The sequence below is a fragment of the Vidua macroura genome, chromosome 3 (genome assembly GCF_024509145.1).
Source record: "Vidua macroura isolate BioBank_ID:100142 chromosome 3, ASM2450914v1, whole genome shotgun sequence".
Classification (NCBI taxonomy): Eukaryota; Metazoa; Chordata; class Aves; order Passeriformes; family Viduidae; genus Vidua; species Vidua macroura.
This window is the reverse complement of record NC_071573.1, coordinates 106,509,742-106,581,830: the sequence shown is the minus strand read 5'-3', so window position 1 is coordinate 106,581,830 and position 72,089 is coordinate 106,509,742.

Genomic DNA, 72,089 nt, shown 5'->3' with positions numbered 1-72,089 from the left:
GATGAGCACTGATTTTTTTGCCCTGCAGCGCATGGCCTGGCTATTAACAGAGGAAAAAATATTATTCCTTATAGCTAGGAGGTTCTGTACATAAAAAGAAGCTATATATCATTGAATCATAGAATAGTTTGCGTTGGAAGGGAGCCTTAAAGGCCTCCCAGTCCAACCCTCCTGCAATGAACAGGAACCTCTCCAACTACACCAGGTTGCTCAGAAACCTGTCCAACCTGATGTTGAATATTTCCAGAGATGGGACATCCACCACCTCTGGGCAACCTGTGCCAGAGTTTCAGCACCCTCACCATGAAAAAAGGCATCCTTACCTCTAGTCTGAATCCACATAAAGATGTGTGTGTATTTTTATTTATAAATTTTAGATGCATACATGGAATCTTATCACCAGCTTATTACCTGCTGCCCTGCAGGATGGGTTTCTAAAATGAAAAGTTACTTTTCTTTATTGTCTTCAAAGAACCCCCTGAGCTAGGTTAGTTGTTTGTAGTAACCCAGGGGAGGAAGAAAGCCTGTTTAGTATCCCTCTTCTTTCTTGCAGGCAGAGGCAGGCTGCGATGTGGCCGCCCCCCCTCCCCTCTCCCTCCCCCGGCTGCGGGGTGAGTCCCCCCTGAGCCCCGCCGGCAGGAGCTGTCCATTCAGCACCCGCCCGCCAAAAACAACAAAAGCAGGGAAATATTAATTAATTAAAAGAGGGGGGGGAGAGCTAAAAAAAAAAAAAAAAAAAAAAGCCAATCTGCTCAATCCTCTGCCTGCAGGCAGACTCTAACGGAAACCACATATGCTTTGCCTCTCCCTATAAGAAATCTTCATTGGGGCATTAAAATACTTAAAAGGATTAGTCGTTAAATACTTGTACATTTGGTTTAATTCACTAGAAACGCTATGTCACAGGGTTACATCAGAAAGCTAGAGAGTTTTAATCTCACTTGCAGTATTTACCTAGATGTTTTATTCCTTCTGCTGCTTGTTACAGGGATAATATTAATATCCTACTTGTCCAGAGGGATGAAGTTAAAAAAAAAAAAATAAGAGAGCTGGCTGCTGTCTGATGGTATAAAAATATCAAAGAGACTTTTAAGGTAAAACAAAACAAAACAGCATGAATTGGAGTGTGGTATTCCTTCCCACCGCCTGTTGCTTATTCCTAATTGAGATGATGGAAGGTAAGGAGCTGCTGCTTTTGGAGAACAGAATAATTTAGATTGTACAGGTCTTGGGACATGGAAGATGGTGACTTTGTTTAAAGCAATTTCCTTTTTCTTAAGCCTCAGTTTCTCCCTGCGACAGGTGTGCACCCCCTTTGTCCCTCCTCTTGCAGTGTTGTAGCTAAAAATTTTGGTAAAAGGGCCCAGAAGAATTTGTCTTCAAATAAGTAAAGACACAGGGGCTATCAATCTAAGGAAGGCAGGCACAGAAATGCCTTCCCTTAAGCTTCCCAATGGGGAGGGCAGCAGATCTGTGGGAGGACATTCTTGTGTGAGACTTGTCTGTTTTTCTGATGAGTGGCAGAGAATGGATTGTTAAGAGCTTAAAACTTTGCTCAAGTTGTAGAGGATCCTGCATGGACATTCCTTTCACAGCCTTCCTATGTAGCTATATCCAGTCAAATAGACTTCAAGGAATGAGGTTTCACTGAAATTGTTTGCTTTCCAAGTCAACAGTTACTTTAGTCATATTCAAGGCTGTTTAGATGAAACAAACAAAACAGAAAAAAAAAGAGTTAAGGGTGAAATTCTGGTTCCATTTAAGTGAATGAGTGTACTGCTATAAATTTCTATTAACTTCAAATGGAATAAAACCAGTGGAGTGGTTTTCATTTTCATTCAGCATTTCCAAGAAAGAAGCCTTGGATTTCTCACAAAAAGGGAAGAAAGAATTGAGACAAGTTCCATCACAAAGTTCTCTGTTTGCTTTGCAGTGTCTGAACAGCAGAACTACCCATAGCCAACCATTTTCACTGCATCCATGGATTTATCACCATTAGCATTAGCCCCACTGGAAGATCTGCTGTGACTTGAACAAGGTACAACCTAATCTCATGGTATTTCCTCTTAGCCACCAACCTGAGTCAGGCAATCTCCAGAAACTGCAACACAAAGAGTCCTGTTAAAAAAAAAAATCATAAAAATTGTGTAATTCGCTGTGTGTAGAGATACAGTTCTATGACTACCAAATCATTCTCCTTTCAAATTCTGGAAGAGAAGCATTCCTGGGAGTTGGCCAGAAGTATTTCTGTATTCCTGTATATCATCTGTGTGAATGATATAAGGAGCATAAGGAATACCATTCACTACATAGTGACTCAGAAGACAAATCTTCGACTCCTATAATCTAATATAAATATTTATTTATTTATTTGTTGAACCTGTCCCTCTGCTCTAGAGTGTTTTTTACCTTCTAGACACCTCAGCCTAATTTAATTTTTGGGGGTGTCTGAATATCATCCTGCCCTTGACATAAAGAGTACTTTTTGTGTGAGTCTTTGTGCCTTGTTGTGCTTTTTTTCCCGCTCAAAAGCAGAGAATGGTTTCTTGTATTCAAAGCATAAATGCAGCAGCCCCTGAGACTGCTTGGATGAGGACTAGATAAGAGAGTTACATTAGGGCAGAAATTCGGGTCACATCATATCAAACTGGAAGCATGAGGCCAAAGATAGGCTTGGCGAACAATATTTATACACAGTCATTTAAAATGTGAAAACTTCTGCCTTTTAAGAAACCTCCTTTCAGTCTCAAGACCGTGCAGGTATTTTCAATAGGGCTGTGCCACTATTTGCTAAAATGCAATGCATTTGCATCTTCTTTGCATTATTTATTGTTATCCTGCAGGCTGGATTGTCAGACTAAGCATGATTTATGTCACTGAATTTTATCAGCTTCTGCTAGATGATATTTTCAAGTGGTGCCCCTGGACCTTAGGAAGAGAAATGTCAGTGCAAGTCTTTTTCTCCTGTTACACAGCAGAGGTGGGTGCTGCTTGTTGTCAGTGGTGAAGAAAGATGTCTTTCCTTCAGTAGCAGCTCCTGGTCCCGTGACCTTACCACATCCGTAGCAAACAGACTCTTCAATGCCTTCAAAGTATTTGGAAACATGCCACAGGAACATTTTATAAGTTTATCCTTGACAGATCAAGGGGAGAATTTTACAGTCCACTGTAATGTGTGTTGGAATATGTGACACAGGAGGCACTGCCTGTGATTAGGGGACAGGGGATGATTGGGGTGTGAGCTGGTAAATGTTTTGGAGTGTACATGGAATATCACTCCTTGAATCTTCTATTGATTTTCTGAGTCACCTTGGAAAAATCACCCACCAAATTATTGCTCTGCTCCTCATGCGTGTGTGGTATATCTGTTTCTTTTATTTTTATGTTTTACCTATTTGCAATGCTGGCTCTTCAGGGTGAACACTGAGTCTTGCCGAGTGACTGCACATTGTTTGAAGGAATGGGAGCCTTGATTTGAGCTTAAGGTCACACTCAAAACAGAAAAATACAAGTTTTGCATCTTTTTTTTTGGAAAAAATGCAACATACAGGATGAAACTTAAATCGTGAGGACCTGCCTAAAGACTTGCTCCACTTTAACTTTTTCTGAGAGACTTGATGTGCCACTGCCTGCCTGTAGGTCTGTGTAAAGATGAAGAATATGACACTGTGACTGGCCATTCCATGGCTTGAAAAGGTGAAATAAGAAGACCAATAGACTTTAGACTAAAGTTTAGACTTTATTGGCTGATCTGCACTGGTAGATGAAATTCTGCCCAGTAGGTGTGGTTATTTAAACTGAATGTGAAGTAGGAAGGGGACAATATAAGGTTTGCCCACAAAACTGTGGGATGACACACCAGGGTGAGAAGGATGAAGTGCTAGAGAGGGCCCTCACCTTGTTGCTCTGGGACATGCTGGCTGCACTGAAGCACAAAAATCTTAGAGATCTGAGCCAGGTAACAGGAGCCAACAGGGAAACACCAGGAAAATACCTCAAAGGAATGAGGGGGTGTTCCTTTAGGGAGGTGACACAGTTGACAGAGCAGCTGAGGGAACAAGAACTCAGTTTTATTTCTCACAGCCACCAGGAGAGCAAATGCTCTGAGGATAAATGGGAGGAATGAGTGTTTAAATGCCACATGGTCTGTGGAGTTGCAATTTTTTCCATAAGTGGATCATCTAGGACATTTCTCTTAAATAACAGCACTCTAACCCAGGGTGCCAGATATACCATTGGTGTAAATCAGCACAACTCTCAAAGGACATGTGTTGATTTTACACCCACTGGACATGTGGCTCAGCCAGTCTGTGATTTTTAGCACTTAGTTTTCTTCATGAACAGAAAATAAAATTACCATTTGCCAGTGATAAGGATATCTTTAATCAGGAACTAGGACCTACTGTACTTCTAAGTGCCAAAAAGACAGTCCTTAATTTAGAAACATCTTGGTGTAACATAGGACTCCATGAATGCAGGAAACGGATGGAATAAAACAAAGTGATAATGAAAGAATGTTGAAGTGTTCAATTTTATGTGGACATGACTTATTTAGGGACTTAACAGTGAATTAAGAGAATTCTTTTGCTTTCTTAAATGTATATTCAATGCAAACATTTTTGTGGGGTCAAATTCTGGTCTCAGTTCCATCTGTAAGAATAAAGAGCAGGTCAATGGAGTGATGATATCACAAAGCTGAGATGTGCATCCTGACAATTATTCTTGAATAGATGTAGAATAGGAGAGTTATTAGTTTGATATCTCAGTTTTAAATTATTTCTAAGAATGTCCTGTGGAAGAAAAATGAATTTGAAAAGGTATTATAAAGAAAAATCCATTTACATCTTTTGTGCAGAAAGAACCTGTTGAATGACATTTAAAAGAGGATTAAAGTTGATTTCTTACAAGCAGTAGAATAATCAGGTTTCTAAGCTAAAGTGGAATTAAGGTCCTCCAATTCATCTGCAAAGCTGACTGAAGTTGAATCATCGTTCGGTAATTTACATGTCATTTACAGGGGCATTCATTGTGCTTTTAGTACTGTAAATATGATCTGAACAGCTTTTGATCTTTTGCAGCATTTGCAGGAACATATTATTGTTTCTGAGAAAAAAAGGAAGACTTTTATAAAAAAAAAATCCTCAACGCTTTTTTTACAATGTCAAAACAAATGTGTCAACCAAATGGCAATATCTGCGCTAGTTTCATTTATCTGCACACGGCAGTTGTGAGGTTTAATGATTGTTTGTCACAAAAATACATTTTAAGAGGAGCAAGCAGATTGCTGAGTAGCAAACATGTTTTATGGAATATGTAACATTGTAAACACATTTTTGTTTCAATAGGGTTTACAGAGGTTTGCAAAATGAATGTGTACATATAAAATGAGAAGTAGACAAAGCTTGTATTTTCCTACCTAAGAATTTTGCTTTCATTTGTTTTTGACAGGAAGATTCATTTGCTACCATTAAAATTCACACCTTCATACTTTTTTATACTCTTTTCTCACCTTTTGAACGGGACTATTTCTTCTGACATATATTTGACCACAGGTCCCACAGCAAGAGACCTCTCCCACATTTCCCACAACTGCCAACCTTGTTTATCTTGTCAATTGTCTCTTGAAGGATCAGATCTTTAGCTGTGCCAAAGCCCAGGGAAGTCAGTGAAAAGATTCCCAAAGGCTTCGAATCAGTCTCTGGCAGCAAAGCACCACTAACATCAATGGAATTATACCAATTTACTCCAGCTGAGGATTTGAGCTGGTGTTTAATACTGCACTCATCACCATTCTGACTGGGATTCATCCCAAACATTTCTTGGAGGCACAAAGACAGAGGCGTTCTCAAACCAGGGTTTTGGCTGGGGGTAGGTATAAGAAGGTGGTTATCATTTAGAAAGATAGTGGTCCAGTTAAATATTTTATTGAATAAACTATTGGGAAACTTTGGATATGCTTGTGGGATGATGATGTAGAACAAATCTCTATCTGAACAGCATTGTTGTTGTGGATTATGGAGGAAATAGTAGTAATATTTATCATAAGTTATTGACAACGGACATTCTGAGAACAGCCAAATTAATATCTAGACACATCTCTAAATTTTATTTTTTTGTCCATCAAATTATTTGATTCCTCTTTCTGACCAAGGCTGATATGGTAACTACACAAAAAAGACAGGAGTTGGCTGTCAATCAGATAACATGGATAGCTTTACTAATATGATTATTATGACTCAATCTCACAACACAAAAGCCAATTAAAATAATGGAATCCAATATTAAATAGCTTTAATATATATATATGAAGCCTTTTGACTCTGCTCTCTCAGGCATCAATTTTAAGTCCTGCTGAATTACCTTTTGGACTTTCTGCATGTTTTCATTGGTGGTAGAGAGTCCAGTGAGAATGTTGTATCAATTCCTTTATTTAGGGAGCTGAAATTGGGCAGGTTGAATCCCAAAAATACTGATTTTATTTTCTATTAAAAGATGCTCACATTTATAGTCTTAGGAGATATGCTGCCTCATATTGGCAGTTTCCTTTACATTAAAAGAAAGATGGTCAGTGGATTTTGAGTTTTAAGCCCAACTAAGCCTCAGGTCATATTCATTAACAAAGATTCATAAAATGAAAGCAAAGCAGTCCTAATTAAATTTAAAATATTAGATAACAATCTGTCCATTATATGAAGAGGAAAAACCTTAAAGTTTTGGAGTGATCTAAAAGACATAGAGGTCAAAATCTCCTTGACATTTCTAGGTTCAAAAGATTGTGAAATACTACTAGCTTTGAAACCAAGATCTCATAGCTGCCTTTAAATACCCTTGCTCCAGATTAATGAATCACAACACATCTGAAATTCATGTCAATGTGCACTGATGTTCACACTCATATCTGACATATAACTGCCTAGGACAGGTCTAGGAAGCTCAATTTCTTTCTCCACTTCATGATGTCTACCATTCCCTTCCATCTGCCTGAGTATTTGCACGATTTATTATCAGCTTGAATACATTAACTATCAGGTTTAGAAGTGTAAAGCTCCTCAGTTTCCTAAATGACTTCTTGCATTTCTTCTCAGAACTTTATCGTCTAGATATTTTTGTTGTGTGTTTTCTGGAAAAAACCCAACCAAAACATCAACAAAAACCACCCTCAGCAAAACCTGAGTATATTTGAGTTCATTATTTTAGAGATGCCTATTCCTAAAGTGTCTGTGTGTCTCTCCCCTGTGTACTTTGGTTTCATGTCCTCCATCAACTTAGAGGTAAAATACAGCATGAATAGGATGGCTGTGATATCAATTTTACAGTATTCATAATAAATAGTAAGCACTCTTTCACCTCTCTGTTATGATGTATGCACAACATCATCATCTTTTCCCATCCAGCCACTCATACTTCAGCCAGGAATTCTACAATGTTCAGTTTGAGTTCCCTCACATGGACAACTCAGAGCTGAGCAACCTTTCCTTCCTTCCACAAACCTGTCAAAAGCAGCAGGAATTTATTTCAGGGATGCCCTGGCTGACCTGTTTTGTTACTGTCACTTATTTCACATCCAAAATGTCTTCTCCCTGTTTCTATCATATCTTACCTCTATGTCTTTCAAAACACTCTTAGATCTTGTTTTTGGAAGGCAACAGTCTCATTGCATTGCTTGCTCTTTATTGAATGAGCTTTTTTTCTGTTATCAGGTTCTGGTAGTCCTGTCTCACCAACTTGGAACCACCCTGCAGATGCCCACAAGCACTGGGTACACCTCTAAGTCATGCTATGTCTATAATAAAGGAAGGAGTTTTCCCTTCCCCAGAGCTGAAGGAATTAGAAAGGACAAGTGCTTAACAGAGAAGCAGAGCTGTGAGACAGGAACATCCTCAGCTACCATCAGGTATCCTGTGTGGCTGGTGTCTGACAGGAGAGCAGAGTGTAGGATGTCTCGAGGCACAGACAACCCATGTACCTGACATATGGATGTCAGGCAAGAAGAAGTGAAGCAGCCAGTTGGATTTAATCCGTTGGAGTTAAGAAATGAAACCAGACATGGGCACTGTTGTGTTTTCTCCCATACAGGTATTGCTTCAGATTACAAAGAAAACTACCCTCCCCCTGCCCCCCTTTTTCTGCCCTCTTGGAGTGGACACACGCATCTGACCTAGGACCTTCTTCATTGCATAGCTGAAGCTTCAAATTCAGATGAAGATATAGGTGTGGGACATCTTTGGAGATGTGGGAAAACATGAGTTCATGGGATTTTTTTTTTTTTTGTTTGTATGTTGTGTGTGCACTTAAGTGTGTAAAATGCTCTAAAAACAGACAAATATCTTACTTCCCATGCTGGGGGCACATTCCATGTTTAGGAATATATTCCAACCCAAACTATTCTGTGATTCTGTGATATTGATGCTTCTGAGAGAAAAGTGGCCACACATAATAAGGAAAAGGTTTAATTTATGGTCCCCATTTTTATTTTTTTGTTTCTCCAGTTTCTCTACCATGTTGGAGAAGCTAGTATTTTAGTGAAAATAAATTATCAGAGGATTTAGATATCTAGTGGTTCATCTCAAGCCCATGGGCAGCTCATCTGTAACTCTTGGTTGCCCCAAGAAAAACGTACACTGCTCATCTGTTTCAATGAATATTGATATGCAATTCATATCCCTTCAGCATTTCTTCAGATCCTCAGCCCTCAAGCAAATCCCCCAAAGGAAATGATTTGTTTGGTCAGATTCCCACAGGCTTGATCTTTAGTGATGCTTGACAACTCTTGTGCCAAAAAGCTGAATGTTTTTTGGTTTATTATCTGTCAACTGTGTTTAGCTGTAAGTGACAGACAGAAATTGTCTCGGACACCATCAGGGCCACTCTTGGCTATGTCTCCTTGGCTGAACTCTTTTCAGCAATTTACTAGAAGGTATTTTTAATAGTTAAAGGAACTGGAAATGCCTCCACCTGTCTTGTTCCATGCAACCATTGAGCTTTGCACCATTTTTTTTCACCATGAATGGCTCTTTTCTACTTCTCATACACTCTGAGCATCTGTTTAGGCTTGGATGGGTTGGCCGCTGAAGATTCCTGCCTCAGCAATAACTTCAGAGACATCCCATGTGCTTGCCTAGACAAAATAAAGCATCCAACTCTCAAACAGCTCTGCTTAGAGGGGGTGAATCTCATCCTAAGTTGGAAATGTTATATTTTGGAAGCTGCAAATGCAAAACTTTCCCCCACTTCGTCTGCTCCTAATTGTTCTTTTCACTGCTTGCTGGTGCTTCATGTTCCTCCTTGTTGCAGATGACTGCCAACTGCTTTTCATTTACCAAAGAAATGGATTATGGCACCATTTCAATGGACTGATTTAATAGTCTATTTCAAGAGAAATTCTCCTCGAGATTTTGGCTTTGATTCATTGATTTGGGGAAATTGCCTTGTTGGTAAATACATTTTTAATAAAGCATCTAAAGACCTTTAGAAAGAGTTGCCTGAACTGATTGTTTCTCTCATTTGTGATATTACTCAGTCCATTAAGCACTCAAAAAACTTTTTAGTTTTATAGCAGCCCAAGCTCTCTTCTGCCTTGCTCTGGGTTAGCAGAACTAGCACAGCTGAACAATTGCACTACCAATGAAACAGCTGATGCCGTGGTTAAATGGAAGCACCTGGATTTAGGAAACCAGGGTTCAATTTTATCTTTGGAATGGACATTCCCATCCTTAGTGTCTCTATAAAATTTCAAAAACCAGTGTCCTTTGATTTCATAAAGAATTGTCTCAGTTCAGTCCAACTCATAGAGATCACCAGTAAGGACACAAGTCCTTCATTCTTGCTGATATCCTTGGAGACCTGTCCCAGGAATGTAAAACTAGGAAAATTTTTCTTGAAATATCTTTTACTTTGTCTGTAGAATGTGGTGCAGCCACTTGGTAATTCTGGTCTTTTTTTCTGTCTATTCCAATAAACTGAAAATCTTCACCTCTTGAAATCAGAGAAAAAAAAAACTTCCTTGGAAAATATTTTGCAATTTAGGATGTGGAAAGTGGAAAAGACCAAAAATATTGTGTTTAGGTGTCAGTCATACTATGGTGGCCTCCAGGCTTATACATCCCTTAGCAGACAAGACCTCTTTCTTATCCTTTTGTTGGAACTATTATTTAAGAATCATGCAGATTGTTTCAGTTTTCACCAACAGGGCTGTGAAAACAATTTTTTTTCCATTTTGGAAGTTGTGATCATAGAATACACATTCAAAGAAATGTATTTACAGGAATATAAATAGGAATATAAATACGTAGGCTGAATAATAACAAATCCTATGTTTACTACTTTCTTAAAAAAATAAAATTAAAAACCCCTTCTATCTGGATTATTTTGAAGCTTAACAATTGCTTAGGTCAGAATTGAAAGGTTTAATTCTATGTTTAATTCACTGCTAGGCATGTTTTTTTTGTTGGAAGAACTTCTGTATAAGAAAAATTTCTGAGAGTAAGAGCAGAATTCACACTTTGTTAATATCTGAGGGACACTTATTTTCCCTGATGAGTCCTGTCTTGTAATTGTGATTTTCTTGACTGCAATTCCCAAGTGGAAAAAACACATATATATGCACATATAACTTCACAATACATTTTTGGACAGCTAAATGGGAAAGACTGATTTTATATAACTTTTTACATGTTATTCCAAGTAGCACAAGATATTGTTCTCTGAAGACTAAAGGCAATTTGTAGCAATCTTCATCCCTTACTTTGGTAAGTCACCAGTTTCATATATTTTATGTTAACTCAAAGGAAGTTGATGTTACAGAAAACCCAGAACAATCTCCTGGGTCACAGCATAACTGGTGAAAGCTGCAGCAAATCTGTTCTTTTTCCTCCCCAATATCATGGCAGGCTGCAGGCATAAGCAGAGCAAACAAAATCCTAAGGGAGCAGATGCCAAACCTGTCTCACTTTCTACTCTGCCTGTGATTGTGACCAGGAATTGAACAAACCCAGCCCTAATGACAATGGAATATTTCTAAACAGGCCACAATTACATGCCAAAATTCAAAATAAATCCTCATGGTTAAATACTTCGTTAAACTATTGGCCACATTTTAGCAGCAATTAATCAAAGTCCTTAATCTTCAGTGCTATTCACCAGATAAGATGACAAATAGAATCCTTCTGGACTTGAAAAATGAGATTATCAAAGTAAATATCATGCTTATGTACTTGACAGTGTCAGGACCTAAGCTCTAATGGGAACAAAATGGTTTGCACAGGTGTAGCTGGAGGAAGAATTTGGCTTTGGGTTGTCATTCTCAAAAGGAAGAATTTTTTTTTACAACAATTTACCTTCCTCAATCAGAATTAGGCTAGATTATTTCCTCAATATAGAGAAGATCAAAGACAAAAACTCTTTTTCCATGACAAAGATTCAGAGTTATGAGCTTTGAAGAGGTGCAAGACCAACCACATCAATGGAAACAGGAGAGAAAATGTGCAGCACCAACCAAATTTGTGCAATAATTAATCACAAAACACTGTATTCAAACTGAACTATGGCACTGCAGTACTGGGTGAATTTTACCCTCAGAACCCTGCTTTGCACAAGGTACTGTGAGGCTTAATTAATGAGCCTTTGTATTGTGGTTGGAGATCCTTAGATAAAAGCAGTGGATACACAAGTGGAAAAACCAAACAAATGAACAGAAAGGGAACAGGAAAATAAAAAATCTCTACACGAGCTTGCCAGAATTAAGATGCCATTATTTCAGCTGTGATTAAAGGATACAAGCCTTAAGAAACTGAAACAGTGAGTTTCCTCTGTGGCAGAACACTGTGGGTTTGTGACATAAAATAGGGTTGTTGAGTTGATTAACAACGGTGTCCTTTAAAAAAAAAAAAAAAAGCAGCAGCTTCCTATTCACATTCAGTTTAAATAATTAAAATGGTATTTACAAATGCTGCTAAGATCTTTTGTTATTTCGTTTGGCATGTGTTGCTTTTTTTTTTTTTTTTTTTTTTTTTTTTTTTTTTTTTTTTTTGTGGGGCTAATAAGTAAATTGAAAACATACATTATTCTTCACCATTCTCCATTCTCCACTCACTTTCCTCCCACTGGCAACCAATCTACCAGAATTTTCTTCCATTCCCATTAATTGGTCCTCAGAGAATCTCCCTCGCATACCTTTGCAGTGACAGTCAGGGAACATTTCTTAGTAATACTGAGTCAGAAGCCCTGTGATAGCTCACAAGTCACATATTGAACTGGAGCTGTACTACTCCCTTCCATTATGTTTAATGCATGAGGCTTCTGAAATGGCATGGCTCAGGTGATGGATCATACTTTTCCTTCCAGAGTATCATGACTTTCTCTGGTTATTTCTTCAAGATTTTTTTTATTATTATTATTCCTAATGCAGTGATTGCCTGGCATACCATATCAAGCACAGTGGCACGGCAAGGTGGATAACCTCATGTTTATCGAGGCTGCAAAATCCCAGTGTCTGAAGCTCTACGGGGAAAATATAATAAATAAATAAATAAAATAGTCCTGTCTCCCAGACTCTCCTATTTTTAACATCTTTGAAAATTTTGGGCTGGGAAGTTTCAGTACATTATGGAATCCACAGGGTCTTGCAAAGTTTAAGCAATCCATGACATTTTTTATTTTAAATGCGTGTTGCTCAGCAGTGCTGCAAGGTCCCAGGTGAAATCAGGTGTCTGCCGTGCAGAAACATACAAAATAAAAAATCTTCACTACCCCAAAGACTTCACAATCAAAAATGATAAGAGAAGCAATTATTCTCACTTTTCAGAGGAGGAATTAACATGCAGAATGATGAAGTGTTATTTAGAGACAACCTTCTATATATGTCCAATTTATTTGCTCTTTGTGTTTAGTAAACTAGGTACTGAATTCAGTGGGGTGGTTCATACTGGTGCAAGCTTCCTGCAGCTGCTATCAAAACACAGACCTTAGAAACCAAGGGTGAAATTTATTATCTGTAACTGTAGGAATGGGCATAATTTTACCCTCCTCTGGCTGCACTGAATCCATGATAGGTCTTTACCTGCTTAACTTTCAGCTGCCAGTCCAGAAAGGTGAATGTCCAATTAATTTGTGTTACATCTGCTAGTCCCAGACAGATGTCTTGTACCCTGTAAGACAGCTCAAAAGCCACTTTGTTCTCTGCAATGGATTTTTAGACCTAAACTAGAGGAAATTTGATTAACTATATAACTGCGGAGAGAACCAATAGAGAAAACTGAACATCTCCAGCAGATGATTTGGCCCTTCCAAATAGAAATATCTAGAAAAGATGGGATGGTTCACATTCTGGAGGTGCAGAGGAAGGCTAGAAGCTTGTATTACACAGGATACACATCACTGGGGTTCCTAAATTCATCTGACACCCACCTCACACGACTGATAAAGCCCAAGTAGATAAAGTTCATTTGTGTATTTCCCTCTCCTTCTCCTACACTCAACACTGGAACCATGGAAGGACCTGAAGTTCTTGTCTGAAGATATAAAACCATAGTGAGACTCTATACAAGAGAAAAACATCCTACAGAGCAAGAAAAAACAAATCTTATGATACACTTGAATCTAAATCTTTTGATTGGAGGGGCTACAATTAACTTTTTGTCATACAGATGTTCTCAGAGTGAATTTTTACCTTGCCAAGGCCTCTATGTAAATAATAATATTTTTGGAACCAATGATTTGTGATACAATGATGGAATATACTCATATTACATCAGAATGTCTTTTTCTAAAAATATTATCAAGGACCATAGCTATTGCACAAACAACCCAAATGTGTTTATTGTTATGTATAGGAAAACTAAAGGACAGATATGTTCCCATATTATTTTCTGTGTTCTTTCTCAAGATGGATTGCAATTACTTTAGCTGTCTTTCTACTGAAAATCAGTGCCTGGAAATAAGGTGATGGGCTCCCAGCTGCAATTTTGTTGATAGCAATTGTTTTGCCAAGTTTCCTTATAGGTGGTGTTCGGCTCTGGATTAGGAATTCACAGAGCACTGTCTGTGTTTGGCTTCTCAAGGTAGTAAGGAAATTTCAGTGTAGTGACCTTTTTCATCTTAATTCCTAAAGGTCTTCAAGCTAGGAGGCTGTCACTGAGAAAATATTCTGAGTGTGAGAAGCCTGTGTGTTTACTTTCTGTATATACAAGAACAAAGACATATACTTTTTTTTTCTTTTTCTTTTTCTCATGCCCTTGAAACTGTTTTATTTGGCCTGTCTGGGTTTTATTTGGCACCTATTCCAACATATTACACAAAGCCAGAGTTTGATTCTAAACACTGGAACTTGGTCATCTGTGCATTTGAATACATAATGAATCATTTTGTCCTGATCCAGCTAGAAGTCTCCAAAATAATTCCTAGGCATGGTCAAGAGCCAGCATGGGCCAGAGATCATTCTGAACAGGTAGTTTGAGTGTAGTCACTGTGTCTTAAAAGGATGTGTTGTCTCAAAGTCAGAGAATAGACCCCAGGAATCTTCAGCATATCCATAAAGAAGGGATCATTTTAAATCCAAATCAAATAAAAATACCATACGTCCGTCTTTTATAGGCACATATCCAAAGGTTATAAAAAGATGATCCATACTCAGAGTTTTAAGAGGAAAAGAGCAAATTCTCTGATAATATTCCATAGAAAAAATATGCAGGATTGACACAAATGTATACCAAAGTTGTTCTCTTAATGACAAGCATCTCAGCTGAAGCCCAGGTGTTTGGGTAAAATCATTCCAATGCATAAGAGTATGATTAATTATCAAAGGGACCAGTGATCCACACATGCCTCTCTGACTGGAATTGCCAAAACATTCCAGTTTCTGTAGCCAAAGGCAGCAGCCAGCATCAGGATTAGTTACCTTGGCTCCCCCAGTTTCACCCTGGGTTATTGTATGACAGATGGGTCAATCTGCCTTTGGTGTGAAACTGGAGGGGTGATTGATTTTTTATCACAAGTTTATGGTGAAAAACCATAAGCATTGTTACTGCCCCTCATGAATCCCATGGTTAAGAATGTCAGCCTTGTTTTGAAAAAAAAATTGTGCTGAAGTAACACTGTTTCCTTCTTTCCCTCATGTCTTTGTTCCTCCTTATCTCCCTGTAACAAAAGATCAGTTGTTATTTTTGAATCTAAGATGTGATTCTTACAACTTGTATAAATCAGGTCTGTCTAAATTCAAACAATTTATGATTTTTTTTTTCCACCCATTTGACATGGAATCACAGAAATCACAGAAAAATCCAGTATTGTCTTTACAGTTGTTCAGGTTCTCATGTGAGTTTGGGTGGGGTTGTGAAGACATCCAGTTACCACCAGTCAGCAAATCTGTGACAAGATTCTGTCTGCAAGAGAAACTGAATTAAAAAGCAAGAGATGGGATAGGATGAGAAAGGAAAAGACCTCCAAGGTCACTTGGGTCCAACTTGTGGCCAGTCACCACCTTGTCAGTGAGATCATGGCTCCAAGTGCCATGTCCAGTCCTTTCTTAAACACTTATAGGGATGGTGACTCCACAACCTCCCTGGGAAATCCATCCCAAGCAATTGACAACCTTTTCAATGAAGAAATTCTTCCTGAAACATACAAAACAGTAGAAATTAAGCCTCCTTGACATTAAACAGCAATTTTCTTTTTGAGACCACAGTTTTGAGATGGAAGATCTTGATGCCCAAATTGAGAGCTCAAGGTAAGTCATTAATGGAAAGACATCAACCAACTGTGAGTCTTACCCCACACAGAACTTGAAACCCAAACCCACCAGGCAGTCATGTAAACATGCCATGAGTCCACATGGAAATGATTCCTACCTTTCTGCTCTCATGTTGTAGACAAACTAGAACTCCTCTCTCCAACTGAAGAATGAAATCCTCTACTAAGTACATGATGATAATTAGGTGTTAAAAGTTTATATGACTTCAATGAAAGGAAGGGAAAATTCACAGAGGAGAAATCCATAATTTCTTAATGTGTGGACAACATGCCTCAAGAATTTTATTGGCCATGAATTGCTGAAAGATATATTTAAAAGGAGTACTGTTGAAGGAAGCATCTTCTATCTCTCTTCTATCTTCTATTCTCATCAAGGAACCTGCACTGGGAGCAGTTTTTAGGTACAGTTATGGAGATACATGAAGATGGAGATGCTTGGTCAGTCTCTATAAAAATTTCTCTTTCCTCCTGATCTGAGCCTAATGGTTCCTGCTGGTCCTGATGTATCTCACTCAGTCTCCAAAGCTGAATGATATGTGACAACACCATGAAGCACATAAATCATATTAATACCTTTTTTGACAGTGTCTGGAGTTATGACCCTTGTAACTATTTGAATTAGAACAATGTAGAACATGTTAGTCTAATGTTGTCTCTACTTGCTGGTGGCCATTGTGGAAAAAAATCATTACACTGTAAAAATGACATGCATTTATACCTGCTGTCTGTATGACTGTTAATGCAAATCTTGCCTCATTTTGTAGTATGTGTCATCTGTGGGTTGAATCATGGATTTTTGGGGCAGGGACTAGGAATCAGTGACTTATTGGTTTTGCAGGTTTTTCTTTGTCTCTGAGTCAAAATGTGACTCAAATGCTTCAAAATTATTGAAAATGCATTCCAGATAGAATTAATCTAATGTAATGCTGATGTCTGAAATGTAAAACTCTCTCTCTGAGCTACACTCCCTGGACTCCTTTTGTGGTCAATGGAGAGGAATGTGTATCTCGAGGCTGTGACTGATGTCACCAAAAGCAGAAGGTTCAAGTAGGTCAAATTAATCAAGCCTGAATGTGTCTGTTTCCTTCAAGGGCAGATGCAGATGCCTCCACTAGAGAAGTCTAAAGTAACCCCGAAGTGCTATTCCATCCTTCCACAGTTCAGAAGTACAAGCCATGCTCCAACTCACAGTCAGATTATTCTGAGTTCCACTAAAAACATCAGAGAGACCTGACTGAACCTCACCATCTCTCTCAGCACGTTGTCTCCCATAGCTGGCAAAAAGCAGATGCCCAGGGAAGACCCATAAAACCAGGGCAACATATTATATTTTCTTCAACTTCCCAGCCTCTAAACCATCTGTAGCTTCAGAACACCCTAAGCCAGACATGTTTCTGATGTGTTCAGTGATCTATGAATGTGTCCCATTTTTCTGATAACCAGTGTTTAGACTAAACCATACACAGTGACCTTCTGGAAGGAGGCTGTAATTTCAGTGCATTGGAAAGTCATTTAGGGTCTTTGGGATGTGACACTGCATGTTTTATCTGTTAAAAACTGGTTTTGCTTTCAGAATTCCTTTCGTCACTATTGCAATTGTTAAAGTGTTCCTCCGTTTTCTTCTTGAAATTCTGGCATTTATTCATAGCTGAAAAATAGAAGCACAGAATGGTTTGTGTTGAAAGAGATCTTGAAGATCATTTTGTTCCACCTTCCTGCCATGAGCAGGGACACCTTCCACTATCCCAGGTTGCTCTATGTTCCATGTAACCTAGCTTTGGGCACTTCCAGGGATCCAGGGGCAGCCACAGCTTCTCTGGGCAACCTGTGTTAGTGCCAATTGGGCTTTAAAACTCAGTAAAGGCTGGAAAGTTAAAGAATGATGAACAGCTAGGCCTGGTATGTGGAAATTTTTATGAGGATATTCTGAGGTAGAAGGGGAAGTAATAAACTAAGTAGGTGAAAGCTGAGTCACTCTGAGTGGGTGAAGGGCGGAGAACAAGATCTACCTAACCCCATTGCAGACCTTGGCAATAGAGTTAGAGACAATGAATTGATCATGAAATTGTCTAAAGAATAACTTCTAAGAGAAATATAAAAATAACTTTTGTGGAAGCTAGGGAAGATACAGAAAAGGAGAGAGATAAATATTTTTGCAAGTCAGGTTCAGAAAGACTGATGCTCATGATGCTCAGCGAAAAAACTCACTTTTTTTTGGTAATGGGTTCAGTTATGAAGAGAAAAAATACAGTGCAGTCAAATCATGATCAAGAGGAAAGAAATCACATAAAAAAGTAAAATGTTTGTGAAGGTATTTTAAAGGTAAAATAAAAAAAAAACATGAACAAAGGCTGGGTGATAATTTTGAGGCTTTTCCTTCTCTGTTTTTTTTTTTACCTCTTTATTTTTCCTGTTAAGATCCCATTTCCCACCTGTTCTGCAAGACTTTGTGCAAGACTTTGTGCCTCTTTCCTGTCCTTTCTGTGATCTAACTGAATTCTCTGCATCTTCTCTATCGCTGTTAATTTCCAAATCACTTGCTGCACCTTTCAAACACCAGACCTGTCAGTCACAGCCTGACTACCACATTTAAGAGCCATGAGCAAAACCTAACCCAAAAATTGATTTGAAACCCCCATTTTATACCAATATCTCTTGCACAGACTGGTTTGGAAAGCTTTGCTCCATCTGTTGTTCCTCTCTTATTTGCTCTGTTTGAATTTCATTATCTGTGGTTACCATACAAAAGTATTGAAATCCCCCATGAAAGCTTTTACTTAGGGATAATTCTGCCTTTAATAATTATTGAAAATTATTTTGTGTATTTTCAAGAATCCCATAGAATTTAATATGAAATTATATCCAAGTTACAGACAGTAACAGGATTTCTTTTTATCCATAAACCAAGAGAATAGTTTCTCTGTAAGAAATGTAAATTCTCTAGAATCCTACCAATTTTTGCAGCCTAATTTTAGTCTTTTTCAAATAGTTAGAGTGCTTTCACATAACATTAGACTAAGTGGCAGCAGATTTCCATTATTAATGACATACTGCGACAGTGAATAGCTACAAGCAATTATTGGGAGATTGACAATGGGCAATGAAAATAAATTAGCTAATTCAAGCTACACAGCAAATACTTTCACATAACCAGCAGCATCTTCAAAACCAGGGTAGATGATCTGCAAACAGTTCAAAATTCTCCACAAATACTGTTTACAGCAGACAATGTGTTGACAATCAGACAAGACTGAGATTAAATAGGGTCTGGCCCTATTTGTTATTTTTGTTTGCCAAACATTCCTTTTATAAAATACACTATATTTGGGTTTATTTTGTTGTTCACACATCTCACATGAGTATCACTTTTTAATTAGCAACACTAATGAGGGCATATGACTCAAAAATCATATTAAAATCTTTGCTGTTTAAACAGCCTAGATTTGCAAATATCTCAGCAAAACGACCATGTCATTTGATATCAAAACACCCTCATCACCTTCTCTAAACCTTTTTGTCCTGAAGGAGAATGTATTTCAGCATCATATATATGAAAAAACAAATAAAGCAATGTCTTCAGTAGGAAAAAAAAAGCCTCCAAAATCCCAACTCTACGTCTATGGAAATACTTTTTATTCTCATTTCTATTAGGTGAACTAATGATACAGCAACTGAGCTGGATCTATAATGGCTTACACTATTCCCACCTTACAGAACTTTCCAGTGGTCCATGCTGGCAGAGATTTGGTGTGGTCTGTTCCCAGGAAGGAAATAATACTTCCCATACGTAGGTATAGAGGAGCCCTTATAGAGTATTTTGATTTTATCCTATCTTAGGCCCACAAAAATAGACATAAAACTTCCTCACCACTCCTGTTGAAGAACTGTATTTAATGAAAATCAAACCACTAACACAAATTTTAGACTTGTCACATATTTCTGGTCTCAGAAGTGCTGTCTACTGCCAGTTGTGTAAGGAGAACAACATCACTCCTACAGAAAACAAGGAATGATGTTGATCTTGCTGCTCTAGGTTGAGACCAAACATACATTTGATATATGTAGCACTGTCAAAGTGGGGCGATTTATATTGCTGCAGTGCTTAAATGGTTTTTAACTTTTAAAAGTAACGGTAGTGACACTGCTTTCAGAGAACAGAATATTGACACTCTCTCTATATAATATATATATACACATATACAATGCAATTTCATCACTGAAATAGTGGTTAAGCATTGAAACAGGCTCCCCAGAGAAGTGCTGGAGTCAACGTTCTCAGAAGTGTTAGAAAAATGGATAGACATGGCACTTTGTCATATGTTTAATGAGCATGGTATTGGGTCTTGATGGACTTGAAGGTCTTTTCCAGCCTTAGTGATTCTGTGATTCTATATTGGTTGGACAGGGTGGTTGCTTTATCTCTATCTACAAACATTCCACTTTGCAACAGAATAAAGGAATTCATTCCGCTATGCCCTTTTTTCCAGAGATAAACCTGGGAGCCATTGACAAAAAATGGGTCAGGGCTTCGGAGTCCCTGGCCCTGACAATGCCAGCTGCAGAGAGAGCAGGACAAAAAAAGCATCAGGAATAAAGAGATGCAACCTGTAGTGTGGTGGTGGGCTCAGGAAAGCGTTTCAATGTTCTTCTGAGCTTTGCCTGCTCACTCTTAGATTTACATTTGAGCTGAAGGAGACACTTCATAATACATGGCAGTTCCAGGGATGCAGTGAGGAAGACAGTGAAGAAGACACTGTCAGTGTTTTGTCTGTTTAGTAGTTATCTTTAACACAGATATTTGAAAGATACTTCCAGGAAGCTCCTCCTCTTCCTCTTCATCCCCCTTGGCTTACACCTCCATGGTCCTCTGTTCCAGCACTAAGCAAGAAAATATTTGATCTTTAGCTCATTCATGGCTCTAGAAAGCAGGTCAGAGCACCATATTACAATCCTTCGGTTCTTTCAGTTTCTTGGTAAGACCTTGCTCTGGCATTGTTTCATCTCCTGCTTTTTGCATCTCTTGCTCATTTATTTTGCAAACTCCTGGAAGCAAGAACAGTTTCTTGTTGGCCGTGCACGGAGTGTGTGGACCACTGGAGGCTCTGAACTAGATAGTGACAGCGACAATAAAGACAAGAAGATAATTGACTGTTCAATTAACGTAACAGAACTGCCTTGAAATGGGGATTTTTAAACAAACACAGCTAAAAATGGACTTTATTTCAGTGTATTTAACAGCTGCTTCTTTAATTGCTTGGATTTAGGTTTTCATGAAAATGAAACATTTTTGCCAAATAATACAACAAAAGTTGACAAAAAATAGAAAAAGAGATGCTTTAATTTTTAAAATTAAAACACATGTTTCAGAAATCCAAATAAATTTAACAAAACTAGAAAAAAATCCTTTAATTTAAGAAATCAAAACAGATATTTCAGAAATCCATAAAGCATTAGTGCTTGAAATACATAATATGATGAAATAAAACAACATTCTAGACGAAATGCGTGTACTTTGACTTTCGTGATAGACAATCATAGAATCTTATGATGGTTTGGTTTAGAAGGGACCTCAAAGTTCATCTCATTCCAACCTCCTTGCTGAGGATACCTTCTACCACACGAGGCTGCTCAAAGTCCCAACCAATCTGGCCTTGAACACTTCAGTTAATGTGAAAGTCTTCAGAAATGCCTTTTTTAGACCCTGTTATCAGACTTTGTTTTCCCCCATTTACCTCAGTCAGGGTAAAGAATTCCTGAATTCAAAACCTCTGAGAAAATCTGCTCTCTGAGAATATCTTTCAAATGAAGAGCTGTTGAAGTTCATTGCCAGTATTTTATTGTGGTGTATGGTGTGTGATGGTTCCACCTCATGGCTGGGAGCTCTGGGCAGGATTGGAATGGATGATCCACAACACCTTGAGTCACCCTCACCACCAGGATTATCACAGCCCAGGCTGGTATTTAACATTCTTTCTGTAGCCATGAGCAATTTGCACAGAATCTTCAGTGATCCAGGTTCCAGTCCTCCCAGCTCAACAGGAATTCTGTGTCTGAAATAAAAAGGAATTAAGACTGGAGTCCAGTTTTTAGTGTGTAAAACAGAAACCATGGCCACACTTCAGCAAAGAACTTCTGCTTAAACACATGAGTAATTCTTTCTAAAAGATCACTGCTCTGCTCTACTCCAACATGAGCTTAAATGACAAAATTAGGGCCAAAAGCCATAATTTTTTTTTCTCTGTGTGGACCTGTAATTATTTTTCTCTATCTCACAGATGATAGATGTGCTTGATATAACAACAACAACAACAACAACAACAACAACAATAATAATAATAATAACAGAAATTAGTAATGCTGTGAAAGCCTCTTTGCTGTTTTTCCTTTAATGTGAAATGCATTAAAATCTTTTATAGATGGACTATATAAATCCTTACTAAGATATAATGTTTATTTCTGAAATGAAAATTCAATGTTATCGTACATGCCAAATATATAATAATTTATATTACTCTTCTTACACACATTGTGACCATGTTGAAAGCAGAGTTTCCAAGGCCCTGTCTTAATCTTCATTTTTCTTTTCAACAAGGAAGCAGATATTGGATGGAAAAAGCAATAATATAAACCCAAGCAACAATGTGAGTCAACACAAACTGATTATTTGCTCACATTTTCCTGAATCCTAATTGCTTTCAGTGTTCTCAAAACACCATTAGATGAAGAAATAACAACTTCCATCATACAGTAAAAGGCAATTACACCAACTTGGAAAAGATACCTTGGGAATCTTCATATCAAGCTTGATTTACCCTGATGTTCTGCAAACATGTGTACCAATCACAACAGTTTTGACTCAACTCCAACACAAAATAGAGTTCCCAGAAGTTCATTGGAGGTAAAGCTACATTTTCACAGTGGTCCCTTCTGGCCTTTAATCTATTAATCATGGTCTTCTTAGATTAAAGCACCAAAATTGCCTACACACCCCATCTTCTGATTTCCTCCCACTCATTTTTCTATAGCCTTTCTCGTTCTATAATTAAACTCCATGTCCCTTTCCAGCCCTAACATATGCACTGCATTCTTCCTGACTTATCTGAATGTGCTTGGGATATTGGAGAGCCTGGACATACCAGAAGAATATTTCTGAACAATATGAATTTCTAATTGTCACCTTCAGCACAAGAAATCGTATGCTTTATTACTGAATGTGCAAAGCCTGAAAAGCCAGTCCAGGCTTGTTCAGTAGAGTAATTCAAGTGGAGCCAGTGGGAAAAAAAACATCTGGGATCAGAAATCCCAAATAACTGGGAAAGTTGTTCCATGATTTTACTTGGAACAACCATGGCAGCAGTTACTATTGCTTCCAGAAGCAAAAAATGTTGCTTAAGAGATTTATTAACCCATGAATCCTGATACCTCCTTTTGCAGGAACAGCTATATAAGGAATTAAAAAGCTGGTTTTGCTCCACTGTGCTGGTTAGAGACAGACACCAGCTTTATGGGCATCATAACCTGCACTGATGATAATTTATATTTCTCTTCCAGAGGGGCAAAGAAGGAGGAGGATCTATAGGAATTACTGGTTCAACTACACCACTCTAAGTTATCTGTCAACAGAGTCCTTGTCTGCTTTGCCTGTATCAAAAAACCATCTCTATGAACACATCAAAAACATGTGTGGACATTGTCCTATTAAAATCAAGGGAACTTGCTGCAGACTGTGGCTGGAACTTGTTTGCATTCACACTGAACACACCAGGTAGAAATATAGACCAGACCAGATGCAAACCCAGGAACATTCTGTGGTGTCAAGATGCATCTCAGCCCTGGCACAACTCTTGTAAACAGGCTAAAAAGTTTGTTTGTGTCTGTTCTATTGAAGCCTCGCTGGATTTGATGCATCTCATTGCGTGTAATTGATTTGCCTACTGTGGCTTTGGAACAGTGTAGAAACCATGCTCTGACTGAATGTCTGACACTGGAACCTGAAGAAAACGGCCTAAAATTATTTTTCTCCCAAACAAAATTTCCAAATGGAACAAGAAAACATATTAGGAAAACATACAGCCAAAACAAGATTTTAAATGACTTTGGGAATGCATGATGTCCATAATTTCTTGTTATAAAATAATTTTGAAAAGGATAGCCTTCCTTCCTTCCTTCCTTCCTTCCTTCCTTCCTTCCTTCCTTCCTTCCTTCCTTCCTTCCTTCCTTCCTTCCTTCCTTCCTTCCTTCCTTCCTTCCTTCCTTCCTTCCTTCCTTCCTTCCTTCCTTCCTTCCTTCCTTCCTTCCTTCCTTCCTTCCTTCCTTCCTTCCTTCCTTCCTTCCTTCCTTCCTTCCTTCCTTCCTTCCTTCCTTCCTTCCTTCCTTCCTTCCTTCCTTCCTTCCTTCCTTCCTTCCTTCCTTCCTTCCTTCCTTCCTTCCTTCCTTCCTTCCTTCCTTCCTTCCTTCCTTCCTTCCTTCCTTCCTTCCTTCCTTCCTTCCTTCCTTCCTTCCTTCCTTCCTTCCTTCCTTCCTTCCTTCCTTCCTTCCTTCCTTCCTTCCTTCCTTCCTTCCTTCCTTCCTTCCTTCCTTCCTTCCTTCCTTCCTTCCTTCCTTCCTTCCTTCCTTCCTTCCTTCCTTCCTTCCTTCCTTCCTTCCTTCCTTCCTTCCTTCCTTCCTTCCTTCCTTCCTTCCTTCCTTCCTTCCTTCCTTCCTTCCTTCCTTCCTTCCTTCCTTCCTTCCTTCCTTCCTTCCTTCCTTCCTTCCTTCCTTCCTTCCTTCCTTCCTTCCTTCCTTCCTTCCTTCCTTCCTTCCTTCCTTCCTTCCTTCCTTCCTTCCTTCCTTCCTTCCTTCCTTCCTTCCTTCCTTCCTTCCTTCCTTCCTTCCTTCCTTCCTTCCTTCCTTCCTTCCTTCCTTCCTTCCTTCCTTCCTTCCTTCCTTTTCCTTCCAAACATAAGGACAAGGCAGAGGTGAAAGAACCACAAAGTGTGGTCTTGCAAATTTGGGTGTATGTATATATTTGCTTTATGTCTTTACATAGTATAATCAACTTTCCAAATCTTTCAAAAATCATAGATCTTTGGTCACCAGTAACCTCAGTTAACTCTGGGTATTTAAAAGGTGTTTTTTAAGTCTAAGCTAGACACCTACATTGCTTTTGCAGGCTATGAGAAACCCATGGCCTCCAGAAGTCACTGTGAATACAGAGTGACTAGCACCTTGGAATTCACTGTTCTCACTGAAATAGGTCCTTTGGTGACTCATTCAGCCCTGGGAATGTTTAATCTGAAGTTAATTTCACTGTGCTTTGATCAGCCCTGCATATTGCAGTTTCGCTCGTGCTATGGAATTTTGTACTCAGAGCACACATGTGCACTGGAGGAGGATTCATAGAGCACAGGAGCTATGGGAAGTGGAGAAGAACAACTTCAAATTTACAGACTCCCAGATTATTTAGAAAGTTGTTGGGGGTTTCTCCCTAAATTGACTGACTGCATCCTTCAACCAAAAATGTAGCTTAATGATATTTTATAACTATTGTACAAACTGCTGAGTAACTCAAAACAGGTTTATGCAGGCAGCTCATATCCCCAAGCATATTTGTGTGTACATATATATATATTATTTACATAATATTTTTCTGTTTATTCTTTCTATATTTAGAGTGGGCTACCTGCCGACTAAGAAAAACATGCCCCTAATGCATGTGGAAAGTAGTTTACATGCCTGGGATTATATCAAGAAATGCAAAATTATCTTAACTTTTGCTTTTTTTTTTTTTAACATTTCTAGTTTTGCAACACAATTTTTAAGAAACACCACTGATTCCTTGTCTGTATAGGAAACAATAAAGTAATTTAAATAACTCCAAATTTATGTTGTCATGGATACAAACAAGAGTGACCTTTATAAGGGACCATGACAGAAGTCTCATCCCTGCAGGTTTAGAGGAGGATGAGCCATGGGTTCCAGAGAAGCCACTTCCACAGTCACCCTCAGTGAGAGCTGAGGACACCCTGGTTACCTGCTCTGCTTTGCAGAGCTCACAAAAGAGTGAAGCTGGTACTGAAGATGAACAGGAGATTTAATTTCATATTGTGAAAGTAAAGGAAAAAAAAGACACCTTACTGGTTTCAAGAAGAGTTTTTCTACCTGTTAGATACTACATGTAAGTGGATGCTTTCTTAGTACCTCTGGGAGGGAAGAAAACCAAGGTGGGAGAACTGAAGTCTCCTTTTCATGAATCACAGTCCTGGTTAGGAATTGATTAAATTATTATGGCAACTTTTTAATTCCTCTTGTTCTTCTGCCCAGAAAGCCCCGTTAATGTTGGATGCCTTTGTCTGCAGTTAATCCTGCAGACCCAATGCACTTTTGGGACTGTGGGCCGGCCCCTGTGTCCTGAACTCCACTGTCAACCAGGAATGACCCAGTTTCCAATGGAGTTTGTGGCAAGCTGCCCACTGACTTCAGTCAGCAAGTGCTGTTTCAGAAACCATGTCACTTCTTCACTTCTGATGAGGCACGAGATGGAAAGAGCAGGAGTGACTTTCAGGTCCTAACATTGACCGTGTGGGGCTGACAGCTGGAAAAATAATCTGCTTTTACCTTCAGGTATGTTATCCAGCTACCTGCCTATCTCTCTCTCTTATTTATATATATATATATATTTCTTCTTTACCAGATTTAGAGAAGTTCCTCATATACAAGGCTGAACAGCTTATGGAATACTTTGCTTATATGTTGTTTCAAGGATATTTTGGGATGTGCTCAAGGTCAGGTGGGATGAGACTTTGAGTAACCTGTTCTAGTGCAAGATATCCCTACCTGTGGCAGGGCTATTGGAACTAGATGATTTTTAAGGTCCCTTTCAACATAAACCATTCTGTGATCTTATGATATAGTAACCATTTTACCTTTGTCAAGGACATTGGTCTTAAGCTTATTTTAAACCTTCAGAAAATGTATCTTATTTTGTGTCTTTTCTCAGACAGAAGGATAGTGTTATTTCTGAGCTGATAATTTTTTTATTTCCTGATGTCTGAGGGATGGATGGCCAAGGACTAACCAGGCAGAATACAGAAGCCCCATACAGCTACCCAAATAAAAATGACATTTTACTGGAAATGTGAACCACAGTAGGTTCCAAACTGAAGTTTTTGTCTTTTGTTCTAGTTATACACTGGCTCACTCTTGTGTATGCTAAGCATTTTCAGTGGAGCATTCAAACACCCAGAGTGGTCACAAGGAACTTCACATTCATTCAGTTTGGTGGGTTCCATTTGTCCCTAAATTTTCCCAGGTCTCATTTTTTTTCATCACTTTCTTTGAAATTGTGTGTGCATTTACCAAGACAACACAAATGACTTATCCAGTGGTCCTGATTCAGTACTGGTCAGTGTGACCTGGTAACACCTGCCTTTACACCATCACTAGAAAAATTGGATGCCCCATCCCTGGAAGTGTTTTAGACCAGGTTGGATGAGGCTTGGAACAACCTGGGATAGTGGAAGGTATCACTGCTCATGTCAGGGATTGGAATGAGATGATCTTTAAAATCCCTTCCAACCCAAACCATTCTGTGATTCTATGGAAGTTTTTGAGAGGAAAACTGTGGTGTTAAGCAGAGGAAAGCAATGTAACTTGATATTCTCTGGGCTTTATGGAGAAAAAAACATTTCTGTTTATGTCTCTGTGTGTGCACATAAACAGACCCTCAGGGGAGAGCTCACAAAAGCTAATTTTGGCCTGAAGAGGTGGATAACTTAGCTGACCTCTAATCAGGAAAAAGAGGGAGAGAGACACTTCTTGAGGGAATGATTAAGGAAAGCCCTTTCCAGAATTTATTTCTTTCCTGGCACAACAGAACCAAGTGCTGTAAGCTACCATCAGCCTTTGGTGTTACCACCCTTAAGAGTTTTTGCTGCTAGCCTAAGAGCTGGGGTAACTGGACCTTTCACAGGATAGACTTTTACTTGTAAAGTGTAAGTCATAACTCATTAAACCTTTGGTCATGTTAAAATTTACATGCACCATTAAAGCAAATGAAATTACAGTGCATCATATCAGGGTCCTGCCTGCCATCTTATTTATTCCTAGTTTGTAAAACCTTTATATATAAGCTGAGCTTCAGGCACAACAGACAGCAGAATTAGTTTATAACTAAGTTATAGATAATTGGATGATTTGTTAATAACAAAAACACACTCTAGGAAAATAACTCTGTCAACACATCTTGCTTTAGGATGGGTTTTTTCAAGTCCAAGAGAGGATTTCTGTCCAGCTATAGGAATGCTGGAGAACAGCCCAGAGTCCAGGGCTAAGGTGTTCACCTGTGACAGGGGACATCCAGGTTACCTCTGCACTGTCTGATTCAGCCCAGGTGTTGGAAATTTTCTTCCCATGTTCCAACTAAGTGATCTGATACCTTGGTTGACCTGAGGTGGGATGTTTCTCTCTGGAAACTGAAAAAGTCTTCAATTACTTCAAAAGGAAAAGGAAGCAGATTTGATTATACAACATCTTAGTGAGGAATGCATTTGGATTTACACTTTTTATTAAAGTATCAAGACTTTTATTGTTACAAGCTTGAGAAGGATGTTTTTGGAATGTCATCCTGCATAAAAGTACATTTTCAGGTCTTCACTAGGAAAATATTGTGTTCCCCATTTTGTATTCTCTCTGGCACCTACTATTTGGTAATTTTCCATTAACTTTGAAGCACTGTTTAAGCACATATTTCTTGTCAGTAAATTAATAAACACATTTATAATCTATCAATATGCAAATTCAAATTAGTATTAACTAGTTTTACAGTCAAGAACCACATATTTATTGAGTTATCCTACCAGAACAAATTTTCATGCCACATTTTGATATGAAGACATACATCAGAAGTACCAGTTCTAATAAGAAGTAGGTAGCTTAAAAAATTCCTATCTTTTTCATAAGATAAGAAAATAGCTTCCAAGTATGTTCATTAAAGTGATGTTGTTGCCTCAAAAAGGGTAACTTGCTGTCAGTAACACTGAGGAATCTGCGCTGTGTTTAATAGAGAAAGCAGTTACTCTGTCTTTTAAAAAGAAATCACAAATGGATGAAATGATTTTTAAGCAGCAATGTCATCTGCAAAGTTTTTTTTATTTTTCCAGTGTAATGGAAAAAGAAAAAACAATACCGGCAGCTTATTTGTATGGTTCTTACTGCTCTCTTTAAACTGCAGCAGTGCATTTAAAAAATTTTAATTCCAATAATATGTTCTGTTCTTTTAAGTACTCAGCCTTTGATGGAAATGGACAGAGAGGAACAGAAGTTTAGTTGGAATAACCTCTAGCTTGGTTTTGTTTAGCTTGGCAATTAAATGTAATACTTCACATACAACATTCAGCTTCCTGCAATATGGTTAACAATATCTCTAATTCCATTTTATAAAGGAATGTAAGAAGTATACTATTACCATAAGCAAGAAAATAACTCACCACAGCTTGGTAACTTTCCATAGCAGGTAACTTTTGCTCAAAAAATTAGAGGAAAACCACAGTATTCCTAGTGAAGGGCCTTATTTTTATTTATTTATTTACTTTTAAAGGACAACTTATAGTTATCTACAAGAGCATACACTCCAAAGTAAATTGACATGCACAGGAAGTGCCACCTGAATATGAGGAAGAACTTTCCTGTGCAGTGACCAAGCACTGAACTGATTGTCCAGGGAGGCTGTGGAGTCTCCTCACTGGAGATATTCCAGACCCATCTGGGTGCAAAAAAAAAAAACCAAACCAACAAACTGCGAATTTTGATCCTCAGTTGTGATCCTTTGATGAGTATAATAAGAAAAGGCCAACTGACAAGGCAGAAATGGTATCAAATGGCACTCTTGGAGTATTTTGACTCAGATCTGTTCCCCCTCTTGCTCTCAGCCTTTCCAGCCCCAGTGAAGCAGCTCCTATTAAGGACTTTTCCTATAAATGCCATAGGGGAGTGTTTTCTGCCCCATGCCTCTCTGCCATCTCAATCATTCATCTTTACTGACATCTTAGAGTGTTCTCCAGAGACAGATGAAGTTTACTTTGGAGATCTCAGTAAAATGAGTCTCCACATTTTAGATTTGTAAATAAGTGAGAGAATTGGGATGTTTTTCTGTCTAATTGCTGAGCTACTCAGAATGAAGACCCAGTGAGAATCAAATAAAAATGAAGGTAGGAATTCTCCAGGAAACAGTCATGAAAGAGAGATTTAGGCAACATTGGATGCTGATTGAGGGAACCAAAAGGATGATAGGTGTGGGTTCCAGAAGGTCTGAAATGTATTGAGTTGCTCCAGAGAAGAACAGAGAAGGACAACAGAATTGAGGAAGTGTCTGGAGCACAAATCTGATGAGGAGCAGCTCAGGAATTTAATCCAGTTTAATCTGGAGAAAAAAAGAATCAATGAGGGAACCTTGTCAGTTTCTACAGCTCCTGACAAGGAGGTTGTAACCAGGTGGGGATTTGTAACAAGTGATAGGACAAGACGAAATGGCCTCAAGTTACACCAGAGAAGGTTTGGACTGGATATTAGGAAAAGATTTTTCACTGGAAGTGTGGCTGGACATTGGAATAGACTTTTTAGGGAAGCAGTGGAGTCGCCACCCTGAAAGTGTTCCAAAAATGTATAAATGTGGCACTTGGTTACATGATGTATTAGGGGTCTTGGCAGTGGTGGGTTAATGGTTGGACTTGATCATGGAGTTCTTTTCCAGTCCCAATGATTTTATGATTCTAAGCCCACCTTGGCTCTATTTTGACTGTAGCACTTGCTAGAGAATAAAGAAGGAAGGAGAAAGAAAGAATAAAGAGTGAGGATTTTAATACAAGTTCAAGAAAATAATTTTCAGCAGAAGAGTATCTTTGTAACCTCTCTGCAGTCAAACACTTTCTCAAGAGCAAACCCTGTCTGGGTGAGCAGTCTGCCTGAAATGTGGACCCCCTGAAACATTCAGATATCTGAATCCTGAGCAATCCTACAGCCTTCAGCTAAGACACTCCATATTTACCCTGATTAACTGTGATTATGCTCTGCCTCTACAAAAATAAGCAGACAGAAATCTGTTAGAGCATAAGGCTACAAATTCTGTGTTCATGTGCAATTTTGAGTGGATCATTAAGGTCGAGAGGCTGAAGCTGAATATATATGCACAGGTTTAAGGCTCTGGGCATCAACTGTTATTTATGCTTGTGTTTAGCACATAGACTAATGCTGCACTCATGTCTCTGAACGTTAAAGCAGTGCATTGTAATATTGAGCTGATAAATCAGCCTGCAAATACAGCCTGAGAAACATTTGTATTGCAAGGGACAACTCTGCTGGATTCTGTCCTGCAAATTGAGGTGTTTTATAAGACAAATGATCCATATTTGTTGGACTGTGTAGATCATCAGAGTTCCGTGTTGTTAACAATAAATACACGAATTTCCACTGGCCCACAGTCTGACATCTTTCATAGAAAGGAATGAGTCTTCATTTACAGTTTCAGCTGGAAAAATTCATTACTTGGAAATCCTTAGGCTACATTTATTGGAACAGAAATTATTGCCATAAGGGTGCTACTTTAATAGCCATGTGCACAGCTCAGGAAAAAGCCTTTGCAGTTATTTTACCTTCCTGCATTTTTGTTGTTCTGTTGAGTGTGTATTTGACATATATATCAGTTTAGTCCTAATTGAGATTATCTGTAGAAACTTAAGAGATTGGGATAAGGGCTGCTGTTAGCCTATGATTCATATTCTGCTTTTGCAAAATGAGTAAAACAAAAAAGTGTACATGTAAAAGCTATGTCTTATTGCATTTTTAATGGAATGAAATGTTAAATATTAGAATTATCATTGCTTTTAATGGAAATAGCTCCTATAAAAATAACAGAACTTGCATGCTTTCATTGCTTAGATATGTCCTTGTTAAATCTTAACATATTGTTTCCCATATTTGAAAAAAAAATTGCAAAATATGATAACGAGCTTAATTTTAACATAAAGCCTGAGAAGAGAAGACAGAACCCTGTGAAATAAAGCACTTTTAGAATAATTTGCTGGATGTCTCTGATGTTAGATATCGCATAGACTTTACTCTTTTTTCTTGAAAAACTGTTTTACAAGGAAAATCAAATCAATATTATATCATAGCTAAAAATCTACAGTGAATCAGTAAATAGAGTGTGACCCAATTGGTAATTCTTATTTTTAAATTTATTAGCAAAAGAAAATATATAATCTTTACAACTGGGTTAAATGGGTTAACTGAATTGAGAACTTTTATCTTTGTTTTGTTTCTTGTAGTTTCATTGTTTGTAGGATGTATGTTATTTTGTGCTTGAGAACAATGAAAGGTTAAAGTAAAACTTTAATTTTGTTTTTGGGAATAACACTGTAAAAAAACAGAAGTCCAGTTTTCTCTTCTAATTTGTTTCCTTTTCATTCTATTTTTCTTTCTTTATGTATGTATGTTCTTGATAGAGAAGTATCTTAGATTCAGATTTATTCAGTTCTACTATAACACGATTCTCTTAGAAAAAAGCATAATAATAAAACAACCCTTCCAATCTGTTCTGCTTCAAGTGCATAAATAGAAGAAAAAAATGAACTGATTTTATGTACATACCTATCTGCAACTTATTTTTTGTGAAACCGAATCACGCTGTATCCTATAGAGGACTGGCTCTGTAACGATGTTGCACACACAATCCTACAGTGCTGGACATATTTTACAGTTGGCAAGCTGTCATACTACAGATAAATGCCACAAAACTCTACACCATATCTTTTAAGTTTTAGTTTTATTTAGATTACACAGTGACAACAATTGTTGTAGGGAAATATCCAATGCTGGATGCATGCCCTGCAACTTTTTCTATATAAAAATGCCACCTTCTAAGTCTAAATGACTAGATTAATATACTAAATTATTGTTGTGATAACTCTTGGAATGACTTTTAAAAAAAAAATTAAATTGCCTTTTCAAAAACTTGCTGCCTACAGTCTCCTCACTGTTATTCTGAACACAGCAACATCAGGCCAAAGTGGAGATTTCATGTTACTTTCTACATTTCAAGCCTTAATATTAAACACTTTTCCTTGCCTAGTATTAGTTTCATATGTTAATATCATTTTTTATTAACATAATACAAATATCACTTGCAGTACTACATCCTTCATTGCTAGCGGCTTTCATATCAAATGTCACAGCAAATTTTATTTTCGCTAATAGATTAAGACTTGTACATTGTATTAGTGAAAGTGAACATTATTACAGGATGACACTAAAATTAAAGAACACATTGTACAACAGCACTAACACTCTGCTAAATTCCCTACTCCTTCCAACCCACTCTCTATCCCATTCCACCCCACAAAATGCTATCAGAAGTTCTGTTAATATATTTTAGTGCTTCTTTGGAGAAAACTTCACCTTTCAAGAACCTCGCTATATCCATTGTCAAAATATCACATTATACAATTCACTGGAAGTGAACTTATTGCTAAATACCCATTAGGTTCCCAGGAGATGCCTTACATTAATTGTTTAGTGAAAGCACCCTTAGGCTATCGCTGGGGAAGAACATTAAATGCATAAAAAGAGAAGTTGACAGAGATCCCTGTAGAACAAGATACATCTCCTGGCTTAAAACTTCTCCAGGAAGAATCCTGTGAGTCGCTGCTCAAAATGGTCATTTTGGGGTTGTTTTTTCCTCATGCCAGCACAGATAGAATTAATCTGAAAAGAAAGTGAATGCTGCATCAGCAGAGAGTCTTTAAAAAGTGATTTTGAAAAGCCAGGCTGGCGGTGGTAAGCAAAGAGGAAAAAAAAAAGAAAAAAAAAAAGGGCGTTGTTGGGCATTGTTTTGGATCTGAGGTGTCTGTCTGGCTTGTGGAGATAATAACAAGGAAAAAAGTTGGAGAGCAGAGAAAGTGCAGAACTAATGCTACAGATTAAAGGGAAACTAAGAAAAAAGAAAGCTGGTCAGGAGAGAGAAGAGGGAAAATGAAGAGAGAAAGGAGGGATGGGATGCTCGAATGAGCAATGATTTCAGAAAGGTTGTAACTAAAATGTCAGCGAGCTGTTCACCAGCTAGACGTCCAGTTCAGAAGGGAAAGGGAATGATTTTAGCAGCCAAGCACATCCTAGTCTCCTGTCTGCTCTGTCCTTCCTGCCACATCCCCTTAACACTGTTCTTTTCTCTAATATCGATAGCTGATTGAGCTCCTCTTGATTACACATTTAATACAATTTAATCTATTTTACTGTACCTTATATTTAAATTACTTCTGGAACGAACCTATATTACACCCTCATTTTTTTTTCCTCAGAAAATTAGATTTTGGGGTTTGGTACTGCTGCCAAAGCACCACAAGAGGGGGCACTAGTTAAACAAGACGCAAGAATGGAATTTTTTACTTTTCCCAGATTTTTTTTTCCTTTTGTCACTCATAAATACAGGGGAAAAAAAAATCTCTTTCCCTGCTGCACTAGAGTATGATGCTATTATTATGTTGAGAATATTTATTCCTATTGGGATAATTAATGGAAGAGTAGCTACCATAAAGATTTCTTGGAAAAAGGGACACAGAAGACTGGCCGTCATCAAAAGTAATTAGCAAAATAAAATTAAGCTTTTGTTCACATCCCCCTTAAGAAAAACCTAAGAGGGAAATAAAATCTTCTTTATTTTGGTCTGCGTTTTCACAGCTGTTTATAACCAGCATTAGAAAACATGAGGCTCCTGGATATTGAGATGTGTCTTTATTTTGAACTGCGAGTGCCTCACAGCCTGTGCAATCATTTGTGTTTGTAAAAAGAGTCACAAATTATATGAATCCAAGTTTTACTTCTATTTGGCACTCATTTTGTGCTGGTGCAAATGCCTGCAAGGCTGTAGAAATCAAGGGTGTGTACTCTATGCCTTATACTAGCTGCCTATCTAAAGGACTTGTATGTCTGTATTAAACCTGTAAGCACCCCAGTCTGCTCAGAATTTAAAAAGCCCAAGAAGGTAGGAAGCATCTTCATGTCCAGTTTTGTATTTGGGGTGCTAAGGCAACCAAGGTCTAAAATCACAAAGAGCTTCAATTCCCCCTGAAATCACTGGAATTCAGGCTATCTATATATGTATGTACATAAATAAGGAGACAAGGTTTTTTGCCCCAAACTACTGAAGAAATCAAACAACTGAAATGAGAGATCCACAGTCCTAAACTGGAAGATTAAATTCTGACCCTGAAAGCAAAATATCTGCCCCCAAACTGCCTCTACTCTAATTTGTGCCAGCTTTGTCAAAGTGCAGCTCCCCAGGTTCATGACTGAGCTACAGGACTCTCACATTCCCAAATAATGGATGCATTTAGTAGCTTCCTTCCTAATAGGAGATGTAGGGAGACTTAAACCCCATTTTTCTAGCTCTTTCAAGATTCTATGACTTTTCTCCACTAAAGTTGCCAAATCTGGCTAAATACAGCACTTCAGACTTAATTACATCACAGCAAAGTCCCTAGGGCATGTTCCCACGAGTTCACCCATGTTAAAGTTTTGGGGTAAGTGAGAACAGCAGCTCAGGAAAGGGGGTGTTCTGTTTTCAGGTATTGGACTTTGTCCACAGTCTGGCCAGCACAGAAATATTAAGCACCACGAACCAATTTCTATTTTGGTTTACTGTGGAAAACCAACAGGTTATGGAGTGGGAAACCAACCCATATGATGAATCCCATCTCCAGCCATCGTGAGCACATTGATGAACCCTTTTCAGTGCCTGTACTGGGGAGTCTCATACATTCTCATGACTGGATGAAAATAAGTTTGCAAAAATGGCAAATATCTCTCAGAAAGAGGCACTAAGCTGATGAAAAAGAAAGGCAAGTGTTTTAATTTTTAGCTTAGATCTTAATTTCATCTCAACATACTCATTCACCTTGAGCTAAGCTTATTGTACATCACACAGGGAGGACATCAGCCTGTTTGAGAGAGTCCAGAGGAGACCTCCAAATAGATCAGAGGGGTGGAGCAGCTCTGGCAATGAGGAAAGGCTGAGAGAATTGTGATTGTTCAGCCTGGAAAAAAAAGAACTTGGTTATCTGAAGGGACCCCACAAGAAAGATGGAGAGAGACCATTTACAAGGGCCCGAAGTGAATGTACAAGGCGGAATGGCTTCAAATTGAAAGAGAGCAGGTTTAGATTGGATATTGGGAAGAAGTTCTTCCTGGTGAAGGTGGTGAGGCCCTGGCACAGGCTACCCAGAGAAGCTGTAGCTACCCTATCCATGGAAGTGTCCAAGGCCAGGATGGACAGGGCTTGGAGCAATCTGGGATAGTGGAAGGTGTCCCTGCCCACAGCAGAAGGTGGGATTGGATGATTATTAAGATCCCTTCCATCACAAAGTCTTTTCTGTTTCTATGATTCTATAAAATATATCTGTGTTAGTCAATCAGATTACACAATTTCTTACAAGTCTCCTTTGGAAAAGCACATGATGTTTCTATCTAGAGTCATCAGCTGGAATATGGAGTACAGAGTGCACAGGGTATCACCATTCCTGCCCTTCCAGTCAATTCCCTAAGCACCAGTTTGTACATTGGCTTTTCTGGAATGAGGTGATTTGAGAAATCAGTCATCAAGGTGCTGTCAGCTGAAATTTCTAAAAGGACTTGATTCTATATCAGAAGAGGGTACACGACATTTATCATGACAAGCTGCATTGTCCAGTGGACAACATTTTTTAACAGTGCAAGCAGCTGAACAAACCAGGGAGCACCACTAGGTCAGGTTCATGGCCTGTGGAAGATCCATAAGAAAATCCACTTGGAAGAGTTGGAAAATAGTGCAACCATTTAGTGTGAAAACCACCCCTGTGAAAAGGAGTGGATATGATCATGCAAAGAAAACTTTGACATGGGTAAGAAAAAGAGTGTGCTATTATGATATTTGAGTAAAGACATTATTGGTGTAAAATGCAGTCTAGAGGTACAGCTTATGTTGTGGCTGATATCCTGGATTATTTCACAGAGTATAAAAGCACAGGAATCCACATTGGAGCAAAAGTCCACCTAATTTGCTGTCCATATAGAGAAATGAGCCATTGTCCCCGACATATCTGTCAAGATTCTGGGATGACTCTTGCCTGGGATGTTGAGAGACAAGCTATAATGATTAATCTAATGCACTTTTTTTTTCATTCATTCATCTGATCACTTTTCTAATCCACTCAGCATTTGGACTTCACAGCACACTGCAATGAGGATTTCCAGTTTATGGCATATGAAATGGTTTTTTCTTGTTTAAAACTCATTACCAGGGAATTTTGTTTCCTGCCATCTAGATCTGCATGTTAGAAGAACCAATGAATAAATATTTTCTGTTCACTTTCTCTACACCAGCCATAATTTTATCTACCTTTGGCATGTGAGAGGGGACAGCTCAGGATGAGTTTACATTCATTCCTTCTCTCTTCTGTGGTATAACATGTTTGTCTCTGAATTCCAACATTCAATAGCCTGGACTAAGACAATCCCAGCTGGCCTAGGCTGCTGTCTGGAACTCCTCTGCAGATTGACACTGCAGCCTGAGAGATCCTATGGAATGAATCCTGTTGGATCTATAGAATTGGTCCCACTGCTTACACAGAGAGGGAAGGTGCAAAAGACACCCCCGCATAAAAGACACCTCAGATCCACTGGATTTCTGTAGTTCATTCAAACTGTGCAGTTTGTGACTCCCAATTTGCATAACTGTGGCTGGAGGAGGACTCTCACTTAAGTCTCTGGGAAAACTCACGAGTTTGGAAATGGGGAAGAAAAAGTAAAACTGCACTGTGAGGAATCATTCTCACCTCCTGAAGCAGGGACAAGAAAATGCTCGAGGGTAGGAAACATGGGGGAAAGGAAAGTTATGATGTTAAAGATGGTGACTGGAGTATTTCCATGTTAGTCACAATTGTTGGGGATAAATTTGGAAATCTGATGTCTATGTGAGAAAAGTCACCTGAGAGTGTCTTTATAGTCCAGAGAAAGAAAGATGCTCTCCCAGGAGGGATCAGAGGAATCACACCTTAAAGAGTGACATCTATAGAAATTCTGGGTTTAGCCCCTGCTTCTCCTGGAGGGAATTTGCCCAACACCTCCCTCTTTGTCCCACCAAAAGCAGGGGGACCCGAGGTAGGGATGAGGCAGGAAGGAGGTGTGATAATATTTTGAGTATAATCCAGACTGAGAGATGTGCTCTAAGAACATCTACTGAAGCAAGATCCTCAAATGAGACAGATGGAAGGCAGTTTAACTTATGGATCCCAAAAGCCATATAGGTATTACCTTGTTGATTTCCATCAAAACTGAGACACTTTGTGGCACCACCACAATTAGGCAGTGAGAAAAATTACTGCAGAATATTGGGAAAGTGGTCCCACTTAATTTATTTTTTTTTTCTTCTAGGGATATAGGCACCTGAATTTCCTACACATCACCAGCAGAAACTCTTTCATGCCATCTACTTTTCCTCTCTCTCTTCAGGTAAGACCCTAACCCCAACAATAACCACCATGTTTGTTCTTCTGGGAGATTGCTATCAGTTTTAGACCAAAAAGAGGACTTAAATTCTAATTTTTTTTTGAGGAAACTAAGAAAGACAATTTCCCTGCGTGATGTCTCTTTTTTTTTTTTTTTTTTTTTTTTTTCCTCTTAATAAGTAATCTAATGATTGGTACCTCGGTGCAGAAAGAAAACAGCTAGGATTCTGCATCAGGAGAGGATCCTAAACAGCCTTTCCATCATTTCATGGGACTGCCTAAATCAGGAGAATTCTCAGAGGGGGTCATCCCCATTTCTGAAGGTTATTACTGAACACTTGAGAACGAAAATGTCCCCAAGCCCTAAGGTGCCCCAAAGCCTGACTCCTAGAAAGGGCACAGAAATGAGGTGGTGGACTCTTCTCCCAGGAGTGTCCCATGACTGTGACCACGACATTATTTTTAATATAGGGGATAGTTGTTCTGAGGACTAGAACTGTTGCTATTAGTATATGCATATTTTTAGAGATAACAACCCTTACTCTATTAAACACTTATTCTAACTTAGGTAGGGGTAACTGAACTCCTAATAAAACTTGGAAAAGTGAGAGGTTCTTGTTCATCAGCCACTGTTCCAGCTGCACTATTTTGATCAGCTCCACACCACACAAACCATCTGTCACTTCCTACTGCCAGGATATATTTCGACTTTAGGGTTAAAACATGTAAAGGTAGAAGATTAAAAATGGACATAGTTCTGGCATTTGAAAGGGTGGGAGTTTAACATGTCAAGTCACATTATTTCAATTTCCAGCCATGTAGTGGTAAATGTTTTTGACTCATTCCTCTCTGATGGACTTTCCTCCCCTGCAATGTGGAGAGCTCACATTTTCACAATATTGACTTAAACTAGTCTGATTGACTCACTTTTAATTTTTCTGAAGGTTTTTTTTTTTTCCAGAGAAAGACTGAAAATAAGAGGAATAGAAAAGACCTCTATTCTAAATTGGTTTTAAGACTATGGTTTGATCACAAGCACAAGTCAAACCAGTCTAAGTCCATGCAACTAATTAAGGGAGAATTTCCTTCAGTAACAATTCTGGAGCAATTACATTTCCTTACTCTGAATTGCCAGTTTTGTGGCTGAGTGATCAGGTGGATCTGAAAGACACTGGATGAAAGCTATGGTTTTTTTAGACCTCTTTGGCATTCAGAACTATTTTCTTGATATCATCATGATGATATTTCTGAAGCTCTGTGATGTCACCGTGAAGACTTCAGAGCTGGTGACTAGGATGGGATTTTCCCATTGAAAACAGCCTTAGACTGCCCTAAATCCACTGTGAAAATAAACCCTTTGCCCAGGACAGTGAAGTTTGTTTTATCTTCTAATGAGACTGAAAGAGACACTTCACTGGGAATTAACTAATGTGGATCGGTCTGTGATGGAGATCAGGCTCTCCAGGATTTAACCACTGAAGGCTGATCTAGCAAAGAAAAAAGTAACACTTGGAGCCACATTTACAAGGAACTTTGCAAAATATCCACTTGTTTTCATTGAAAAGCCCCCTGGTTTGCACTTTGGAGGACCCATTTTTCTAAGGTAATGCTTGTATTTGTGTGTGAACTAATTTTTACTGTTGAACAATGACTTAAAGTGATCCTGAACTGCCACTTCAGGGAGAACCAGACTGGCAGATACCACAGGGCTGAGACCAGTGTACCCCATTCCCATTTGGATGTGGCTTCTTTCATCCAGAAAACACCATAATATTAGGCCTATCTACCAACAGTTGGTGCTTCTAGTTTCCATGGCTGCAATTCCAGATCTTGTTCTCCAAGAACGCCAGTCCCTTGGACAACGGAGTGAGGATTCATCTCATCAAATTCAAGCAATTACAGCACAGAAATAATAATCTGTGGGACTCATTATAGCATCTCTGAGTAATCAGTGGAAAGAAACAAGCTCTCTGGGTTGTTACAGGCTTCATCTTAACTCAGGTGTCTAAAATAGGCCATGTGAATCAAAGGAGAGAACCAGACTGCACACTGCTACCAAGTATGTTTTCTGCCTTTTATCTGCACTAAAAACATCCTGGCTCCATGGTGCTCGGATCAGTAGAAGCTTTTAAGATTCAATCTGCTGCATAAAGAAAAAGAGAGAGGCAGGAAACAGTTGGGTTTATGTGGTATTACATACATTTGCCTCCATTTTCATATTGATTGTATATATAAAAAAGGGGAAAAGTAAATAAACATGAGGAGGATAATGTCCCAAACTGAGTTTTATCACAAGTGCCTCCTGCTGGGATTTGAGAGGAAAACTTCCCCTTGAGGGGACAGAATAATATCATTTTAGTTATGGCCATATTCTTCATTTGGAACCTCCTCATCAGTATGTCAATGCATGTTATTCACTGCTTGGAGAGACAATAAATTCAAAGGGCCCATCTTTAGCAAGGAACATGGATGTTCCCAATGTTTACACTACAGAGACCTTGGCCCTTAATAAAACCTACATCCAGTAGCGAAGTTATCAAATGGAGTTGTGCTCATTTTCTTTTATACCCAAGGAAGGGGCACAATATATCTTTACCAGCAGCTGGGAAATTAATGCTACAACTAAAATGACATTCCGCGTCTCAATGAATGATTTCCTGTGGGGTTCGGATAGTGGTTGTGACGAGGAGAGGTGTGATAATGGATCTAAGTCCATAATGCATTTATCCCCAGGTGCACTTGCTCAATCTGTTCACTGTGCAGCTTTTTTGGGGGCTTACTGGCACTTTTAGAATTTTATTTTGCTGCACTGAGGCAAATGTAGGAAAAGGAAGGTTTCTGTGCTTGTGAGGTTTTGTGGAAGGAAACTAGGTTTCTTTGCAGCTTTCACAAAGGAAATAAATGATATTTTTTCAGCAGCAGTGCAAAACAGATCTGTGATACTGTTTCTTTTAAAATAGGGAAATTGAGGCACACCACAGGACATCACAGACAAATGATGGTGGCTAAAGCCCAGCTTCTTTCCTGTGCTATTCCTCTCTTGCAATGGGAGCAGCACTGCAAGAAACACTTTTCCTTTCACAGCACAAGTGCAAGTCATTTCTAAGCATGTTCTGTATTAAGGTTCACTTATATTAATAATTGAAAAAGTGCTACTACATGATTAATAAATATGATACCCATGTTACAGTCCCAAGTAAAATTTCTCATAAGAGAACACAAAGAGCTGCAACAGCTCTTTTACGTAGTAAGTTTTACGTAAGGAGTTTACTCCTCTAGACTATAAAGGAATCTATACTGAGGAATTAAGCACTTTTGAAAACAGCTCCTTAAAAATGGAACTGGAATGCAGTGGTTTGGTCTGCGATGAAGTAAAATAAGCAGAGAGACAGAACAACGTCTTGGAGTGAAATAGAATATTAATTACATACAACCAGCTGGTGGAATATTATAGGTTGGAGATGACTGGGGAAAAAAATGTGTCTTAAAGTTTATTTTGTCTTTCTTAAGGGAGAAAACTTACCTGTTTTTCTTTTATGCTGTTTAAGGAAGATTATTGCTAGTGCCATGTGGACTGCCACTTGATTACTTATCTCTTCAATGATTTTAGTAAATAATGTTGGTGCACTGTTATCATAAATGCATACACATTAGATACCATCTAACCCCACTCCTGGAAGTGTTCAAGGCCAGGTTGGATGGGGCTTGGAGCAACCTGAGCTAGTGGAATGTGTCTGTGCCCATGGAAGGGGGCTGAAATGAAATGATGTTTGGGGGCTCTCTCAAGCCAAGTCATTCTATGATTCTGTGACTCTATATTGCAAAACTATTACTATTGTATATTTTTAGTGCTATTGTACCTCTGAAAGTTGGGCTATGAAATTTCTGGGCAGGGGGAGCTTGGGTTGTTCTGGAAAGACCTGTACACGGGCACCACATCTATAAATTTTTTTAACATTTCCTGGGATGATCCCGGGATAGTCTATTTCAAAGCTTGACCATCCTTTCAGAGAATAATTTTTTCCTAATTTCCAATCTAAATTTCCCCAGTACTTCTTGAGGCCACTTCTACCATTTGTTCATGTCCCATCACTTGTTACTTGAGAGAAGAGACCGACTCCCACCTGGCTACAATCTCCTTTCAGGGAGTTGTAGAGGGTAGTAAGATTCCTCCTGAGCCTAATTTTCTCCAGGCTAAGCACCTCCAGCTCCATCAGCCACAAGGATTTGTACTTCAGATCTCAGCCCACCAGGCTGCCTTGGTCCTGGCATGTACTGTCTCACTTGTTAACGCAAACTCCCCTCCTTTGCCTCAAAATCCCACCATGGTCCACTTGCTTCCCAGCAGGAGACTGTGGAACTGCTCTAGGTGAGCAGATGATGAACAGGTAAAACCAAAGGTTCTTTCAGGAATTTAGGAATAAATTCTTTACTGTGAGAGTGGTGAAGCACTGGCACAGGTTGCCCAGAGAAGCTGTGGCTGCCCCACTCCTGGAAGTGTTCAAGGCCAGGTTGGATGGAGCTTGGAGCAACCTGGGATAGTGGAAGGTGTCCCTGCCCGTGGCAGGGGGTTGGAATGAAATGATCTTTAAGGTCCCAAACCATTCTATGGATCTGATGATGATGACTTCTAATCTCTCAAAAGATCATGGAATTGCTTGGGAAAATGCATTGTAAAAAAGCAATGTACAGGAGAGCTCCTTGTTCCTTTAAATACAGTGTGAGTCACTCTCTAGAAGGCTGAGTAACTCCAAAAATCCAGGAAAGGGAACAGCACGTGTTTCTACCTCTAAACCTGTAGGGAAAAAAAAAAAAGGTTTTTATGGCGGAAAAAGAATCCTCAATTATCCAACACAAGACAACTTTCCGAATGCAGCTCACCTAAGCTATTTTTTTTCCCTCTCCTTCTATGAGCAAAATGAATGCTGCAAGCAGGCACGGTGCTAATGGTCTTTTTCCCCCGTCTCTTCCCCTTGCTCCCTTAACCGAAGGCAGAACTGCCGAGACTTCAGGAGCCTCTTCATGCTATCACTTCACAGGCTGGAAGGTGACAGCTTCGCCAGGGACTAATGCAGGGCGACATAATTGAATGTGGCCTGCAGCAAAGCAGCTGCCTGGAGCCACTGTTGATTGTAGCTGTCATCAGGTGGAGTTTGCTGCCGAAAAATACGGTCCGGAGGAATGCGGCTCTGGCACGCAGCTCCGCACTGATGGCTTATTTACTCTTGCCCCTCCAACAGGTTTGTGGCTAATAATTGTCACCATCACACTCTTGAGTGAGCACAGATGCTCAAGCTCGGGATCATCAATAATCTTCCCAGTAACCTGGCCTTGGAAATTAAACAATGGCCCCAGTATTCCCATTTACTGGAGGTATACTGTGTGTTTCAGCTTGTCGACCCGACCTCCTTTTTTATTTTTTTTTTTTTTTTTTTTTTTTTGTGGAGAACCTTAAATGATTTTAAAGATATTTCCTATGCCTGTTTATTTAACTGTCACAGGATGTGGGAGAAATATAATCTGCTAAATTAGGCATGAAAAACTGTACACAAGAAGAGGCTCCCTGATTTCCTCCTTGAAAAAGAAGTGGCTTTAATTACAAATTCAGATGAAGAAGCAATCACATCTTCCATTTATCCAGCTTTTTTCATTTCAAAGGATCTCACCACACTGAACAAGCAATAGGTTTAATCTTTTCTCCTTTATTTGGAGACTCTGAAGTGCAGAAGGAGTATGATAATATTTCATATGAACAAGGCTGCAGGATCTCTCTTGTAGATGCAGTAAGCAATGTATATCTCAGATAACACTGATCTTTGCTACTTAAATCCTGCCTAAACTCTTAGTGGAAAAATAAACAAGCCCCAGGATAAACTTGATCATTTTTTGATTGCTATTATTCCTAACAGATTATAAATTGCATATGCATTATTTAAATCCAGTATACAAAATATAGTATATGCAGTACCATACACCAAATAGAATATTTAAAACATTTAGGATACCATATTTAAATTTAAATATAGAATCCAAAGCTTGGACTGTATTAAAATATATAGAGATTAATTAAGACAATCCTCTTCTCTCAAATTATTATGTAGCTGTGCTGATAAAATATTACTTACATTTAAAAAGAGTAATTTTACTTTAAATACTTGTCGTTTGCATTTTAAAAACAAGTCATATTGGTGTCAGTGGCTTTTAGACATCCAGTTCTTCCACATCAGTTGGCAACTAAGGAAGTTCAGGCACATCAAAGAACTCAAAGTGGTTGATTAATGAAAAAGAAGATGGGATATTGGAGAAAAGAAATGAAAAGAGGAATTGTCAGCCTGCACCTACTGGATGGGTTGATTCGGGTGCCTTGCTGTTTGTACCCGCTTGGATTCCTAGGATTTTAGCTTGCTGGGGGTGATGGCAAGGATCTGGCTACATCTGCAGTACCCCACTGCACACATATCCCTTGCTGGGACTGGTGCATCTCTTTGGATGACTTCATGAGGCTCTGCCCAGCCTGTAGCACCCAGAACAGCCCCATTGCGAGCTCAGGAGGTCCCAAAAGGCTCTACAAACTGGAGTTCAGCTTGCAGAGAACTCTTCCTGGGTTCTGAGCCTTATTTGGTTTTTGATGACTTTGGGTTTGCTAACAGTCCATTTCCCCAACTCTGCTATGGTGGGGGTAAATGAGATGGCAGTTAGGCCTGGTATTAAAATTATTAAGCTTGTTGATTCAAGTTTCCAGCTATGACTACATTGTGGATGCTCCTTTGATTTGGTCCTAAAGGAACTGGGAAGATTTTCTCCTTTGTCCTGGTGCTGAATGTCTCTTGCACTGCTGCAAATAAAAAACAATTCTGGTATGAAACTGATGCACGATAAGAAAAGTCTCCACCGTGCTTATCCTGTCTGTGAACATCCTGAATGAAAGCTGTGGCTTTTTTGGATTGTCCTTACGGTGGTTTCACAGCGATGTAACTTTAATGACTTCAGTAGAGTTGCTGCTGATAGATGCCCTCACGAGGAATCAGAAACAGAGCAGATCACTCTTCTGCAGGGCTCCTCTGCTGCAGACAGAAACAAAAGGTATTTTTTTCCAAACCTCAGCTACCTAAGTCAGTTGTGAAATATTTTTCCCCTTCCTTGACAGAACTGGATCTTCTGTTTATGAAAAGCAAGTGAAATATTTCTCCCCCTCCTTGTCAGAAGTGGATCTGCTGTTTTTTGAAAAGCAAGGATTAATTATACAAGGTTTAGCCACAAACATCTGTTTTTTCTTCTTTAAATAAACATGTCCCTTCATCTGGTAACTGAGGGTTCTTGGGGAAGGGAAAAGCTGTGCACTGCAGAATATCACTGTGGGTTAACACAAGTGGTCTGATCATCTTGTCAGGGATGACTCTGTACCTTACCCAAAATACAAGCAAGCAATATTCTCATAAACAGTAAAAAAAAAAAAAAAAAGTATTTTTAGTAGGAGATCATGATGTCAGCTCAGCTGTCTGCTTGTATTTAGATTTTGGAAGCTTGCAAGAGGATTAAAACCACTTGTTTCTTTTCTTTCTCTCTTTCTTTTTTTTCCCCTTTCTTTTCTCTCTTCTTTTTTTTTTTTTTTTTTTTTTTTTTTTTTTTTTTTTTTTTTAACTTGTCACTGCAATAAAGTTGGCTGTGGCTCTGGGGAGTCCTCTGTAAAGTACAACGCCCTGGGCTATGGGAGATGGAGCCCTCAATAACTGATATGAAAGGTCCTTAATTAAGCACTTAGCATTTCAAGGCAGTTATCACGGGTAGCCCACAGACCGAGCTGGCAGTCCGTCACCACCGATAGGCCACCTACATGACTAACATGAGTTGAGTCGAGTCTTTTGTACTTGAGGCGAGGAGCCCCGAGGCACAGGCTGATCTGGTGACCCTCCCAGATCCACTTTCTCTGCCGGAAGGAACTGGATATCGGATGTGACAACACTGCAGACGGGAACGTGGGTTTTTTATTTTCCCCCCCTGAAGAGCAGGGATTGAGGAGAAAGTTAGAATGACAGTGGCACTTTCTTGGCTCTGTGTGTTGGTATGAATATGACCAAACCAAATGAATGAATAATTATGAATGTATTATGAAAACAGAAGGGAAAATCCTGTTGCTGTTGTGCATTCAATTATTTCACCAGTTGGGAAGTTAACTAAGAAAGTGCTCTGTCCCTGCAGCACCACTCTCCTTCCTGTTCTCTTTGTAGTCCACTGGACACAAGAGCATAAGTGATTCAGGGGAAGTTTATCTTTATATTAAGGAGAGGGGGAAGACTCTGGTGGCATTAAAATGGAAAGGGTTAATGGAATGAACTATAGATTAAATTGTAAAGCAATCAAAGAAAACCAAACACTTTATAGCAGACAACCATCTTCTGGTGTTTGGGTCTGTGTCAAGCCATGGATGTGGAAAATTAAAGCCATACTGAGAAGGGAAATGAACCATGTCTAATACATCCCCAGCAATAAAATGTTTTCACTAGGACTGTAAAACTGTGGCTTACATTAGGAAAAAGAAAATCAAACTATATGTCAATTCCACATCATGGGACATGAAGTGTCCACAAAAATTTATATTACTATTTAGAAGTGTTTCATTCTGGTGTTTTATTGTGATTGGATGCGCCCTTCTCAGTATCTTTTGACTGGTATGAAAATGATTTGAACTACTTTTTTAGCATTTATTTTACATCTATTACCTGTTCTATTACTTTTTATTATTTTATTGTGCTTGTGTAGAGGATTTTGCACAGTTTTCATTATAATGTAACATTAAGTCAATTTATTTGTGTATTACATGCTGTATAATTGCACCTTTTTTTGTGGAACAATTTGGATTTCATTATCCAACAAATCAGCAGTGTTACATTTTGAAAAGCTCTTGTTAGAAATCAAGTGCATTTTCCAAGTAAGACAACAGAGGTCAAGTTTGCACCAAAAAGGGAGCAGAAGATTCCATGCCTAAAACACTTGCACAGATGAGAAGGGTCATGGGGGAAAGAGAAATCTTCATTTCTTGGAGAAATGATCTGATTTCTATAATCCAGATCAATGGAGATCAGTGTTTTCAAGAAGGGAAATATTGTGGAACAAGGTGGTCTGACACAGAAAAAGTTTGAAAGGGACTAGATCAAGGCAAAACTAAATGGGTGAAGGGAACATGTCAAATGGAAGAGCATTTTAAAAAAAAAAATCTTCCATATCATTCTGTTCCTTAATTTACAAGTGCCATAAAGAGTCTAACTAACATAGGCAAAGCAGAGTTTACATCTGTTTGTGCAGATCTGCTCTGCTATCATTTATCAGGCTGAAACCTTTCATAAGAGGTGACAGAGCAGCAACTGCAGCTCTCTCAAAGGTGAACTGACAGCCCCTCTGAAAAAGAAATTCAAAATAACATTTTAAATAGCACACCAGCAATGAGAAGAGATGTGAAGATACAAACTTTCACTTTTATTTAACCAGTAGAAATTGCTATGTGGATCCCTCAGTTCTTTGGTAGTTATAGTTTCAGTCACAAAAGTTAAAATTAGCTTATGAGTAAATAAACAGGCAGGTTGTACCCTGAAATCCTGAAGTTATGAGGAAACCTTTACCACTCCTAAGTCTCATATGTCATTCAGCTGTCCTGACACAATGGATCCACCAGTTTTGAGAGGTCCATAATTTCATAGAATCCTGGAATCATTAATGTTGGAAAAGACCTCCGGAATTATCCAGTCCAGCTGTCAACCCAGCACCACCACCATGTTCACCACTAAGCCATAAGTGCCTGAACACTTACTTGGGATGGAATTCCACAACTTCCCTGGACAAACTGTTCTAAATTTCATGCCTTCTTTTTCTTTTCTGTTTATCAGGGCCTTTTAATGAAAATATTCTATGTACAGATGAGGATATGTATGTGTCTTTACAGTGGTGAGCACAACCCATCTACAGTATCACTTGAACTTCCATGATCAGTAAGGCCTCCAGGACTTCCAGTTATGAGGGAAACAATGGAAATAATCTGCTTTTAGTGTTTTAAATGTTGTCAGTTTTTATGTGGCATTGAAATCCCCTGAACTGAAATATATACAGAAAAAAAAAATGGAATGGTAAGAAAATTGAATTTTTTTTCTCATATTGAAACTATTTTGCTGTTGATAGATTTATTCCTCAAAAATATTGTCTTGACAGACCTTATGCTCTGTACAGAAATTCCTTAAGGAAGATGTGAGCAAAAGCAAAACAGTTTTACATGCTTTTTCAAATGTAACACTTTTTCAACAAATTGTCAAGTTCACTCTTGAGTTGTGTTTTAAAGTCTTCACCTGCTTCATGGTAGCAGATGAATCAGAAAAAAAAAAAAAAAGCAGAATATTTCAATTGATAATAACACCTTTTAACTCAGTCTTTTAATTCTCTTCCATCACAACTGGCTCAGAAGCTCTACTACAGAAAGCCTCGTTTATTCCTGCCTTACACCCCAACCACACATCCAATCAAAATGTATTTCAACACCTCTCAAAGAAGAAGCAAAGAATAGCAGCAGAACATTGTGTAAGACTGCCCAGACCTGAATATTTTTTTCTCCATTTCTAATGTCTGTCATTCAGGCTCCGGTATTTTGTGAGTGTATAGGTGCTGTATGTTTGAATATTTTACCATTCAATGTTTCAATATTAAAACCATCATGTATTTAACACCCAGAATTACTGAGGTGATTTGAACAGCTTTATAGATGTAGTTTTTCATATTTCATGAGACTGATTCTAGGGATGTGATCATCCCCCTATACTTGGCATTGGTGAGGCTGCATGTCAAATATTATGTTTGATTTTGGGCCCCTTGCTGCAAGTAAGACACTGAGATGCTGGAGCATGTCCAGAGAAGGGCAATAGAGATCGTTTCCAACCTAAGTGAATCTGTTCCAACCTAAGTGATACTATTACAATGGAGTTTTCCCCCTTCTACAGTTTATTCATCTGCTTTATTTTTGGTGAATATTAACATTCGTTATGAGCTGAGAAGGTCCCAACATCATCCACATGGTAGTAAGTTCCATACCGAACTCCAGTGCAATGCTAATAAATGTTTGTATGCGTGTCTGAAAAAAAATAGTCAACTTCTATTCCCAGGCAGAGGTCAGTGAAAACCTTTACTTCTTTCTGGTAGATAGTCACACATTATAATCAGTGGAGTAATGAACTCCATCACTTCAAAACTTATTGTCATAAATAGACCTAACAGCTGAGTGGGTGACTATCCACTGTGAATGTTTTGTCTCAGTTACTCAGTTTCTTACAAACTTTGAAATCCACCAATGAAACCCTGAGGATTTTAGCTTTTTCTTTTCCTTGACTCAATTTCCACATGTAAAAGGGTAATGGAGCTTTTCTGTGGCTGCTCTTGAATTGTCATTATATTTTACTGTTCAACCGTGATTCTACGGAAGGAGAAAGTTTGAGGTGTTTTTGAGGGCAAGTGTCTTTCCAGTGGCAAATTATTTCAGTCGCAAAAAATTGCTTCAAAATGCATTCATATTAATAAATAATACCTCAAAAGAATTTTTAACACTTTTAAATACTTACAAATGCATCCTAAGTCCCATGGAAGGTTTAATTGATTCCAATGAACAGGAAGAACCCTGAACCTCAGAAGAGAGGAGCAATCCACCAAAAATATCCTAGAAGAGTGGAACAAAAGCCCACATGTTCAGCACAGAGTGAATAGTCTGGCAACTAAGAATCTAGATAATTTCCAAAGACTTTATCATTTGTCTGGAAATAAAATATGAAATTTTTCAGTGTGACCATTAGAAAAAATTGTCTTAGCACTGCAATGATAAGAATAAACTTTAACCTGAACTTCTAAATGGGAGACACAAATCAGGTGCACAATAATAAAATGAGAAGAGGGAATAACTTGCCTAACTTCTGTCCCCAGTGCTGGACAAAAATGTGGAAATATCCTTAAATGACAGAACCCACCATTTCTCAATTGTTGTCAAAGTAACAAGTCTGTCATATAACAACTCCCAGAAAGTGCAATCTCCTTTATTTTTTAATAATCTTGGTTCATGAAACATTCCTTTTGCTTTCTCCACACCTTGAGTAAGTATTTATGACCATAAATGCTCAGACTCTTTAATGGGCATTTGTACTAGATGCAGTGGAATTACCCCAGAGATCTCCCATTATCTTTACCAGTATTTTTCTTCCACGTTCATCCATTTCTGCTCTATATTTATCTCAGAAAAGCATCTTGAGTTCCAAAGTGTTTGATAATAAGAATTCATAAGCAATGACTTATGCATAAGCAACGACCTATTTACATGCAATTGATTCTGTGGGGAGAAGGGAGCTGAACGTAAGATGACAAACTGCACGACACATCGAAGACCCTTTTAATTTACATACCTAATCTGGGGATGGATTCTGCTCTCTGAAACTCGGTTTGCTCCCTCTTTACTGTCTCTTGCCCTGTTCTGGGAAACAGCTGCTCTCAAAAAGTCCTCAACTGGGCACACCCCTGATCTAGTAAATCATAAAACCTTCATTCCTATGAAGGCAGGGCATTCCTTTCCTTACACAGGGCATCTGCAGTGGAGAAGGATTTTTTTGGTAGTTATATTTAAAAGAAGAAAACGTAATGATACAAATGTTTCTGTGTGAAAAAAAAGGATTTAAGGTTAGGTTAGATGTACTGCACAGTCTTTGGCTAAAAGTTCAGGTGTGCCTGTAGCAGCAAGTAAATCAACAAACCCCATTTTTCCTCTACCCCATATTCCCCAGTTTCTCATTAGTTGGTTACAAATGTTGCTGAAGGTGAAGAAGAAAATAGTCCAAAACTGATATGACAAAGGAAATGAATGTAGCAAAAGCTCAAATAAAGAAGAAGTGGGTTTTCTCAATGCACGGGTTTATAATTATGATTATTTTATTTTATTGTTTGCTGGGGAAAGTCAGGGTTTCGAACAGCACTGGCACGTAGCTATTTCCTCTCTTGTGAGAAAGATGGGAGATGACATGTCAGAGCAATTCTTTGTCAGAAATATACATCTGCATGAAGAGAGTAGAGTTAAAAATTTAATCTGCAAAGCTATTTAGAGAGTGGATAGGCCTTGACAGGCCTCCCAAATGTATTAAAAGAACAAGAACAGCAGAGTTATGGAAAAAAAAAGCTGTTGCAAGCAAACAGAATGAAACTAAGCTTTCTTGACAGAATCAGTTTGCCAAATGACTTTAAAATTGCACTATGTCTTGTAGTTTTTTCTTAAATAGATTTTAATTTAGATGTGTAAAGCAGAAGAAACTTGCTTAACTTCAGAGACCCACACAGCTTTTCCTTCAAAAAAGGGAAATAAAGGGACCCTGACAGTGCTGTTTAGTCAGGTCAGGAGGCTGGTGAAGGAGGGATGGATGGTGGTGGGGATGAGCAGCAGCTCGGGACTCCAGAGAGCTGACTTCAGCTCTTGCCTAAACACAGACTCTGTCTGTGACTTTATGGCAATCATTTGATCTTACTGGACCCAAATAGAAAAATATTGTGGGATTTGGGTTCCTATGTCACTGAAGTGCACATGGTAATGCTGCCCTTTTTGTCACGTGCATCCCTGCCTGTGAAAATAACACATTACATTCTTTATTGGCTTTTTCTGCATATGGAACAAGCCTTTGAGTCAGAGCAGCTAAATGTAGGTGGCAGTCATATTGCCTAAATATTTTTTTTTTTTAAATTAGACATCTTTCCAACTCAGTCTTGAATTTCTTTACAGTCAAGGGTCAGCATGTCCAGAGACCAATTGGTTCTGTCTATTTTAGATATGCCTGTTAGAACTGAATGAATCCCACTCTGATAAGCCCTTTGTTTCTCCATTGCCTGTAGAAGAAAAATTGATGACTGATGTAGACTTCTACATGGCTAAAAATGGGAATATTTTACAATGTTAGAGACAACCTTATTTCTTTAACAGTAGAGTACTCATCAGCAGGAGGTCTCTAAGGGTTATATTCAAGTAAACAATACAGACCAGTCAAGTCTCAGATATTTGACAACCAGTCCTGTTCCCTTGAAGCCAAACGTGTACCTCCCACTTTTACAGCCTAGCACTGCAGAAACATTTGCACAATTCTGGACATCTCAGGCTTGTTATGATCATATGGAGCTGCTGGCTGGACTGGAGCCTTCAGGGCTGTCCAGCAGAGAAGGGATTTGCTTCATGGCATGGACAAAGGAGAGAGCAGCTCCAACAGATGTTGAGTTCCTTGGCTTCCCTTCCTGTGTCATATACCTGCCTGACAACATTACTGGAAGCATAAGATTTCAAGTACCAAGAAAAAGAGCATTTCACAGTTGTAATAAGAGCAACTCTTGGCCACATGTAACTACTGACCATGAAAAATGAAGTCCATATGCTGCTGAATGACCTCAGAAGACCTTTCAGAAAACATTTTGTTGCTATGAAATTATGTTGCTTTTAAAGTAGTTTGCAGATTGAAAAACAAACAGACAGAAAAATTCCATAGAATCATGGAATGGTTTGGGTTGGAAGGGACCTTCAAGAACATTTCATTCCAGCCCTCTGCCATGGGCAGGGACACCTTCCTCTATGCCAGGTTGCTCCAAGCCCTGTCCAGCTTGGCCTTAGACACTTCCAGGGATGAGGCAGCCACAGATTCTCTGGGGAAAGTCCAAAAGTTAAACTCTAACATTCCTCTGCTCAGAAAATTCTCTTTCTCAGGAGAAAGTGAGAACAGTGGTAGGTTCTGTTCTCCAGTTATTGACACACTTTGGAGATTTTTCTTATATTGAAATCTGCTATTGATAAAAGGATGGGAGAAAAAAGAGAAATGAATATATCCACTTTCTTTTCCATAATCATTCTGATCTTATCTATTTAAAATAAATATTATCACTGTATTAAAATAGTGCAGTTCAGTAACCCAGATTGTTTTAGTAAATTGTATTAATAATATCAGTGGAATGTAATAGACAACTAATGATTTAATATAAAAGAATAGTCAAAATGATATGATTGGAAATAAAATTAATAAAAAACATTTTCATACTTTAACAATGAAATTTTAGGGTTTAAAAGGTTTGGAATTAAGGGGTGAAAAACCCCTTAATAAGATTTTTACTTTAAAAACTTTGATTTCTCATTCAGATACTGCTGTACACTATATTCTGCTTAGAACACCTCTTTTCCAGATGCCCAAAGTACCTGGGGAATATATTTAGCTTCCTGCACTACTGTGGTACCATAACACAGTCAAAATTACAAGAACACATTGTATAAAAATAATATCAAGATTCCCTGAAGAGAAAGGTAAGGGAAAATAAATGGATTGCATAAGCATGGGGAGAACAGAGAAAGTGGAGTAATTGGAAAGAAAACCCAGACCTGAACCTTAAATATAAATAACAGGAATGTAGAGTATTATTTGTGGTTGTAGAAATGATGCAGACATTTAAAGGAAAAGCTGGAAGGATTTAGCATGTGATACTTCTTAGCAAGCACTGTAACCCTTGGATTTGGTGTCTGAGTATAATAATCAGAAGACTTGGAGGCTTTATTATTTATCTTCAGCATGGCGCTGGGTAAATTTTTAATTTCTTAGAGGCAAGGTTTTCTTAGGTAACTTGAGAAATACTCTCTCAGCCTGTAGTTTAACAGCAGAGCTAAGGAGTCACTGTTAAATGATTTTATTTTTTTGCCTCTAGAGGGTGGTTAATCTCATTCTGAAGGAAAAAAAAATCCCAACTATATCAGATAATTCACAGCTGGAAGCACCTATTTGTTTCCTTTGAGCATAACGGAGATCTGGGTGATGATACCTGGCTTAGACAAATGATACAGTTGAACTGAATTGTTTCCTTTATTCCACACTGAATCCTGTCTCAGATGAGTGCATCTGAGGCCAGGGACTCCTACTTGTTGTGACCTTATGCCTCTTTCCTTTGAAAATAAATAGTGTTATCTAACCAAGGGAGTCTCTTAAGGATGCTCATGTCAAGGTGTGTGCACATATTCCTAAGTGTGTAAATAAATAAACAAACCAGGTTTTAAAAGAAACTTATTTTAGAATAGATAAACTATATAATTTTCATGGATATATCACTGAAGCTAGCGAGTATGTAGAAAAGTAAAAAAACTGGATATAACCAAAATATCAATGCATGGAGCTTTCTTACAAACAAGAACTTTGAGTAAAAGGAGCTTGTCTTTGATTTTAAATGTTTCCTAGGCATCCATATGTCAGTTGTTATTACTTTTTATGTAGCTAGAATGCTGGTTATGGTACTGCAACAGCAGAACTAGAAGGAATTTATAGTTCTTCTCATACTGAATTTCTCCATTGTCTACAGGATCTAGCTGCTGCACACTCATATATTCTTTATTCCCCCAAATTTTTCATGCTTTGGTTTTAGCACAAAACCCAGAAGTGGAAATAGAGGAGGATATGGGAACCAGACAGAATATTGGGAACAAAACGTAATAACTCAAAGTGCAATTTACCCCATACATTTTAGTATAAATTTTGCAGACATGTGGAGTAGTGGCATATGTTAGGAAGTCTTCAGATAATAAATTATAATTCAAAAAGTAGCATCAAATCTTGATGAGAGTTTGAATAAGTTAATCTTAGAAAGTACATCACTAAACCAACACAAAAATGGTGATGACTAATTCTAAACAGCACCATCTACAAATAAACACTCTGCCTCCCATTCTATCCACCCAATCCATTACCCAAGCTTATGTCTCTCTAGGAGAGCTAAAGTTATTATAAATCATGTTTGGATGCAAGATTTCATGGTTACAGAAACTCATACACTGAATGCCTTTGTAGGACTTTAGGATGCAAAATATCCTCGGGCCTTAGATCCTATTGAGGAGTAATAACATATCCCTTGCATTTAGAAGCCTATGAAAGGCATAATTTTTATTCTCAGTCTTAGCCTTTAGGTGTCAGATTAATAGGGTGTAGAAGATTTAAAAGTGGCATCCTGAGGCCCCGAAAGCAGGATTCATCTAACCTAATTTTAGCCATCTAAAATTTAGTGGCTTGGTTTAATAACCCACATATGCTGTGGTTCCAAGTGCCATCTGAGTCTGGGGAGTTGCAGCTGGAGTCCAGGTGGAATACTTTAGGGTATCCCAGATGGCACTAAATGGTCATGTTTAGCCAGCTGACTATTCAATATCTGCTTCACATTAATGACCTAGGATTTGGTTTGGTACAAGATTAGCACTCTGAAATGTAAATGTTCACAGTTTAGGCCCTTGATCAGAATGGGAATTTGGTCAGCATGGTTCAGTTGCCTAAAAAAGTCCATCTAATCACATTTGAGATCACAGAACCATTGAATTGTTTAGGTTGGAAAGTTCTCTAAGATGATCAGATCTGTTAACGGTCAAGGGCATTACCTAAAAATTGTGTTTGCTTTACTGCTTAGAGAACAAAGGAATTTCTTAGAGAGCAGAAGATGACTGAGGTTATCCCCCATTATATTGTTTTTTCAGGTCATGGGTCTCCTGTAGGTCCTGTACTACACCCAGCAGTGCTATGCAGATGTCTCAGATAGTCCAGGGCAATGTTTAGGTGGTTATGTAGGAGAAACAATCTCCAAAAGGTCCTTGTGAGCTTTTCTGCAGGTTAAAATTTGGTGGCTATTGACTAAAATGGGAAATTACGTAGGAAGCAATTCCTGTGACTTGTGCCACTTGATGTTATAAAGGAAGGACTCTGGACTCACAACTCCTGTTAGGATGAATGCAGATGAGAGCCACAAAAATGATTAGAGGGATAGATCATCCCTCCTATAAAGAAAGTCTGAAAAAATTGAGTATTAGAAAAAAATTCTTTCCTGTGAGGGTGGTGAGGCCCTGGCACAGGTTGCCAAGAGAAGTTGTGGCTGCCCCTAGATCCCTGGAAGTGTCCAAGGCCAGGTTGGATGGGGCTTGGAGCAACCTGATCTAGTGGAAGGTGTCCCTGCCCATGGCAGAGGGGTTGGAATGAGATGATCTTTAAGGTCTTTTCCAAGGCAAATGATTCCATGATTCTGTGATTCTATGATTTATGGAACTTGTACTTTTATAGAGCTAGACATCAATTTCTTTATATGTGACAATTTCCCAGACTCTCTTCATATCGTGTTGTGTGCTCTTAGCCAGGATTATTAAAAATGAGTAAACTTTATCTAATTTTTTTAGAGAAGTCCAAGTATACGTTTTCACCCCATTTTTCTAATATTATCTAAGTAGGAAATGACTAATGACCTCTTTTGGAGGTGATTCCTCAGCTTTTTTAGCAAAGTCATTCTACCTTTGGACCATTGTCAACAATCACAGAAAGAAAAGAACAAGATCATCAATTCAGAATAAAAAGTGTATTTAGCACATTAATCTTTGTGTGTGTGTTCATGCTCATGGGTTATTCACAAACAGATTTAAGTTTTCATAAAAACTTTGTGTTTTGTCTGTTTGCTCTGTACAATGGGCCAGCAGAGTGACAAGATCCTTGCTGAGAGGAACTGATGTTTGTGGAATGTCTCTGTTTTTCTTCCAAGCATTTTACTTTCCAGTGTCAGAATTAAACACCTCCAGGTTCAAACACAACATTTTAGCACTGTCTCAGCACAGAGGTTAATCTGTGTTGAGAGAATGAATTTATGTTTTCTAATGAACTCTGCAGAAGGTGTTTGAATATCTTAGTGACTTGGGTAACTGTAACTAAGTTTTCTAGACCAAGAGGTAAACATGAAGCTTTTTTCACTCAGGAACTCCTAAAGATTTCATAGGTGATACAAAGAAGGTATAACTACATATAATTAACCTTAGATGACTGTCCCAAAAAAATGATGAGAAAATAAAATTATACATTTTGAGTCAGTAGGGAGTGAAAAAAAGAACATATTTGACCAACTGGAAATCACAGATGTTTTTTCTGTCCATTGCATCTGTTCTTCCAAGAACATGACATTGGTCATCAAGACCAGCTCCTTTTAGGACATAGTTCATCTTATCATTAATGTTTGGCCAAATTCCCACCAAAAAAGAACAGCAATTTTATTCTTATTTAGTATAATTTTTTTCTCTCTTTGCGAGTGTTTTTTCCTGAATCTCTCTGGCCTGATAACAAGAATCTGCCAGTAAGTTAAGATCTTGGTCAGCCTGCACATTTAGGGGTTTAAATTTAATTCACTCCTAGAAGAATCAACTCACTGCAGCAGAAAGTCTGCTTTTTTATAACCTGTACTTACCAATCCCTGATGTTCCTTACTACACTGACTCTGAACACAAGCTGAGGGATTGTATTAAAAACTTTAATGCCCCTAAAGTTAGATTCAGAATCTCCACTGATTCAGTTATGCAAAAATTGCTAATTACTTTAAGCCTAAAGCCAAGACCAGGGTTTTCTAAATCTTTCATTATGCACTTAACTATAACATAACCACTCATATCCAGTCATGTGTTGATGAAAATTTATCCACTACCTTTTCTGCTTCCTTTTATCTTGGCTGAAGACAGACTCTATCCCAAACCTGTCCAAAATATTAAAGCTAAGTCTATGCAACATTTTTATGTTTTTAAACATTTAATAAAGGTAAGTTATGCCAATTTTTAAAATATTCATTAGTGTATGTCTTTAATTGAAAGAATATTTTGGTAAGGATTTATTTAGTTTGAGGCTGGGGCTTTCTTTTTTTTTTTTTTTTTTTTTTTTTGCCATGTTAGCTTTGAGAAAACAGGTCACCTCTGCAGATAGATTGCAGCAAATCTGATTTATGGTCAAACCCTACAGAAAAGGAATCTCTATGAAATATTCACTTTGATTCAACTGCAGTGGGAAAATGTAAAAATAGAGAAAGCTCATGACATGATATATGAAAATAATTCATTCTGCTGTATATAAAAAATGAGGGGATCCGGCAGCATCAATGATTCATCCTCTGCTAATATAAATTCAAAGTAGAGGAAATGCTGAATTTTGTAAAACAACAGGCTGACAAGAGTTAAGCTGCCAACTATTGTTTTGGATCATCATTTCCTGAGAAACTGGGAAGATGATTATTGTTTTTTTCACCTGCTGCAGCTTCCTAGCACTCTATTAGCCTGCACAAAGGGCTTTCTATCTCCTTCACACCATCCACAGACATATTAAGATTGTGAACAGCTGGTGAACTGTTTTGTTACTGTTTTCAGTGCATGTCACTCTTTTTTTTTTTTTAAGCATACCCGCTCCTATTATGCTGGTGAAATATTCTTGATCAACACATTGGGTCAGCTCCTGAGCTGGTGTAAATCAGAAGAGCTCCACTGAAGCTGAGAAAATTATGTGGATTTACACCAGCTGGGAATCTGGCCCACAGATCCTAAGACAAGCAAATAATTCACAGTGAATTATTTATAGTGTGAGTTTCACATGATTTTCTGCTTATGAAAATCTTTGATTTATTTTGCATTCTATGCAAAGTTGCTTCAGAACGTTTCCTTTGGCAAAGAATTCTCTGGACTGCAGAAGTCTCAGCTTACACGTGATGGGTGTGTTATTCAGAGTAGGTTGCTGTGAGTTTGGGTAAAGACCCATGAGTTTTTCATTGTACTTGCTCTTGTACTTACTCTTAGTGGTATAAACATTTAAAAAAATAGTGTTAGTATTATTTTCTGTTTTATTTTTCTTTCCTGAATTGAAGATCTAGAACCACAAAGAAGGTTCTTTCATGCAGTCCTTTGGTAATGAAGATCCTTGATCACAGTGGAAGCAGATACATTTCCAGGTAGGTGGAAGAATGTTTCAGTGGTTTCAGTACAAGATACATTTACAATCCCTTTCTCACTTGCAGAAACCCTTTTCACCTGCTCAAGTAAGTCACTTTAGCTTCTCTATACCATATTTTCCCTATCTGCAGAATTTTGGAGTAATTAATATATCTTTAGGTTTCCTAAATCTCAGTATTTATTGTGATAAAACCAAGAGGATTTTCATATACTTAATGGATAACTTATATTGCATATTTATTGACACGTCTTGGAACAGGAGAGAGTCACCTAATTCTTTTCATGAGGAACTCCTCTCAGCTTCTCTGAAACATTTAAAACCTTTCACTACTTGGGCCTGAAATAATATTTTTTAAATTAATTTATTTATTTACTAACCATTAATTAGCCTTTGCAGTCTTAATGCACTTCCCCTTTTCTGTGAGCACCAAAGACACTGCCAATCTTAAATTTTAGCTTAAATTGCTCAGTGTTGCTACAGTTAACCCACTATTTTGAGTTGTTGCTCAAATGCCACTAATCAAAATAATTTTTTTAGGATTATTTCTGCATAAGGTTTTTAGGATCATTCACAACTCTCTTTCCAAGAAAAGATTCAGCAGTCAATTTTTCTTGGGACCAGCAGGACAAATAAATTATTTTAAGAGAAACATTAACAACACTCTGTTGGCGTCACCCTCACATTAAACATACATAACTCAATATATTTATTATTTCTCACTGCACAACGGGAGTGTTGGATCCAACATTCATCCTCTGCTGTCCCTTATTCCTTTGGAGCAGCACTGCTACACATCACCAGGGTGAGAAGTGATACAATTTTTAATTTCAATACAATGCGGTGCCTGGGAGCAGCTTTCATTGCGGGAAGTTCAGAAGGCAATAATTGTTGTGTGCATGGCACGCCAGCCTGATCAATGGGCTCTGAAGCCTGTGTGGCCAGCTCTGCCCAGCCCCACCATTTGCAACCTAATTAGCAGCTGCTCAGAGATGGGAAACAGGTGCAGATCCGGGCCCAGGCCAGGGAAGTCTGCCTATAATTAACAAGGAAAAAAGGGTCAGATATTGGGAAGAATATCAAATCTTGGTCCACTGGGGCTATCATGCTGGCCTCAAAGGCATAGTCACCTGAGATCTTAGGCATGCTAATGTAAATTATGCAAGCTTTCAAACAACATGGCTGCATAATCAGTTGGCAGGGAAGAAATGACTGGCTGGTTTTGTGTGGTTTAGTCTGAGCGCTTAAAAAAGAAATAGAAAGGATTTCAGTGTTCTCACTGTGTTGCTTTTTTGTTTTGCAAATAACAGTGGTTTGCTGTTGAATAAACAGAGGAGAAAACGCCTGACTTGTCTACTGTTAGTAGTGATGTGCAGGCATATATTTTAGCTCTGACATTTTATTTAATCATGAAACTGAGTGAACACTTATATATGCAGAAAAATTGATTCTGAATTAACAAGGATAACCCTGGTTAACGCTTGTATGGGCCCCTCTTAGCTGAAAGTTGGAGACTTCCTAATATCAGCACTGCTTTCTATGTGTATTTGTATAACTTGTGAAGAACCAAATTACTTCTCTTGGATATTAAAAAGGAAGTGTTTGATGGCTGGTTGATTCTGGCCATGGTGATGGTACTCAGGGCACCAACTGGGGTTCCAGATCCCATTGGGCCAAGCAGAATATTTACATGAGAGAAAAAGGAAGGCATTTTACATCAGAAGAAAAAGATAGGAAACTACCCCAAGGTAGTTAAAATGTATTGATGACTTGACAGAACTTTCTGGATGCCAACAGGTACTTCAAAGGAAGGACTGTGTCCCCATGAGGTGAGGCATAATCCTTCCATTTGCCCTTTGAAGTTTATCTGATTAACTTCAATTCTGTAGCAGAACAGAGGCAAATCACACACATTTATACTAATGAGCCCATTACAGAACAGATCTAATTGAGATGTTATTATGTCATTATATACATACACACACATGCACAAACTCATGACCATTTTGTTGAAACATGGGATACAGGGAAATCAAATTAAAGGCAAAATGAGGAGGAAGGCAAAGGACTTCTTAGTCTCTTCCACTGTAAAATTTCTGCACACATAATATTTAAATGCCTACTTTTACTAAAAGAGCAGCCAGAGAGTAATACTTGTACCTGTTTTTCACTGGTATTTACAACACACATCCTTTCCTTTCTCCTAGAAAGTTACTTTATTTAAAAATACATTTATTTTATATACTTACTCAAAAATATAAAAAATGAGTGAAAATCTCAAATCAGGAAATATGACAGTTTTTTGACAAAATAGGTTTTTTTTGTGGGATGGGGGGGAATTAGACCCTGTTGAAAGTAGAAGCATTTTGAGACTAGAACAGCTGTGAAATCATTCAAGTTATCTAGGTTTTTTGGATTTTAGCTCTTTGGTTGCTCAAATTTTCAGTTTCCAAACATTTGACAGTTGCTGATTTCTTGCTCTGCTTTAACAGGGGAAATATTGTAGTATCATAGAATTGTAGAATGGCTTATGTTGGAAGGAACATTAGAAATTATCTAATTACCCCCTCTTGCCACAGGCAGAGACATCTTCCACTATCCCAGGCTGTTCCAAGCCCCATCCAGCCTGGCCTTGAACACTTCCAGGGATCCAGGGGCAGCCACAGCTTCTCTGGGCAACCTGTGCCAGGACCTCACCACCCTCACAGGAAAGAATTTCTAAGAACTTTCATTATTTGGTATTTTTGCATTGTGGCAAAATATAATAGTAGAAGTAATGAAAATAGCATAAATTTTTAGAAGAGGAAGGATGTTCTTGTGCTTACAAGGCTCACTAGACCAGAATGTTTCTCAAAGCAAATGTATTTCCAGGATCTTTCTGTTGCTGAGGGAAATGACCATCTGGGCGTGAGTCGCTGACCTGCCTGTGCAATAGACAGCCAGTGAGAGGAGCCAAAAAAAGAGCTGGAAATTTAAGAGCCTCTGAGGTTAAGCAACAAATTCACATCCACAAAATAAAGAACAGAAGTCTGCCAATGTCGTGTAAAGAAACCAAGAACAAGACTCCCGGAGAGACCTAGAAGTTTACTACTCTGAATTTTTATGTATGTGATTAGTTACAAGAGTGACAATTGTAAAAGTTGGCTTATCCCAGAGATCTGGAGCATGTGTGGCAAGCAGACCTGCTTCACCAAAGGAGTGTCACTGGAATCACAGTATCCTTCTGATTTCTGTGTCAAAAACTTCTGTGGATTTGATGTGGTTTCTCAAATTTTTTTCATTCTGGTGAATCTGGCAGAAAATAATTTTACTCTGAAGTTGTCAACTGACTCTACTTTGTCTAGACATTAGCTTTGATCAACAGATGGGGAATTGAGCCAATGTGGGCTCAAAACACCTGCCCAAGATCATGTGAGAAACAAAAGCTGAGCTGAGAAAATGTGCCAGGGCTGTATATAGTTTATTTTTTCCTTCCACTAACAGCAAAATCCATGTAGCTTAAAAGCAGAAACCAGCAAAAAACGTATGTCTGTTTTTTGACTCAATCACATTGTGATCATACAAGAGGCTCTATTTAAGTTTCTCTTTTAAGAAGCTAGAACCCCTAGAATTTAGGAAAAAATAAAAAGATATTACAAATATTTTATTTGCATTTTATTTGTTTAATTTTTTTGTATTCTAAGAAGAAATTCAGGAATAAATTTGCAGAACTGCCTCATTTTTACATGCTGGTCCTATGATTATGCATATAGGTCCAGAAAGCAGCTTGGAACAGCCAACCACATTTTTAGTGACCCAGCACTGTGTGTGATACTACAGAATGTTATTGTGGAATCATAATATCATTAAAGTTTGAAAAGACCTCTAAGTCCAGCAGTTGAAGTTTAGTGATGCTGCATAAGAAGCCCAAATGCATCCATATTTATTTTTTTTTTCCTTAAAATGCAATTCTTCTACTTTATTCCTCTTTTTTTCTTACCCTCATAGCTGCAGTGGTGGGAACTATATTGTGCCTCTCAGTGGTCCAGAGTGCAGTCTAATATACAATGCTTGACAAAGTCCCACAAAGCAGAATACAAATCACTCCATGTCATACTGGAAAAGGAAAGCAATGTGAAATTTCTTCAGTATCAATAACTTTTGCTTCTTGAGTCTTCAGAGGAGACAATTTTAAGGAAAGAGAGAGAACTTTATTGCTGGAGATAATTTGGAGAGGGGAAGTATGACTGTCATTTGAATTTGACAGCCTGAATTCCCAAGATAGTTTTTTTTTATTATTCTTGTTCAAAAATCTCAGTGCTGATTCTAGAACAACACCCTTTATGCCTAACATACAAAGTAAAGGAAATATTTATATATATTCTGCATATGTGAAGCTACCTATACACACACACATTTTCAAATCTCAAGTGACTTGAAGTGATTAATTAATCATTGCAGTACCCCTGGGATGGGAATATTATCTCCAATTTAGAAGCAGTGAAATGGATGAAAACAGTTCGAGTGATTTATTCAGAGTAAGAAGCCAGCAGAGCAAAGAAACTGATTCTGACTCATTTCTAACTCTTTGCATGATCAACATATTTCTGTAGGTTACTGAGCTCGGTGTTGGAACCCAGAATGCAAACACCCCTGAACTTCATGATTGAATTGACTTCCAATTCTTTATTAGGGTTAATATTTTTAAAAAATTGGCTGGTTTTTTGCACCAACTCAGCTAGAGAATAAAACATTTCAGCATTTACCATTGCATTCTAATTCTAAACATGCATTTCAAAGTACCAGCAGGTATGTACACACAAATAATTACTTGTTGGTCTAATGAAAGCTCTCACCACCCTTTACTAACATTATTTATTTATTATCCTTAGATCATCATAGCTAAATGAATCATAGTCTTGTAATATATGGCAGAAAATATAATTGGAGTCATTGGAGGTATGATGATCAAAGGAGATAAGGGAAACCTTGACATTTTTAATGGGATTAAACTGAAGATACTAAAATAAATGTCTTTTACTACAGAATATAGCTCATGCTTATTAGGAACAGAGATTTTCAGTGGTGCTTCTGCCATGGAAGAGCTTTCCTCCCTGAAAGTGGATCCCTACAGTATTTTTAATATATTTTTTTCCCCTGCTACTGTCATTAACCCTGTCTAGCCACCATCACGAGCACCAGACAAGGCAATCCAATGCTGAGACACTGAATTATTGCCAACCCATTTGTGCCATCTGCTGCACAAGTGTTGTTGATGGAAGGGGTGGCGGGGCACCTGGTGACCATGATGTCAAAACAACATTCGTAAGGGCAGGCAGGGAACAGCAAAAGGGCTGCATGAAAAAAGCAGTGAGACAGGCAAGGGGCTGGGATAAGCAGAAACTCCAAGGCAAGCAAAACTGATGCTCTTCTGCTTGGTTACTTTGAGAATCCCAACCACATGCATTGAGGTGGTCTTCTCTGAAATGGGAGCAAAGTGGAATTTTGCTGCTTATAGGACACAGAAGTGATGTAGTAGCATTGCTGCCACTGGAAAGCACAGAGAAAAAGAGGGGAAAGGATAAAGAGATGAGGAAGGGAGCTGTGGAATTGGGTTTGATCATCATCTACCTGAAGGGATGGGGAAGGAGAGGAGGATGGAGTGCAGCTGTGAGAAGGGGTTTCTGCTCCTGTGTTTCGAGGGTTTGGTGTAGAAATATCTGGCAAAGCAATTAAGGATGTATTTCCATCATCTGTAGGTAGCCTGTTTTCCTCTTGTGCTTATATGAAGTAATGTGGCATCATCTATATAAATATAAAAATATATAAATACTTTTTTTGTCATAGACCACTAATAGAATAAAATGCTCACCTGAAAATCTACCTATTTTCAGGTGATTTTCAGGTAGGTCCATTCCTACACTTAGTGAATATTCTCTCCATGTACTTCTGCCTGTGCACCAGACTGTTGGAAGCTTCTAAACTTAAAAACGCCTCCCATCACTAAAAAAGCCATGATTTTTTTTTATTTATTTACCAGGTTTTGTGACTTTATAAGGAACTGCCACCATCCTCAGTGTGCCTGCTAGTTACCTGCTCTTTTTCTTTTTCCTCCTTAAAGCTTAAGATCTCTCATACCATGTTCTTCCAGGATTCATGACAGACACCACTGAATAGAACTGGTTTTTTTATTACTTTTAAACATATTTTTAAATAATTTGGTATAAACTCCATATGGGGTGCACTTTCTTTTTCTGTTTCTTTTTCTCTCTCTCTCTCTTAGTCTCTCTCTGAAGTGACACGGATTTGTAGCACAAACTTTGAATTGATGTGATTCGGTGAGGTTCATTGCTGGAGGCAATGTTATGCAATAGCTGAAAATCTTACAAATTTCAGATGGCAAACATTCTTTCGTGGCCTTTAAGGTCTTTTTGTGTGGATTGTTTTACATCTTTGAATTGCAAGATGTAAATTTTACATTTTCTAATTGGCTTCCTAAAAAAGTCTTATTTTTATTCTTCTTGTTGCTTTCCAAGTAATATTCTGAACACAAATAAGGAATACAAATATATTACTTATTACAAGTATTATTTTCTTTTTTATATTCAGGTCTGCTTCACGTGTTCAGTTGTAACCATAATTTGCATCTGGACATCTAGAATACTGTGAAAGAATTGAGTAACATAAATCTGCACACCCCAAGTTAGAAAACAAAAAGCCCAGTCGGAAGTGTCTTACAGGCTATTCATCCATCCTCTAGGAAGTAGAGTTTCTTAGGATCACTGATCCAGATAGCTGGAGAATTGAAGATCTGCAGTGTCCACGATCAGTATCAGGTGTCTTTTGACCATAAAGTTATCTCAAAAGTCTCTGCATTTTTTTCTTCCCTTCTTGAAGTCTTTTCATAATTTTAAAGAATTCTGTGAACATTTATTTTTCTTGGACCAGTTTCAGACATCTTTTTTAGAACCATAGAATCCTAGAATATCCTGCATTGGAAGGGACCTAAAAGGATCATTGAAGTCCTACTCTTGGCCCTGCACAGAACAGCCCTGAGAATCTCACCCTGTGCCTCAGAGTTTTGCCCAAATTCTTCTTGAGCTCTACAGGAACAGCTACATCTTTTTCCTCCAACTTAATTGACTCTTTCTCATCTTTTCAATCTCTGCCCATTCTTGAATTCTCTGTAGAACTAAGGTTCTCTTTAATTCACCTCTAGACCCACTTGCTATTTTTATTTGTATACATTTTCTTGCTGAAGCCATGAAGAACAGTGAAATTATTTTTCTCTTAGAAATATTTATACCTCCCAGCCTGATATTTAACTCTGAAAAAGAATGACAGAGAAGAGCCACTGTTCCTGCAGTAGACAGGTATTTTTGGAGAAGTGCTGACTGCTCAAACTCAAATCTCTCATTCTGTGCTAATTCATTTTTTTACTGTGTAACTCTAGAATTTTGTACTTAGTCTTACAGAATTAAATCTACTTCTGATGATAATTTTGACTTTAAATTATTTTCCTGCAGCACACTTGCACACCATTTAACTGGAGTCATTCACAATAATTAATAGTCTTACTCTTCATTTTGTAATTAAACTTTTTAATAACAACATTAAACCATACCTCTCACAGAATACTTAAGTTGGAAAAGACCTGTAAGATCATCAAGTCCAACCATTAACCATTAAACCATGTCCCTAAGTGCCACATCCACGTGCCGTTTGAACTCTTCCATGGATCATGATTAGACCACTTCCTTGGGCAGCCCATTTCAATGCCTGGCCACAGTTTCAGTAAAGATTTTTTTCCTAAAATTCTATCTAAACTTCCCCTGGTGCAACTTGAGGCCCTTTCCATGCATCCTACCCATCTTTCCACTGGTTACCTGGGAGAAGAGACCAAACACACCTGGCTGCAATCTCCTTTCAGAATATTTCTGGAATGTGAGATGTTACATCAGGTGTCTATAGCAAAATGATCCTTTATTATATTTATTTTATATATATTTTTAATTTTTTTGCCTCAATCTGACCGTGGCAAATTTCAGTGACAACATTATGAAACTGGAGACAAATCATATCAACTGAGTATTTCCCTGAGGAAAATTCACTTTTTCTGGTTGAAATTTCTTGTGCTCACTTGTCAGAGGAATACAGAATCTGCAAAGATAAAAACTCACAAACCATTATTGCATGAATTTATCATTAGAGATGGAACTATGCCACAATTAAAAAAGGACAAATGTTCATGTCAGAATTAAAAAGATGTTATGAATTGGTGGTAATTCAGTCAACAGATTGATAAGGATTGGGATTGAAATTTCATGGTTGTTGAAAGTTTTAACGATTTTTTTGCCTTTGTCATGTTACGTTTAGAGGTTTAAGATTATGGGTGTCAATGTTTAGCTCTTTGTTCCAAGTGCATTTGCAATGCCTTGCAAGAGATTTTTTTTTTTTTTCATGTGAAGGGACAAAAATTTATTTGCTGAACTTTGAAGAAGAATCATATTTTGAAATATTACTCTCCTGTGCTATTTAACTATATTGTTCTGGCTTCAGACTTTCCCAAGCTTCATGTGTCTGGTTTCTAGAAAGAATTAGTTTTTTATTTTCTGAAATCCTTCAGTTGAAAAGTCAGTACAAAACAAACAGAGGTTTTAGTTGACCTCATAATGTTTTTTCCTCATAGTCACAACACGCAATTTCACGATGTCTCCAAATACACACAAAGAATCACAGAATCGCTGGGTTGGAAGAGACCTTCAAGATCATCGAGTCCAACCCAGCCCTAATATCTCAACTAAACCATGGCACCCAGCACCACATCCAATCTTTTTTTAAACACATCCAGGGATGGTGACTCCACCACCTCCCTGAGCAAACCATTCCAATACTTTATTACCCTTTCTGTAAAAAACTTTTCTCCTAATATCCAACCTATATTTCCCTTGGCACAGCTGGAGACTGTGTCCTCTGGTTCTGTCAGTTGCTTCCTGGAAAAAGAGACCAACGCCACCTGACCACAGCCACCTTTCAGGGAGTTGTAGAGGGTGATAGGGTCACCCCTGAGTCTCCTTTTCTCCAGGCTAAGCAACCCCAGCTCCCTCAGTTGTTCCTCACAGGACTTGTGTTCCAAGCCCCTCACCAGCCTCGTTGCCTCGTCTGGACACTCAAGCATCTCAACATCCTTCCCAAACTGAGGGGCTCAGAACTGGACACATCTACACCTGGGCCTGAGGTGGAAGAAAATACCTTAATAACAGTGATAAAACATTTTCAGGTTGTGAAATAGTTTGTCTTGAGAGACTTCCATAGCAGAAAAATACTGACATCCTTATTTTATGAAGTAAAAGAAGCATGCATTTTTCTGGTGAAGAGCTATTATGACTTTTCCTACATCTTTTGGATAAGACAATAGGGTTCTGGCCATATCTTCCATTGCCCTTTCAATAGCACTGTTTATGTAGCTGTGTACATCTCCACCTGCTTCCCTGGAAGTAAACAGATGTGGTTTTCAGTCCTTCAGTGCTGGAGTTCTTTTAGCTACTCCAGCACCTGCACTCCATTAAAATATACGTGACTCTAATTTGCCTACACGATGACCTACTTTAGTTTCTCCTGGAAAAACTCATTTTTGTTTCTCAAGCTGAGCCATGGTGTGTTTCAGCTCTATTTGTCAAACAGAGGTTGTTTTCCACCCAAGATGGAGCTGCAAATATAATTCAGGACTTACACACACTGCACGGTAAGGTTGGCCTTCCACTTGTATGGAAGTTAACTAATTAACCACTCACTAGGAAAATAATATGATATCCAAATAATTTTCTGCAAAATTAGAAAACTTTATACCAGTGCTTCAAAGTGTCTGAAAGGTAAATCAAATAGTGTTTCATCCCTAGGTCATACCTAGATTGTCTATGAGGGACAAAACTAATTCATCTGAATATGAAATTCATAAAATAATAACTCTCTTTGTATCTGTGACAAATCTTTGTTGATTTCAGAGCATCTGGGTAACTTTATCATATAGGCAGACACTCATGTAATCTGGAATATTGTCTTATTTTCATAATAGCAAAATTTGCCTTAGGGTTTACTGTTAATTAATCATGTCCAAATATTAACTGACATCCGTTCTTGGGTGTGAGCAAAACTCCCCCCCAGGGCACCTCCTCTGTGAAAAATTTAACATTTCCATTTAGAAAGTGAAAAGGATGAAATGCTCTAAGAATTAGGGCAGCTGTATACAAGGGGAAAACTAGCTGAGGGAAGACAGGGAAAGACCAATTGGCTCCTGGGAACCAGCTGAGGGAGAAGTCATCAGTTTTGGCAGAGTTTGTGTGAAAGAAGGAAGAAAGGAAGAAATAGTAAGGAGCTGCCATCTTCCCCTGGAATCACACTGATGTAAGCCCAAATGGAGTCCAGAATGAGCAGACGATGCAATCTTTGATCAGCATTACATTAATTTTACATTCTTGGTGATCCGTGTAGACTTTATGGAGTTGTTACAGACTTACAGCAGAGCAAATGAGGATAGACCTAAACCTAGAGAGAAAATTCTGTTTGTTAGCAGAATAATTTGGGTGAGCATATCCATATAGGATCTTACCATAAAAAACTTCCAAGGCTCCTTGAACTTTTTGGGAATGGTGTGAAAATTAATAATGAGTGTTTGAACTGTTTTTCATTTTACTCATGAAAAAAGATGAAATATTTAAAAGTGGCAATCCTGTGGAATGAGTATAATGTACATGTATAGAGAATGCCCATCAAGACAGCCATGTAGAGGTGAGTTGAAGTCTGTGCACGAAGAGATTTCACTCCCAGTGTTTCTTAATCCTGCTGTACATATATATTTAAAAAAAAAAAAAAAAAACCTAGAAATGCTGATTCCTTCCCATCACAGTCTAGCTTTCAGAATGACTCTGATTTTTTCCAGAGGTCCCTGCCCTTAAACATAAAGGCAGACAATGAGTTAAAAATGATATGGTTTGTTGAAAACTGTAGTAAAACCTGGAATCCATTCACTCACATGGTGTAAGATACTCTAGATAAACATATGTTACTCCATGCTTCCTGCTTGAAAACTTTGCTGTTCAAGCCCATTTTACTTTGAGGCACAGATGGGTTGCAACTTGCTTATATTTCCATATTTGGCCATTGAATGAGCCAAGAATAGTACAAGCATCACCATTTCCAGCTCTCACTTGCAATTTTCCCTCTTTATATTTTCCAATGGTAATTACAGCAAGTTTGGGATAGTCTTTTTTTTTCCTCAAAGGTGTATTGACAGTTGTTTGAATTACATATTTTTTTTCTTTGGTGACTACAATGTTCTTGGAAGTGTTCAAGGCCAAGTTGGATGGGGTCTCGAGACACTTGATCCAGTGAGTGGCATCCCTGCCCATGGCATGGGGCTGGAACTTGAAAATCTTTACAGTTCCTTCCAACACAAGTTGTTCTCTGTTTTGACACCTGTTCAAATCACCCATTACAAGTAGATCACGTCTAGAATACTGTGTCGTGTTCTGGTCAAAGGAGGCAGAACATGGCTTTGCATGACAAGATGAGGACAGCCAAAGGACATAAGCTGAAACAGAATTTCAGACAAGATTTAAAGAGAAATTTCCACCAGGGGAGCACTCAAACACTGGGAGGTGTTGCTCAAAGTGGTTGGACATCTTCACTCCTCAGAGGTTTTGAGCAACCACCTGGGTCAAGCCCAGAGCTACAGCTCTCTGTGCTTTTGAGTACAAGGTTTAATCAGAGACTTCGGAGGCCCCTTCCATATTGCACTAATCTGGTTCCAGACAGCTTTGCACTTATTCATAGAATCATAGAAACACAAAATGGTTTGGGTTAGAAGGGACCTTAAAGACCAACCCATTGCAACCCCTCTGCCATGGGCAGGGACACTTTCCATTTGACAAGGTTGCTCCAAGTGTCCAAGTCCTGGACACTTCCAGGGATGGGACAGCCACATCTTTTCTGGGCAACCTGTGCCTCAACACCCTCACAGTGAAGAGTTTTTCCCTGATACCCATTCTAAAGCTACTGTCTGTCAGTTTGAAGCCATTTCCCTTTGCCCTGTCATTCTTGTAATTCATCTCTTTCCCTCTCTCCCTCTCTCTTTCATGGATTCCCTTGAAGTACTGGAAAGCCACAATCAGATGACCCTGAAACTTCCTTTTTTCCGGACTGAAAAATGCAAATTTTCTCAGCTTTAACTTGTAGGAGAGCTTCTCCATCAGTCTAATCATCTTGGTGACCTGCTCTGGACTCATTATATGACTCTGCAGCCTCATTAAAGATATATTTTGAATCCTGCTGCATTGTTTGCACACACATTTTTTTGTCTTTCTCAAAGAATCCCTTGCCTTGCACTTACGCAAAACTCCTTTGATCTCGCATTAAAAATTGCTGATGTTTCTCATGTTTTCTTGTATTATATTGATAAGTTCTCCCATGACCCATGGCTAAGAAGTCATTCCTAGATGACACTTTAGTCTCTCTTGAAATCTTTGCTGAGTTGCTTTCTTGCTCTTGTAAAATGCATTCAACATCACAGATATACGACAGATAAGTGAACGTTCTGGCAGATTCCAACCTCAGGAAAACAAACCATTTTAAGTCTAAATTTGTATCAAGCTATCCCTTCCTGTATGTACATATTTTGACACCTTCGTCAACACAATTTCACTGTGCTTTTGTGGAGTATCTGTATATTTCTTGAAACCTCTTTATGCAGATAAGCAAAATTCAGGCACTTCTCCCAGTTTATTGAGTTTTCACAGCTCCATTTATAGTTTAGTTTCTTTGGAGGGTTCTGGAACAAAAGCTGGAGATAAGAACTGAGAGGTTTTGAAAAGTTGAAGGAGAAGCAAGTGTGCTTTTGTTTGCATATATGAATGTAAGTGAATATGAATGTATGTTTCTTTACACAGCCTCCTTCTCTTTCGCAGACCTTAGAATTTTTTATAATGTCAAGTTTTGTGCTGCAAGCCCAAGTTTGGCTTGAATTACAGCAACTCACATTGGGAGGTTTTCAGTTGTACTCCTTGGAGTT